The sequence below is a fragment of the Sciurus carolinensis genome, chromosome 1 (genome assembly GCF_902686445.1).
Source record: "Sciurus carolinensis chromosome 1, mSciCar1.2, whole genome shotgun sequence".
Taxonomy (NCBI): domain Eukaryota; kingdom Metazoa; phylum Chordata; class Mammalia; order Rodentia; family Sciuridae; genus Sciurus; species Sciurus carolinensis.
Genome location: NC_062213.1, coordinates 92,662,932 through 92,718,362, shown reverse-complemented (window position 1 = coordinate 92,718,362; position 55,431 = coordinate 92,662,932). Strand labels below are relative to the sequence as shown.

At 39.0% G+C, this 55,431-nt stretch overlaps 1 protein-coding gene across 1 annotated transcript; it reads right to left on the bottom strand.

The window, feature by feature from the left end:
* Positions 1 to 17,025: 17,025 nt before the first annotated feature.
* On the bottom strand, positions 17,026 to 49,271 carry LOC124987360 (Fc receptor-like protein 2). The gene is made up of 12 exons (XM_047556574.1): positions 49,146 to 49,271; positions 48,059 to 48,079; positions 41,796 to 42,056; positions 41,254 to 41,538; positions 40,154 to 40,441; positions 38,723 to 39,001; positions 37,935 to 38,051; positions 21,569 to 21,596; positions 20,488 to 20,573; positions 20,185 to 20,250; positions 18,370 to 18,398; positions 17,026 to 18,212 (listed from the first exon to the last, which is right to left on the bottom strand). Exons 1-12 carry the CDS (start codon positions 49,174 to 49,176, stop codon positions 18,174 to 18,176), a joined length of 1,530 nt encoding a protein of 509 aa, XP_047412530.1. The 5' UTR covers positions 49,177 to 49,271; the 3' UTR covers positions 17,026 to 18,173.
* Between the last annotated feature and the right edge of the window lie 6,160 nt (positions 49,272 to 55,431).

Genomic DNA, 55,431 nt, shown 5'->3' with positions numbered 1-55,431 from the left:
GCTCGTGATTCATATAGTGCTATGCTGACATTCCTCTGCATGCTCTCCTGTGTGAGAGAAAGCTTTGCTATAATTGGTTGATAAGCTAGGAGCCTGGGGGAGGAGAGAGGAAGAGGGAAGAAGAAGGGAGATAGTGGCAGAACAAAGGAGGCAGAAAAACAGGGAGGACACAATAAATCTGGTCAACTAAAGATTGGTGGTGTCTCCTTTCTCCGCGCCGGTTCCGCTGGACGGAACAGCTAAAATGACCTTAGCTCCATCAGGCATGGAGCCCTTCTTAGCTGAAATTAACCAGAATAAGAAACCAGGAGTCAGGTCGAGTACGGTGGTGAAATAGCAAAACCAGACCCAGTCGTAAAATGAAATTACAAGAATGTTATCTTGAGAAACAAATGCCTGGGAAAGGACCAATTCTCCTCCCCTCTGAGAGACTTTCTTCAGGAAACTTAATTAACCATGGGTCCCTACCTTTTGGATTGTAAGTAACTGTCTCTAAGAGGCTGGCTACTCCCTTTTGAAATGTAAACATCCTGTGGGACACTTGCAAGGCCTTTCAAGATATTTAACAGATGACGGTGAAGAAGAGTCATTTCTTATCTGTTTCTGTACTGCCCCCCCCCACCACAAAGACTTAAAAATCAGGAATTTTTTAATGAGAGAAAAATGTGAGAAACAGTGAGTCAGGGTTCAGAATTTGCAGTTTGTTCTCCTCTGGGCTCCCACCCCACCATCCCTGGTGTAAAATAAAATTTGGAGTTCTCCTTTTCTCCAAGTGCTGCTTGTGCTTCTCCATCAGTCTGTTTCCACACCTGTGATCTCGGATACTGGGAAGGCTGAAGCTGGAGGATCTCAAGTTTGAGGCCAACCTCAGCAACTTAGTTAAATCCTATCACAAAATAAAAAAATAAAAAGGACTGAGGATGGAGCTCAGTGGTAAACTGCCCCTGAGTTCAATCCCTAATACAATAAAAAATTTTTTTAAAGGAAAAGAAAAGAAATCAGGGGCCTGTAGGTAATATGAGTTCTTTTGACTTTTATCTCTTAAAAACAAATTTAAGTTTTAATGGTCTTGGAATTTTTCAAATGTCATAAAATTAACATTTATTTTTCTCTGAATTTTCTCAGAAAATTGTGCATCACTGTTCACCAGTAGTCCCATGAGGATGTCCAAAGGAGCAGAGCTGGTCTTGAACATGAATGTGAGTTGTGATTTCTGGGATTGTTTATGGCATCCTAGCCTAGGAACTCTGCCGATCTCAGCTGCCTGGATTCAGCCACCCACCTGCAAAGAAAGAGGCATAAGATGGAAAAAGGAAAAGTGTGTAGTGGGTAACATACCCAGGCCTGGATATAAAGTGAACTGAGGACGTTGCCGGGAGAGTGAGAGTTCCCCTCCCCCTGTTCCCACCAGCTGGGCTTCAGGAGAACTAATTAGCACCTGAAACCTAACCACGCCCTTGTGAAAGCTCCCAGCTCAAGGCTAGAGATACACAAGACCTTGCAAGCCAGCTTCCTTTATCACAGTCTGCTTTTGTAACCAGTTCTCACTCTAAGACCCTTGTACACACTCATTTGTTTTTTGAAACCTTGTGTCCAATTATGTACTGTTTTAGACTAGAAAATTTATGACAGTAGGTTCCTCCTACTTTTCTGCTGTAATGATCCCAGCCTGCAGGCCTGTTTGTATGACAGCTCTTTCAGCTCCACAGAAAGCAATGCTTGCTAGCAGCAGACCACCAGTGATTCCTTTCCAGGTTCCTGTCTCGCAGACTAGTGGAATGGAATCCACAGAAAACGGAGAGTGAGTGTGAAAGAGTAAGATTTACGCAAGCAAGAAGAAAAGAAACAAAATTCCCATCAAGACCGGGCGGGGTCCAGATAGAGGGTTGCTGAGGAGCAGCTGGACCTCGGGGCATTTGCTATTGGTAGAAATCAGGATCAGTTCCGTGTTCCACCGAGTGGAAGAATGAACACCGGGAAGCCGAAGGCCGAGATAAGCAAGCAGAAATTCATGACAGAGGAGGTTAAGGTTCAGAAGTGTAAGAAAGCTCCCAAGGGAGAGTGTGGGAGGGGTAAGCGTGCCACCAGGGTCTCTTGACATCCTTTCTTTTAAATGTACATGAGGGGAAGTTGACTGATCCCCTGGTAACCTGTCCTTGAGATTTTAATTGTCGTGTGGGGTGCTCAGGCTGAACTGCGTCCTTATGTTTTTGTAAGAATGGAGTCTTTGAGGAGCACAGCAAGCCGTGGAGCATTCCTCAAATGGTGGTCCCTCCTTAGGACCCTCAGCATTTTCCTACTTGGACACTGTTTTCCCTACCTTATTTTTTATCTACCTGGCTTGGGGTGTTGCCTAAGTTTTATGATAATTAGGTATCTGGAAGGTGACTTGTTCATTGATCCTTCTGTCTGATTGTTGTACTTTTCCAGATGTTGAGTTTGGAATTCTCCATAGCTTCTACTCAGGACTGCCCTACCTTGCCTTTTTCCACTCCTCTGGTTCAAAAGGTTTGGTGGCTGGTATCGCGTCCCCTCTGGCCGCAGAGAGAGACACGACAAATGTCTGAAGCTTTGGAAGTTTATTGTGCACAGTTCCTCTCCTACGCTTCTCTTACCCCTAGCTTCTGCGCACTCCCAGCTTCCCTTCTCCCAGCTTCTTCCAGCTCCCGCGTACTCCCTGCTTCCAGCTCGGCTTCAACCTCAGCCTTCGCCGCTTCTTCCGCTTCTCCCTCTTCTTCAGCCCCCGCCGCCTCTGCCTCTTCCTCAGCTTCTCCTCTCCCTACTCTCCCACCCACCAGGCTTATATACACTTCAACCAATCAGGAGAGAGTACACGAGATAAACGCGGACAGCTGTAGGCATAGGATGGGTACACGAGGGGGGCATGCTCTAGTCACATCGTTAACTAGCCAATCATTGGAATTCGCTGGTTGTTTACTGTATAGCTGGCCGCTTTTGGCTCAGCGTCAGGCGCCATCTTGACCATGCCCAAGGCTGGGGGTCCCGGAAACCCCCACAGGCTGGAATGTTTGGAAGGTTTCCACAGAGCATTCCTTTAGGGCCCATCTCCTAACTGCCTGCCTAGGTCTTACTATCTGACTATCCTACCTATTCAGTGATAATCTCGCCCTCATTTTATTTTGTATTCTTCTTATTACTGAGGCTGACCACATTTTTTCTTTGCGGTTCTTCTTTGGTGGAGTGGGTGGTCATCTGTCTGTTGAGCTGTCTGTCTTTTCTTTATGGGTCTGTAGCTCTTTGTGACTTGCAGTTCTTTGTTGGGTTAATGTAAATATCTTCTCCCACTCTGCAGCAGCCTTCCACTTTCTTGTGCCTTTGAATAAACAGAAGTTCTGAATTTTAGTACAGTCAAGCTGGTCAATCTTTTCCTTTATTTTTGCAGTCTTGTTTAAGAAATTTTCTCTAAATTACAATGATCTTGTATTAAATTGTCATCTAAAAATCTGTTGAGCATTTCATATTAATTTTTTAGTTCTCTTGGAATAAGTTTTATTGTCGAGTATGAGGAGATTAAAATTGTTTTTTTTCTCCATTTGCATATCTAATTGTCTCAGAATCAATTATAGAAAGCTCATTTGTTCCTCACTATTGTGCTATTTATGACAGATACATGTAAGCAACTCTGCATAGTTACCTTAGTTTCTGGATTCTCTATATGGTGGCATCAGTTGATTAGTCTGTCCTTGTGTCTTTGTGCTTATATCATGCTTTGCTTTGTTTTGCTTAGCTTTGCATCAGTGCTGTTGCAGAGGAGATCTGCCCACAGAGCCTGAGCCAGTCAGCAGTGGAGGTCCCTGTTAGGGGTCGCTGGCTCAGTTGTGGCTCACCGGTAGCTCCCAGAAAAAAGCTCTGCAGACACGAGAACTCATGCAAAAGACTTTATTTTATGGGGACGGATAAGGTCCACTCGGGGTGGAAAAAGTAAAAAGAAGAACATGGCGTATGGCTTCTCCCAGATATTGGAATTTTGCGGGCTGGGAGGAACCAATCAAGGAGGAGAATTCTTGCAGACTGACTGATGGACCAGTAACATGTTAGAACGTAAGGTGAGAGGCAGCAAGATGGCGGCAGCGTAAGCTGGAAATTCCTCTAACGGAAGAGGTGGGCGGAGCAGATTGACAGGTGGTAGGGAAGCCAGAAATTCCTGTAACGGAAGACACGGGCAGAGCGCAGATTGACAAGTGGTTGGGAGGCGGGAAATTCCTGTAACAGGAGAGAAAGGTGGCTTTATACCTTACAGTCCCTGCCCCAGATTGTTATGTTCTTGCTTGAGAGGATTCTAGGCCAGGCTGAAGACTTAGTAAAGAATAGAAAATAGAATAGACTTAGAAAGGATAGGAAATGAAGAAAAGGGGACATCCTCAAAGAAGAGAGTGGGTCCTCTCAGAGAAGGATGGTGTCTACCTTCTGCCCTCCAGTTTTATTGGGGGGTCCCAGAGAAGTTTCCAGAGAGTCCCCTAACCCCCCACCAGTTCAACCTCTTGACTTTTACTGACAGTAGAACTGAATCAGATTTACAAATCCCCAGTGTGCATGGTAAAGAGCCAAGGCAATTCTGCATCACTTTGGCCCATGCAAACCAGTTCTAATTGGAACTGACTCTTATCAGATTTTATGGTGTAATGGTTAAAGTGTCAACTTGATTGGATTAAGAGATGCCGATGATTAAGAGCTTCTGGGTGTGTCAAGGAGGACATGTCTAGGAATGACTGGAATGTGGGATAGTGAACTGAAGGGGAGATCCTCCCTAAGCGTGGGCAGCACCCCTGTCCTGAGCAGTAAGAGAGGAATCAAGTTTGGTTCCAACAGTGGATTTTATTCATGCAGTGCACACTCAACCTAACGTTCCTAATGACAGCAAGTCAAAAACACAGTGAAGATTCACTCCCTTGTTCACCTAAGTCCAATCCCCATGGACTTACTCAATGCAACATCTCTTAGCCAAGAAGTCAGTCAGCAAGACTGAGGGGATTCTTCTCAGCCGTAGCCTCTCAGCTCCTCGGATGTCTTTGGATGACCTCGGGTGTCTGATAAGCCAGAGGCTGGGTGGCATTTGTCACCACGGGAGAGGTGGTCAGTTGTCTGGCCTCGGTGACAACAGTCAATCAGCAATCAGTGATGGAGTGGACAGCAGCCAGGGCAGTCAAGAGACAGAGTGACGTGGAGTCCTGTGGTCACGGTGCTACTGACGATTTGCTCCAAAAGTCCAGGGGTTTAAATAGTGAGTTTCAGCCCAGTCATGCTCTAGTCTTCATTGATAAAGACCAGAACATGACTATACTAGGAACCACCACTCAAATCATAGATAAAGGTTCATATCAGCATTGTTCAGGAGTGTCATCCTGCCACACAGCAAGTTTGTCACTAGGCGCCTTTATTTTAGTTTTATAAGTTCAGGCAAATGCCAAATACAGCTTATTATTACGACATAACACACAACTATAGCAATTCCTATTATTTCCTTGTCTCAATACAACTGCCCAATAGGTTGGTGGCTTGGATGGAATAAAAGTTGGAAGAACAAGGAAGCAGATGCAGATGCAAGCTCAACTCTTCTTGACTGAGTTCTTGATTGCTGCTTCCATTATCTGAGGATATCCAACTCTCGCTTCTTCACTCTAAGCAGACTCTGCCAGTGATTCTCCAGGTAGTTTCCAGAAGCCTTGGTCTCAGACTAGGGTAGTACTATTGATTTTTCTTGTTCTGGGGCTTCTGCTTCTCGGACTATGCAACTGCTGGTTCTTCCAGCTCTCCAACTGCAGACAATCATTGTGGACTATCCAGCTCCTGGTCATGTTGAAGCCAGAATTGGGGATAGGCAGTTAGTGTAGAAATAAGAAATTGGGTCAAATAGAGGAAATGGAGGCCATGAAAGCCGTCTGCATCTGGAAGTTGGAGACCGCCCCCAGGAGATTGGAATGTCAGTGTCTACTGAGTCCTTTTGATCACCAAGGTTACCTGCCTAACTACCACTTCCCAAAGCTGCAGGCAGGGAGTTGCTAATTAATGCCCCCTGGGCCCCTACCTGAATCTCCATTTGCCCGCCCCCCCCCATCTGCTTCTCACCTGTTTTGCTATGTCACCCTGCAACCCCTGGGCCTAGTCACCTAGGCAGGAAGGAGAGATAAGGGGGGAGAGAACAGAACAAAGAAGACCCTAACCTATAAAAGATGTAGGGTGTGCTCACTTCTTGGGACTCTAGAACATCAGCCATGGCCTCCTTCTCCCTCCCGGGAGAAGTTTGTATTATTACCTTTAAATAAAACTTGCTTAATATGCTTGCCTTGGCGTGCTTCTCTAATGTTCAAACTTCAACATTTGAGGAAGCAGAACTCGTCACCAGTAAACGGCAGTATCAGTGTAAGACAATCTGATAAATCCCCTTTTTATAATCATATGTCCTGTTGATTCTGTTCCTCTAGAGAACCCTGACATAATACATATGGTTAGCGAAAATTATCCTTATCTCCCTGAGTTCTGGGATCTGGTTTGTGTAAGGGTCTCAAAAGTTCACTTCTTCAGGGTAACTTGGTAGGATGGAAGTTTTCAGGCCTGCATTTTTCCTGCAGATAACAAGTTCTTGCTGAGGAATATAACATGTCCTATTGACTTAATTTGGGGAGGGTGGCCGGTGAGTTGCTTTTGTAAAGAAAGCATGTGGATCAGCACAGTAGGACCAGTCCCTTTAACCTCATATTCCCACCACTTGCACGTGTCTCTTACCTATCAGTGCTGGGGATCGAACCCAGTGCCTGCAAGGCAAGATCTCTACCTCTTGAACTACATCCCCAGCCCGTACTTTCCCACTTATTACAACTTCAAAAACCTATTAATATGATAAAGTGTCCCCACTTTTTTCTCTTTTGTTAGAAATATCTTGCTATTCATTGCCTTTTGCATTTATATCTGCATAGTAATTTTCTTTGCTTTGAGCTTTTTTAAATTAAAATTTAATTTATTTAAGAAACTGATTCATAAAACATAATATTCTACATATTAACTGGGTATCATGTGATTTTAAAATCATTTTGTTAAATTCCATAAAATTTTTTTAAAAACATGTTAAGATTTAGACTGGGATTTCATCAAATCCATAGCTCAATGTGGGGAAAATTGAGATGATTATATTATTGAAAATTCCAACCACTAAATAAATGTTTCTCCATTTCTTAGATCTTATTTAATTTCTTCTAATGCTTTTATAATTCCTTTGTAGATGTCGTGAATGTCTTGTTATCTTTGTTTTTAGGTACCTTTAAAAATATTCATTTAGTTTCAATTGACAGATAATACTATTACTATTTATGGGATAAAGTATGATATATTTGTGCATCTGCACTTGTGTAATATCACCTCAGGTTATTTGTGTTACTCATCATCTCAAAGATGTATGTCAAACATTCAAAATCCTCTCTTATACCTTTTTATTTATATACCACAATATTGTTAGCTATAATCATCCCTTGGTGTAATAATACACTAGAATTTATTCTTAGGAAACTTTTTGTACTCTTGCATATGATATTTTTTGTTCTTTATTTTTGCTGATGTGATAAAGATGTTGATTTTCAATTTATTTTTTACCTGGTAATCCTAAACTTTTGTGTTAATTTCAATAACTTATTTACATATTCTTTTGGATTTGCCATATGTATGCAATCACATCATTTATAAGTAATACTGATTTTTTTCTTCCTGTTTAATCCCTATTTTTTAAAATTTCTTCTTCCTTTTTGCAATAAAAACAATCCTAGGCAATATTCTTAAGAGTGCTGATGGCACTTTTTCAACATTTTGCAACTACGATGCTTTTTGCAGGATTTTGTTTTTTTTTTTTTCCCATAAATAATTTTCTCCCTTTTTTTTTCAGAGAAAGGAAGTTCCCTTGTATTTATTAGTGAGACTAGCCTATAATTTTCCCCATGGCATTCTGATTGGGTTTTGATATAAAAATGATCCTTTCTTCATAAAATGACTTGTGAAATGTTCCACCTTTTCCAAATATTCCCAAGTGTTTGTGTAAACTTGGCACTATTTATTTCAAGTTATTTGATAAGACATCATTAAAACTGTCTGGGACAGCAGTGTTCTTTATGGAAGGTTTTTAATTGTTGTCTCAATTTCTTTAATAATTATAACACTATTTAGGGATTGTATTTCTTCAGTCCATTTCATTTTTTTTCAAAATTCAGAATTTTAAAAATTTCTTCACAGAAAAAAAAATTTAATTTTTCTACAATTTCTCCATTCATCTAATTTTTACTTTTTCTTCATAAAATTATTTATTAACCTCTTATTTTATCTCTAATAACTTCAGAATATGTAATATCAGGCTGCTTTTTATTCCAGATATTGGCTATTTATACCCTTCCTCCCTTTCTCCTCCCTTTCTTTCTCCTTCTCTCCCTCCTTCCCTCTCTTTCTTTCTTCCTCAGTCTAACCAAAGATTTCACTTGTCCATTGTCATTTCTTTTGATTGTTACTCATGGTGTTTTCTTTCTTGTGTGTCTGTCTTTGTTTGCTGGTTATTGCCTTTTACCTTTTCCCAAGCATATCTGATTCCCTTTTGCCAGGATTCTGGAGACATTAGTAGTCTGAGACCACCTTAATCTAAGTTCAAATACTATCATTTTCTAGGTCCCCAGAAGTCTTGAAGCCAGACATCAACGCGTGTGAGCGTTACTTTAAATTCCCTCTTATATCTGCAGTATAGTCCTTTGAAGTCTCTAACCAAAGAAAGGAACTGGTTTATCAGGCCTCCAAACTTTATAGACCTGGATTAAGTGGACTCAATCTAATTACATAAACTCTCTAAAACTGGGTTTCCCAATTTGTAGCAAAAGTTAGAGAAACTAGAAAATCATGGACTTAGTGTACCATTGCTGTTTTGAAGACTAAAGAAATCACGTAGGAAGGAATGTAGGTGGTCTTAAAGAGCTGAGAGGAGCCCTTGTCTGATGATGAGCAACAAAATGGGCCCCTTAGTCCTGTCACTGCAAGGAGCTGAATTCTGTCATATCCTAAGTAAGCTGCAAGTATACCTAACTGAAAATATGCCAGAGCCTCCAATAAAAGCCCATGCAGTCAGTACCTTGATTTTGACCTTGTTCATTACATGATACCATAATGTGACTCCTTTCTCATATTAAAGTCTTTTCTTTCTTTTGAAGGAGTTGCCAATAGGACAATTGCTATGATTTAAACCCCAACCCAAGGATCTAGGTGCTGGAGGTTTGATCCCTAGTGGCCATGGTAAGGAGATGGGATCTTTAAGAGGTTGGAGATCTCTTAGGTCAACTGAAGGAGTGCCTTTGTAAGGAACTATGGGACTCAGGTGTCTCTCTAGCTTCCATTTTGAGAATGTGATCACTTGTTTTCACCATTGCCATCTGCCATGAAATGAAGCCATCTACTATTGGATTCTCACCGGAAGCCAAAACCATGGAGCTGTCTGACCTTGGACTTAGATCCCCTAAAACTGTGAATTAAATTAACCTCTTTTCTTTATAAAGTTATCCTGCCTCCAATATTTCATTGTTGTAATACAAAATGAGCTAATCCAATAATCTCCTGGGTTTGAGGAAGTAGAGAGTAGGGAAGTTTCCTGCTAGTTAACTGGTAGCAAATCAATTACAAATAATGGAGGAGAAGCACCTTGTCCTCCCTGGAACAGATTGTTGTTCTGGTTATGGACTTGTCATCTGTGCCAACTATGCCATGGATGGACTGTAAGAGTAAGAACACAGAAAATTTCTTCTCACCAAGCAGCTTATTTCACAATGACAGAAATAAGGGCATGGACTAGTCTCTACCAAATTTCAGGTTGTATGACTTATTCATCACCTAGGAGCAATGTCATAGCATTTGGGAGACTTACAGCTCCTCCTGGGAGACAGCATCGTGGAAGGCTGGCTGTTGTCCCACTTCAGACTTGGAAGCAAATCCCTTATAGCCAGACATAGAGGTCTGAGACCTAAGTGGAAGTGAGGTATAACATGATATCTCTCACTAATATGCTTCATGACCCTCTTTAACACATTTTCTTATCATTCTTATGTGTCTACGCTCTGCTGAGAGGTCTTAGAAGAGAGGATGCTTCCACTCAGTGTTGAACAATGACTCCAATGATCTGGAAACTGTAGCTTGGCAGTGTGGGGCTCTTCATACCAATGGACCAACAGGCTAAAGAGCAAACAAAGAAGCAAACAGTCCCACTGTTGGCAGGAATTAGTTATTAGTATGTTCAAGATAGATATATGGCTGCTAGGACATGAAAGAAATGGAGAAGAGTGTGTGTGGAGGTGAGAGTATTTTCAGGGCACCTCTCCTCATATTCAGTAGTAATACCTTCATTTTTTAACACACGATTACTCTTTGTATCTTTTGTTAGCAGGTTACCCTTTATTAGTCTGTATTTTGTGTCTCTTCATTTTCTCGTTTCCTTTTCTTTTTAATAAGTCTTGCTAGATGTTGTTTATCTCCATCTTTTTATAGGAGGAGTTACTGGATTGAATGATTCCCGTTTTTTTCATCCTTTTATTATTTTTGCATTTTCTTTGCTTCCATTGTGGGGGAATATTATTGCTGTTTCTTGTAGCTTCCTAAATTGAATAGTAGGACTCTTGACTTTAATCTTTTTTTATTAATTCAATAAATAAATGTTAATTAATGCAATAAAACTCTCTCTAAGTATTGCTCTGGCTGTGTTCTGTATTTTTCACATTATACTTGCATTACCGTCCTAATGATTTTATAGTATTCTTTATGATTTCCTCTTCAACTACAGTGCTATTTTGAGTAAGATCTTTTTTCTTCTCCAGTCATGATGCCATTTTCACTATTTGCTTAAATCTATTCTGAATTTTGTTGCATCAAGGTTTGAAAACATAATGTTGGCCTTCCATTAAATTTGTGATTTATTCATTTGAATGTTCCATGTGTACTTCCAAAGACTGTAAATTTTCAGATTCATGTAAACAGATTATTAAAAGTTTTGACTAGACATCCTGATTCAATAGCTGTAAAATTCCATAATTAGTTGCCAAGTAGTCATAAGTGACTTTTAAAGTAAATTCTGAGAATCTGTTCCATGACTCTTGAACTCCTTATGTGGTTGAGGAATGCAAAGGATGGGAGAGACAGAGGAGGCTGAGGAATATGCTTCTTTGGGCCAATTGTGCTGCACCACCTCCTCATTTTCCACCATAGGAGGACAGGTTGGGAGTGATAGCATCTTTGCCTTGGGTCTGGAAATTTTTTTTAAGGTGTCTCAGAGAACTTCGACATGTGTTTTCTGTATTTGGAGAAGGACAGTCTCCTCTGATCAGACTCTTTCCTGGGAAACTCAGAAGGAAAGGAAGAAAAGACTAAGGGCTGGTGGGCGTGGGAGAGATCTTTCTCAGAGTTTACTGTATCAGAAAGGTGAACGTTTCAGAAAAGGACCTCCCAGAACAGCGGAAAAGACCAGGTTGGAGCAAGTGTTTAGGATTTTGTCTAATAGGATCACTTAGAGGTGCAGAGAGATCCTATAAGTAAGAAACTGGAGGCAAATACCCAGGGCTGAAAAAAAGAGTCACAAATTACCACCTAGTGGGGCTGAGGATATAGCTCAGTTGGTAAAGTGCTTGCCTATCAAGAACAAGGCCCTGGGTTCAATCATCAGCATAAAAAAAAAAAAAAAAAAAAACTAAACAAACAAACAAACAACAAAAAAAAACCATCTAGGCAAAAAGGTCAAGAACATTTCAAGAGGAAATACACAAGAGACAATTCACAAAGAGCCAGCTACAACTCCTGAAAGGAAAGACCACAGCATTAATACCCATGAGTTCAAATGAGCTGAAATCCGCTCCTTTGCAGGCTTGCCTTCTCATGTGCTAGTCCTTTTGGGGCGAATGGAGAAAAAGAGATGAAGTTAAACACAGTCCACACTCTTAGGTCTTCAGCATGAAACTGATGTAGACTGAGAGAGGGGATCATTTAATTTTGAGAAAAGGGGGACAATCTGAATTTTGATTAATACCTTGTACTTAACATTCTGTTTTGTAATTAGAGTATTAAATATGTAATTTACCTATTACCTAGGAGTGGGAAGAAAAACCATAAGACTCACTTGAATTTCCTTTTAAGAGAAGGAGAATTTTATCAACACAAAATTCACTTAAATGGTAAAAGACCACAATAGTTTTATTTTCAATGAGTAATCCAAATAGCATTGTTTGAATCAAATTAAACTGAATTGAAATAGTATAATTCAATATAGTATTGTATTATAGTATAATTTAAAATAGTATTGTATTATAAATATATTTATAAATGCTGTTAAATTTTCAAAAAATAAGATCTAAGAGACCATACCTTTTAAGTGTAGCCCTTCTAAAAATAATTATTATTACTGTGCTATAGGGATCCTAGTTTCTGCTATTTTATTTTTTCATTGTTGCTCATATTTTATTTTTATTTCTCTTTCCTCTTGCCCACCAGTTTTCATTCCAGAAGTTGAATTTTCAATTTTTTGTGGTCTCAATATTTCATTCAAGTTTTATTTTAAATGCTACTAATTACACCATTTGAAGGGAGGGATCTAATTTCACAGAAGATGGAAGACTCTAAAATGAACCTATTCAACTGCTAAAAAATAAATTGAATGATGAGAATACAGCAGAAGTCCAATTTAGATTCTGAGTATTGTTACTGTGTTATTACAGTCATAGGGACACTTCTCAGCTTGTGGCTGGAGCTCCTGGTGGCTCTTTCATACTTTGGAGCAAGGGCAAAAGACAGCAATATCAGAGAGAATCAATGCCTTCATTTTTTGCTTCATTACACTCTCTCTCTTGACTTCAAAATGGCACCAATGAATTAGTCTCCATGCCCTGCAGACTACTTTTGGTGTAGTGATGGACTCAGTGTTTGAAGCAGAAACAGATCTTGAGGAGTTTTCTTAAAAAGTCCCTTTTGGGAGAGTTTTACACCAAGAAGCAGTGAACCTCTCCTCAATTAAGATAGAAAGCTAAGGTTCAGTTCTCCAGAAGTCACAATTTCATTCAGTTACTCAATGTGAATTTACAAAGTGACTGTATATTACCACTTGCAGCTATTTCTAGATAAAATAGCAATCTGACATCTCTGGAGGGACCATCAATTCTCCCCAGGTATACAGGTAAAACTGGGTTTGCTTTGTACTTCTGAAAGGGTAACACCTTAAAGCTGAATCATCTTTAGCCTGGAGGTTTAACATGATGTTGAGTGATACTTAAGGCCTTCTGGACGTTCAACGTTAAAAGAAACACTAACTTATGAAGGTAACTGTGTGGCAACATAGTTTAAGTGATGATGCAGTGTTCATTTATGCTTGAGATTCCAGTCACAGACCAAGCTTATAACCACCAGCATTGACATTCAGTCAGTAAACCTAACATTTTTGGTTTGATATCTGACTTTTGAGTCTGTGTGTATCCTAAATCTATCAGGCTGTGGTTGCTCACTTCAGCTAAGAAATGGACGTTGGGATCGATCATCTGATTTTGGCTGTTATTCCAAGGTGAGTGTAGCTATTTCCTGCTGTCCAGGACATCGGCAGTTGTCTCTAACTTTTCGTTCACCTCTGGTAGATGCATTCTCCAAACTCTGTCCTGTCAATCACTTTAGTATAACTAGAATTCACCAGTCTTCCAGCAAACTATAAAGTTGTTCTGGAGTGCAGGCCTCGTAGCCCAACTCATAGAGTGCCTGCCTCTCATGCTGGAGGCCTGGGTTTGAGTCCCCAGCACTCTGGGATTGTGAAAATAAAGTTGTTCTGGGTTACTTGGGACTTTACAGTCTTAAAATTCATTTGGTAATCAGACAACCAGCCCTCCTCACTCAACATCAGAGTACCCTGTACTGAAGACTGAGACGTGTCAAGATCCACATCTCCGACCAGGTTGATAAGCACCAACTAGTCCTGTGTATTGATTTTAGCATTCTCCCTGCTCCCCAGCATTAGGTAGCAAAAATGAAACACAGATGGGCTTCAGTCCATGTGCCAACTGATCATCCCTGGTAATCTCAGGGCCCATTGTGTGATCCACTTGTTTATAGATACCACATGGACCATATTTGGTCCATCTGTGTTTCATCTCCAGACCATCTGTCATTTTGATGGCCTTAGTTGAGACTTAGCTTGTGAATTCCATTCTGTACTCAGATTTAATTTTCAAATCAAGTTTTATTAGGTCAAACCCAGAGTCCTGGGTGAGGACATCCCTGGCAGATTTGTCAAGATTGTGTACGTGGGAGGCACAGTCACCTTCAGCTCAGAGAAGGTGGTGGCCAGATTAGTGTGGCTACTACAGGGGTCAAGTTTGAATTTTCTTATGTTGCTCTGAAAGTTGCACATTCTATTCTCATTTCTGGTGGAAATTGCTAACTTACTAAAATGAATAATGATGTCCATTTGTTTCTTCTAAATGATTATCTTCCCACCCTTCAATCATGTTACCAAACTCTTGAGTTTAAATAATAGAATTTTATTTATTTCATTGTGTTCTTCTGGTGTATTTTGTCACTGTTCGTTTAAGTGAAGTCCTACTGTTTGTGTTCTAAAACTCACTTTCGGTGTCTTGTGGCACATTTCTGCACATATTTTTTCTTTTCACTGGAGACTTCCTCTCTGTGTTGTGTTTTGTGTGTGTGTGTGTGTGTATGTGTATGGGTGTGTATTGTATATTAAAATTTTGAAACCTGTTACATCAGATAATATCTTTATTCACCCTTAGAGTTAAATGAGATTCTAGATAGATAAAATTGGTTTAACTTTTTTCCTTGAACACTTAGAAAACATTATTTGTCATTTGCACTGAATGTTATTGTTAATGAGTCATTCTTATTTCTGTGATCTGTAGATAATACCTGTATCCTCTTGATTATTTCAAAATTATCCCTTGGTCTTTGATATTCCTAAATTTTCCTTTAACATTTAGAATCTTTTCCTATTTAACTTAGCAAATTATTACAGCTTTTCATGTGAAATCTTTCATCTTTCTCTGATTTTGTAAAATCCTTTCTTACTTTTTCCACAAGTTTCCTCTTATCTGTGGTACTTTCATCATACAGATACCGACACTGTTTCCTAACTTTCCTTTTATAGCTTCCATCTCTTTACTCAGTTCTTGATTTTTTTTTTTTTTTTTTTTTTTTGGTCCTAGGGATTGAACCCAGGGGTGTTAACCACTGAGTCATATTCCCAGCCCTTAAAAAAAAAAAAAAAATTTTTTTTTAAATTTTGAGACAGGGTCTCTCTAAGTTGATTAGGACCTGTTAAGTTGCCCAGGTTGACTTTGAACTTGCCATCCTCCTGCCTCAGCTTCTTGGACTGCTGGAATTATAGGCACGTACTACCACATCCAGCACTTCCTGATATATTTCGGAGAGCTTTTTCCTGATCTTCAAGCTCACTATCGTTTTTTTTTTTCTTTAGTATTATTTTATGTCCTAATTGATTTACTTATTTTGATGATTATACTTCTTACGTTTATTATCTCTAATTGCTTATTCTTTAACTTGTTGCAGTCTGGTGCTTCTAGGGAATGTTGAGGAATCATCTCAGGCAGAACACCTCTAGAGTTCTAACTAGACAGTCTTTCCCCATCTGCCCACCCCAATGAATTAGTCCTTTATACATCTACTTTGGCCATTGTTTTCTTCCCAAGATGTTTTCTCCCTCTTTCAGTGACAATCACTCAGTTTTTGAGCTGTGGACAGTAGTGGGGACACAGGAATTCTCAGGATAAGAAGTTCACTTGAGTCTACTGCTATCCACATCCCATAGTGACTGATTCCCAGTGCTGCCCTATCATTACTCCCCGACCATGGGTGGCAGAATAATTGCTGGATTAGGGAATGATCCATTCAGAACGAGAGTGGGGAGAGAAATGATCTCATCCTGAAGGCACTCCCTCACCTCCAATCTGCCTCTTCTCTAAGCAGCTTCTGCTTCCCTACATTTCTGTCTCCCTGTGTAACTTATATAAATATCTTTGTATAAAGTTTTGACTGGCACCAATCAGGCTTTTGTTTATGTGGTCTTTCCAAGGTTCATTCTAAGAAAACCTGAAACCATCTTATTTACAAATAGAAGGTGGTTAATGAAAAAAATATATGGTGAAATCAAACAAGTTTTTGAGTTAGAGACAGGTCATAAACCACCAGTTTTGAGACCCTGGTATAAAAGATAAAGGATTGGAGAGCTTTAAAAAGTCAGATAGCGTCTGTCCCCCAGACCTGTCTCTAACTCAAAAACTTGTTTGGTTTCACCATATATTTTGCAGAGCAGATGTTGTAAGTAAACAGAACAGCCAGGGCCTGAGGAAGATCAGAATGAAATTCACTACAAAGATACTTTTTTCCCTAATATAAATTGAAGTGGATCACTTTTATATTTTCTTGGAAATCTAGGTCTTTTCATTTTCTCAACTCCCAAATGGAAGAGTAGATACTAAAAGTGAGACTCAGCCTCCCTGCTAGGCCTTGACCAGAGGCAGGCTCTGAAAAAGTCCCAGAGATCTCTAGATGCTGGGTCCCCATCCTCTTGCTGCCCCAGATCTTGCTCCAGGTAGTCCAACACAAATGCCAGCAGCAAGACACAGCACCTCAAGCCTCCTAGTTCAGCCATTGAGAGGGGACCATCTCAGCAATGGACCTGACAGGGTTTGCCCAAAAGTAACAAGAGGCAGGGATGGGAAACTACTCTTTGGAACATTTGACTAAGTTGAAAGCAAGAAAGGAAAGACTTCCCCCACATCTGAATTCTATTTCCTTGCATAGGCAGGTGCCACATCCTGTACAGCAGTTTACTCAGTTTCCCGAACCAGGCAATGAGGGGATTCAGGAAAGACAAACAGACACAAAAGTAGAGAAAAAGCCAGGGCTTGGTGGTTCAACCAACTTCTGAGGAAGACTGACCATGAGCAGACTCCACACATTTTATATAGGTTTAAATATCAAAAGAATTTATTGTGAGAAAGAATTTTCAATATAAACAAAATCTAAGTTGTGGCTGAAACAGCCCAATTAGGGTTTATCAGCTTGTGCCCAAAACTCTCTACCTCCAGGATGCAGGCACTGGAACCTAAGGTTATTAACTGATAAAATTCCTTGACTAACACGGAATTCCCCTTTGAACAGGGTGTCACTACAGCAACTGGGCCACCTCCACATGTGCCTTTGCAGGAAGAATTCTCCAGAAGGGCATCGTCTCATCTCTGGGCAGTTCAAAGGCCCATAATTCATTCACAGCTCCCAGTAGGCAGGTCTATCTTAGGCACACTCGTAGGCATTTTTATTATTTGTTTCCTTTCACCTACATAGTATTTTGGAGTAATTTCTGTTTTATTTGTGGCATGTGCTGATAATACATTTCTCCCCTAATTTTTGTGTTTCTTCAGTCATTTTAATTGTGACATAAAGAGAAAGAAAATTCAATACAAGGATAAAAATAATGATAATAATCTGGAAGTGGAGACCTCTCTCCTTTGTGATATTTTCTTTGCCATTCATTAAACTACTGGTATTAATACAAATACCAGTGTAAAACACTGAACACTTCAAAAAAACCCATAAACACCTTTGTTAGTTTAAATTTATGTAAAATTAAACATTCAAGAGCCTGGACAATATGGCAAGCTAACCCAGGCTGCTGTTTTCCCCAGAGTCAGTCATAAGCTTTCAGAAAAGCAAAAGAGAATAAAACTGCCTCACTCCGGGGAGGCAAGAGTACCTGAGTCCTAGTTTGGGAAGGAAAAAGAAGTCCATAAATGGATTCTATAGTTATCACTACAGAGTAGAAGGTGAGACCTTGTCTCTCTTGTTCATTCTTCTTTCCTCAACTCTTTTCACATTGATAATTTAAAAGAAGAGAGTAGAAATATTTTTCTTTTACAGTGCTTGGGATGTAGTAGCATTTCAGTAAATATTTAATGAATAAAAGAAAATATTGGGGAGAGAAATTGATGGGGATAAAAAATCATGACACAAGGTGGCTTGCCTGGAGTCCCTGAAGCTCATTCTTGCTGTGACAGGGGGTCAGCTCTGAGCATTTTTATAGGGGTTAATAAAATTCATAGTGAGGCTCTATCCATGCTGCCCATATTCCCTTCTAATTCTGCCAAGTCTTATGCCTTCTTCACAGAAGAGTAGATGACTTGGAAGTCCTAGGAGAGAACATGCATAAATAAGAGAAGGAATACGATGAAGGAAGGCAAAAAAAAAAAAAAAAAAAAAAAAAAAAAAAAGAAAGAAAAGAAAAGAAAAGAAAAGATGAAGGAAGGCGAAATGGAGGAACTGCTAAAGACTCTAGCTCAAGCTCACCTTATTCTCTGAAGATGTCCTGGTGTTTGCTATGGAGGAAAAAAAAAATGGTACTGAATTCTGAATTCTTGGGTTTCTACTTATATCTCACACCCAGACTCCGTGTCCCTGGGCATAGAACTGCTATGTTTAACTTATGGAAATCCAACCCTTCCTGTTTTGTAAATCCATCCCTTCATGTTGCATACTCTGAAGCTCCTCTAAGACTTCATCCTCCAAGTTCTCCACCAGCACTTACTAACAAAGCTCTTCCTCTCGTTGATGCAACTTTCTGTAAGTTATTATCCTCATGATTTTTTTCCTTTTGGTCTGTCTACTACAATATCCTTTCAGGGCTCACTTTTCTGTCACTCCTCTATGTTTAACCAACCATGGGTGGTGCACCTTACCACAGAGAAAGAAATTAGAGGTACAGATAAGAGATGACAGATCCAAGTCACCCAGAAGTTTGAGTTTGGCTGCAGGGGCTACTCAGTGCTGTCTGCTTCATTCACCCTTCTTTCAAAGTATATAGTAGGACTGAATCTCCTCTTTTTCCCTAACTGCAGATCAGCATCTCAAAGGCTTGAAAGATGAGCATCCAGTGGAGACTACTGTGCTTTTTCTATTCTGCTGGACAAAGAATGATAGGGTTGTCAGCTCTCTAAAAGAAGCAGCAGTGGCACTACTCTAAGCAACACTAACAGAGGACCCAGCTTCACAGTTCAGAGGAGAGAGGTTAGGTGATCACAGACCAGAAAATGGACCAAGCTACCAATAGCAGCTGGCTCCTAAGAGGCAGCTAAGAGCACAGAACAAAGGGCAAGTTTCAGGGCAACAGCTGGAAGAACAGAGCTCTGCACAGCAACAGAACTGTCATCTTGGTTCTTGCAAAGCTACCTGTCAAAGTGACAGTTCCTTAGATCAGGCTGATTCATTGAGTCATCCCAAGGCTTCAGGTCTTTAAAGAGAGGCATAGTTGGGCTGGGGTTGTGACTCAGTAGTAGAGTGCTCGCCTAGCATGCATAAGGCCCTGGGTTCCATCCTCAGCACCACATAAAAATAAAAATTGAAAAAAAAGTATTGTGTCCACCTACAATTACATATATATATATATATATATATATATATATATATATATATATAAAAGAAAGGCATAGCTCATTTCACTTTATATGTAATCCATCTCCATCCATTTATCAGCATTGGGAGGTACTTTTGTGGGACAAAATCTAACAAATTGTGTTATGTCTATCACAACAAATCCTGCCTTTGTGTATAAATTAAGATACACCAATTAAAATAATGGTGAATGATAATAATAATATTAAAAATAGGAGATAAATAGAGTAGAACAGATAGATGGGCAAGAAGGATGGGAGGGGAAGGGAAGGTAATGAGAAATGAGATTAATCAAATTACATTATATGCATGTACAAATATGGCACATTGAATCCCACAGTTATGTATGATTATAACGCACTAATTTAAAAACTAAAACTAAAAAAGGAGGCATAGAAATTATCCATTCCAATTGAGAGAATTTCTCCTGGACTTTGGATATTATAGCTTTAAAAATTCTCACTCTTGTCTGATTTCCTCTCTCTTCCTTATATCCTAGATTCTCCCTGACTATCTAGTCCTATCCAAATGAAGGCTTATTGGGTCATCTGCTTTTTTTAAGTTCAGCCTGTCCACAAAAGCCCACCTCCAGGTACCTCTTGAACCTTCTTGGATCATCCCAAGAGTAAGTGATATATTGAAGGCTGTAGTGCACGAAATGCACAACTTCCATGGGAAGATCCATATGACAGGAATCACTTTGAAGTTTCTCACCTGAGCCTCCGGGAGGCTGGCTGCTACAGATCTGGGAATAAACCACATCCATATCTCCAGGGATCACTGCAGGAAGAAGACAAGAGTTCACTGTTGTTCACAGTGAACATTATCCAAATCTTCCCAGTCTCGTGCTTTAGGATCATACCTTCCCTTCCACCCCTGACATGATTCTGAGGAATTTGTTTATTTATTGAAGTGACTGGTCCTCCTGAGGTTGGGGAGGCAAGATCACCTCATGGTCTCTTTTCCTGCTTCCCTTCCTGGGTCAGTGCTGGATGCCCTCCTAGTGGGGAGACTCACCATTGACATATATGGGCTGCAGCTCCTCCGTGGCTGGAAGTGAGTTGGAGTGGGTGAACTCTTGGGGATTTGGGCTGGCAGCACCTCTGTGAGAAAGTGAACTAACTAGTCCCCAGAGTAGAGAGTGAGAACAAAGAGGAAAGAGGCTGGGGAGAGAGTGAATAGAAGCCAGGCAGGCATGACCCTCTGCTTAGGTGACTGAATGGCCCTTTGTATAGACTATTTGCTCTGACTTGGCAACAATTTTCTGTTCCTCATCTTTGTTTTTTTTTCTCCCTAGATCTATTTTTTTTTTCTCTTATAAACTCTCACAGAACTTAACCAGCATCCTTCTCATTACTTCCTCTTTCTCTCTGTCTTTCTTGTTCTCTACACATATCTTACGTCTCCTATAAGACATTAAGTCCCTTGAGGAAATAGAACTCTATTCTATGCATATATTCACCCTTCCAGGAGCTGGGGATATAGCTGAGTGGTAGAGCACCTGCCTACCAGGTGTGTATTCAGAGGAGCTGTTTTCTGGACCTCTGACTAATAACTGCATATAGATGGCCACATTGATGGTTATAGGATTACCTCTGGCTTAGAAGGAGTAGAAAATTTATAATTAGTTTGTCTATTGCTCAAGGTCCTGGATTCAATCCCTAGTACTACCAAATAATAATAATAATAATAGTAATAATAAGTTATTATTATTATAAAATATAAATTATAATTATATATTTTATAATTATAAGTATTATAATATATACTATATATATTATACAATTATAATAGTATTATTATTTTACTCCTCTAAATATCTAATCATATTTTACTTATACATTAATAATCATTAATATCTAAATTAGTACATCAATTAAGATATGTTTAATTATAAATAACACCTGGAGTCATGTGGATCACCCTAAGACAGTGCTCTGATAGCATAAATGTAATAAAGTAGAAACAAGAGTATTACAGGAAGACACCTTGTGATCAAATAGCCTTGGTCCCTATGATGAACAGAGAACTCATAGGTATTCAAAATTGTGAATGAGGGAACTCTCCAGAGTTGAAATTTTGACGAGCAAGTTCTCACCTGGGTGCAGTAATGGCAAAACTTCCTCCTGAAAAGCAGAAAAAGAACATTCATTTCAGAATAGAAGTTTTTTCTCTTAAAGCTTTGACATGCTATCTGTGTATAATTAGCTAGTAAAACATAAGATATAGAAGAATGAATCAACTGTATTTCATCCAAATGACTACTTATTTATTCGAACACTTTTAGTTATTATTTGAACAATAAATTCTTTCTCCCTAGCCCCAGACTTGAAATGCCATTTCCAATGGAGCATCCTGCATGCATCCATCAGTAGATGAATTTTCTATTCTGTCCTACTGTCTCTTTGTCTATGCATATCCCTGTACAATACTATTGTTAATTATTCTAAGGTATATATTAATTGTTAATGGATTTGGTGCTACTTTGCTATTCTTCCATTTTCTTAATTTTTAAGTGTTTTGATATTTGCAACAATCTATAGCAGTGGTCTTGGAGTTAAACTTGATAATGACATTCATAAGATCCATTAGTCTATATCTTGGCCACTAATCTTTGCAGAGAGATGAAAAACAAGAAACAGCCTATTAGCATAGATGTATCAGATATGTATTCACAGGTATTTTCTGGACCTCTGACTAATAGCTCCATATAGATGGCCACATGGATGGAGCTCCCCTGACTTAGAAGGAAGAGAAACTTTATAGTTTGTCTATTGTTCAAGGAACTGAAAAAATTACCTCAGTTGTCTACTAAACAAAACTGTTATTCAAGCATCAGTCTTGACATTTTAAATCATCTATGAAATTAGTGTATGTTTCTAACAACTTCTTGAAGAAATTATTTTTAAAATGAACTTCAGCCTACAATCTAAGCATTCACATAAGAACAAAAACTGATGATATGCTGTTTCACAGAAAAGATTTTAAAATATTCCAAAAAGTAGATAGATATATTATAAATATTCTCTGATTATAACAAAACTGGTAATTCATAACAAAACTGTACAATTCTAGATGTGTCTATAACTTTTATTTTGGTACTGAGGATGAAACCCAGGGGCACTCTATCACTGAACTACATCACCAACTCTCTTGATTTTTTAATTTTGAGACAGGATCTGACTAAGTTGCTGAGGCTGACTACAAACTCAGGATCCTCCTGCTTCAGACTCTTGAATTGCTGGGATAACAGGTGTGTGCCATCTGCACCCAGCTCTGCCTATACTTAAAAACAAAGGAAATAAATCTCAGGCAATTAAATATACATATAAATATGTAATATATAAGAAAAATGGAAAGCAAATTAAATATGCATTTTTCCAAAATAATGAGTATGAGTAGAGAGAAAATAGAAGGCAGTATCTAATAAAGGTAAAAGCAGAATTCTAGAATTATAAAGCAAAATCGATAGATCAAATTCAAGTAATTCTAAGAAATTTACAGTATAGGCAAGAGAGGTCATATCTTTCTGGTTTAAATTCCAAATGGACAATTCTCAAGTTTCTGAGATAAACATTCCTGGGTTGTACAACTGGCAAGGGGCAGGGAGATTTATCTCAAAGATGCAGAGAAAAAATTTACAACTGGAAGTTTTCTAAAGTTGATGTTCAAAGAAAATGGGTGCATAATTGACTGATCTCATTAGTCGCTGGTAATTAACTCCATCTCTAGCTTAGGGTGGGGCTGAAAGTATATTATAAAGGCATCACTTCATAGAGAGAATGTTTTATGAAATAAATGATGTCAGACTAACTGAAGGCAGGTTTGATTGCCCATGCCTGTAATCCCAGTGACTCAGGAGACTGAGGCAGGAGGATTATGAGTTCAAGCCCAGGCTCAGCAATTTAGTGAGACCATAAGCAATTTAGTGGGACCCTGTCTCAAAATAAAAAATAAAAATCAATAAAAAAGAATAACTATGTAGTTGTCTGGAAAAACAGCATATTATATTCTGACCATAGTATATACTAAAAAATATTTCTGGACAGATAAAAAAAATTAAGCATAAATATGACTACAACACATTTTGACAAAAAATAGGGGAATTTTTACAGCAATTTAAAAAATTTGTTTTAATTGGTTCTACACGACAGTAGAATACATTTTGACACATTGTATACAAATGGAGTATAACTTCTTATTCCTCTGGCTGTACATGGTGCTGAGTCACACCAATAGTGTAATAATACATGTATATAGGGTAATAATGTCTGAAAATAGGGAAATTTTTATCATCTAAGAATGGAGAGTACTAAAACATGTTACAAAAATCCCAAATTCACACAAGTAAGACTGATAAATTAGACTACATAAAATCTTTTTTTTTTGTATAGCAAAAATACCAATATGAAAGTCAGTGAAAAGTACCACACTGCAAAACCTTTTTACTATTATATAACAAAAGGTTAATATATTCAGTAGAAGAATATACCATAAATCACTAAGAAGAAAATAAATCAGATTCTTTCTAGGCATCTCTGCTCAGGAAACCCAAGTTTCTCTACTATGCTTGTGCTGGAAGATCCACAGGGAAAACCATGGGCACCCTGAAAACCATGAAATAAATAATGTTTTCAAGATTTGTCAAGATGGCAAAGTATAGGAAGGAGACACTTCCCACTTGCTCTGCTGTTTGGAATTTGAATGACAGGAATATGGCTTCATAACCAGCACATGGTCTGAGACTCCCAGAAAGGGGGAGAGTGAAACCCTGCAGGAAAACTCTATGTAGAGACTTCCCTCACAAGTTTGACTCCTTTGGATTAGAATTGAGAATAAACAAATGGTACAACAACTGAAACCCCCAAAACAAAAGACCATACTTCAAAAACCTGACCAAGAACAATAGTTCAGTGGGCTGCAAAAGAACATTATTAGTAAGTATTTTCTAAAGATGCATTAGTAGAAGGCATTGCTCTAAAGTGGTTATAATTACTGGGGACCAGTATTTCCTCTCACTGTTGTGTTAGAGACTGAACATAGTAGCAGATTCAAATTGAGTGACAATACTGACATCAAGACATCTGGTCAACCCAGGACACACAGTTAAGAAAAAGCAACTCACTAAAAAAGTCCCTTGTATAAAAGTAGAAGAGGCATCCCAGAAAATGGGTAGAAATACTAACAATAAGAAAAATCAAGAGCAGAAGTTATCCCAAGTACCTCACAACACAACTGACTCCCATGAACAACACAGAAGAGGAAATGCCAGAAGAGTTTAGAAAATTGAATTAAAATGTTCAAGGAACTATAAGAAGACCTAAGGAAGGAATGAAGAGAGAACATGCAGAAAGTGAAAGAACATTTCAACAAAGAAAAAGATTCTGAAAAAACAAACAAACAAATCTTGGAAATAAAAGACAAAAACAATTGAATTAAAAATTCAGTTGAAAGCATCACTAATAAATCAGACCACTTTGAAGACAGATTCACAAACCTTGAAGACAAAGTATGTAACCATGAAAATAAAGTCAACAATAAAGAAGAGACCATGCCAGAATGTTCAAGAAATCTGGGATAACATTCAGAGTCCAGATTTAAGAATCATTGTCATATATGAAGGAACAGAAATTCAAATAAATATGCACTACCTTTTCAATGAAATAATACCAGAAAATTTTCCAAACCTTAGAAATGAAATGGAAAACCAAATACAACAAGAATTTAGAACTCCAAATAAGATCAAAAACATCCCTCTCCAAGACACATTATAACTAAACTAACTAATATGCAGAACAAGCATAGACTTCTGAAAGCCACAAGAGAAAAATAAACCACATTTAAAGTTAAGCCAATTATAATTTGTACTGATTTCTCAACCCAGTACCTAAAAACCAAATAATAAATACACCAAGCACAAAAAGATAACAATTTCCAACCAAGATTGCCATATCCAGAAAAACTATCCTTTGATAAAGATGAACTTTTCTGATAAACAGAAACTGAAATAATTCATAACTGCTAAATCTGCACTACAAAGTATACCCAATGAAATATTTCACACAGAAGAAATGAAAGATAAATATTAAAATCAGCATACAGCTGAAACTCACTAGAAGAATAATCAATTAAAGGAGAATCATGTCTGGATAAAGCATCAGAAATAAGTCAAAATGGCATCAGTGTATCTACTTACATAAAACAAAGCCTACTAAATATAAAGAATCAAATAGACAATAATACAAAAATATAGGCCAATTTCAACACACCTCTCTCACCAATAAACAGGTCATCTAAATGTAAACCAAGACTCTTTGGAATTAAAAAATGCTATTAATCAAATGAATCTAACAAATATCTACAGAATATTCCACCCATCAATAACTGAATTCACTTTCTTCTCAGTTAGACCTGGAACCTTCTCTAAAATAGACCATATTTTAGGACACAAAGCAAGTCTTAGCAATTACGAAAAAAAAAAAAATAGAGATAATTTCTTGCATCCTATGGTGTTACATTAGAAATTAATAACAAAATAAAAACAAATCATTTAATACCTTGAGATTAAATAATACATTTTGAAGGAGGAATGGGTCATAGACAAAATCGAAGGAGAAATAAAAAATTGCTAGAAACAATTGAGAACAAAGAAACAACATCTCAAAACCTCTGGAAGAGTATAAAGGCAGTTCTATGAGGAAAGATTATAGAATTGAGGGCCTACATTAAAAAATAGAACTCAAATAATTTAATATTACACCTCTAGTCCCTAAAAAAAGGAAGAACAAACTAATTAAAATATCAGTAGAATAAAGGAAATAGTTCATATCAGAGATAAAATAAATGAAATTGAGAAAAAATAATACAAAGAATCAATGCAACAGAGTTGGTTCTTTGAATTGATAAGCAAGATTGCTAAACTCTTAGCCAAATTAATCAAAAGAAAGAGAGAGAAGACTCAAATCAACAAAACTAGAGATGAAAAAAGAGATATTGCCACAGATACTTCTGAAATTCATAAGATCATTAGAAACTATCTTGAAATTTTAAACTTCAATAAACAGGAAAACCTGAAAGACATTGACAAATTTCTATACATGTATGACCACCCAAATTCAACCATGAGAATATAGAAAATATAAACAAACCAATATCAAACAATGAGATTGAAGCAGCAGTTAAAAGACTTTCAACTGATGTGATCCTACAACATGTATAATCCAGAAAAAAGAGATTACACTCTATTTATGTATGACCTATCAAAATGTGTAAGTGCATTCTACTGTCAGGAACAACTAATTAGAACAAATAAAATTTTAAAAATTTATAAAAAAAGAGTTCCAACAAAGAAAAACCCAGAACCACAATTCTACCAAACATTTAAAGAATAAATAATGGCAATCTTTCTTAAATTATTCCATGAAATAGAAAGGGAAGAGATAATCCCAAACTGATATGAAAACCAAAGACACATCAAGAAGACTACAGGTGGGCTGGGGATATAGCTCAATTGGTAGAATGCTTGCCTCACAAGCACAAGGCCCTGGGTTAAAAAAAAAAAACTAGAGGCCAATGTCCCTGGTGAAAACAGATGAAAAGTATTTAATAAACTATTAGCAAACTGCATTCAAAAACACATTAAGAAGATAGTACACCATGATTGAGTGTGTTTAATCCCAGGAAGGTGGGGCATGTCAACATATGTTAAACAAATGTAATTTACCCATAAGTAGAGTTAAGAATAAGAAGCACATTATCAAATAAACAAAATTGATAAACCCTTAGCCACACTAACAAAGAGAAAGAGGGAGAAAACTCAAATTACTAAAATTCGGAATGAACAAGGAAATATCACAACAGACCTGATTGAAATACAAAACATAATTAGAAGCTATTTTGAAAATCTATACTCCAACAAAACAGAAAACCTCAAAGGCATCAATAAGTTTCTACAGACATATGAATTACCTAAACTGAAACAAGAGGACATACACAACTTAAATAAATCAATTTCAAGCAATGAAATAGAAAAGGTCATCAAAAGTCTACCAACAAAGAAAAGTCCAGGACCAGATGGGTTCTCAGCCCAGTTCTACAAAACTTTTAAAGAAGAGCTCATTCCAATACTCCTCAAAGCATTCCATGAAATAGAAGAGGAGGGAACCCTCCCAAGCTCATTCTATGAAGCCAATATCACCCTGATACCTAAACCAGACAGAGACACATCGAGGAAAGAAAATTTCAGACCAATATCCTTAATAAACATCGACACAAAAATTCTCACAAAATTTTAGCAAATCACATACAAAAATATATTAAAAAGATAGTGCACCACGATCAAGTGGCTTTTATCCCAGGGATGCAAGGTTGGTTCAACATCCGGAAATCAATAAATGTCATTCACCATATCAACAGGCTTAAAGTTAAGAATCACATGATTATTTCAATAGATGCAGAAAAAGCATTTGATAAAATTCAGCATCCCTTCATGCTCAAAACACTAGAAAAAATTGGGGTAGTGGGAACATTCCTTAACATTGTAAAGGCCATCTACGCTAACCCCATGGCCAATATCATTCTAAATGGTGAAAAACTGAAAGCATCCCCCCTAAAAACTAGAACAAGGCAGGGATGCCCTCTTTCACCACTTCTATTCAACATCATCCTTGAGACTCTAGCCAGAGCAATTAGACAAACCAAGGAAATTAAAGGGATACGAATAGGAAAAGAAGAATTCAAACTATCCCTGTTCACTGATGACATGATAACATATTTAGAGGAACCCGGAAATTCCACCAGAAAACTTTTAGAACTCATAAGTGAATTCAGTAAAGTAGCAGGTTACAAGATCAATGAATTTTTATACGTAAGTGATGAATCTTCAGAAAGAGAAGTTTGGGAGTGAGAGCCTTTCTGAACAGAACCAGCTCCAAGTCCCGGAGTTAGTGCAGTGAGATCCGACCCGCAAGCAGCTTCAGGGACCAGGACAGGGCAGCCAGGGGCTTCCCCAAGCAGCCCTGCTCCCTCCAGTGGGAGGTACCTTTCAAGGCTAGCTTCTCGGAGCAGACCGCCCAGTGAGAGCCTTTCTACATAGAGTCAGCCACAAGTCCCTGAGTGAACAGAGAGCTCTGACCTGCAAGAAGTCTCTGGGATCAGGGCAGGGAAGCCAGAGACTTCTCCAGGTGGCCCTGCCCCCTCCGGCCCCAGGCTCTTTCCACGGGGCGATCCAAGATGGCAGAAGAGGGTGACTGCATCTCCTGTTGCTCTAGAACCCGGGATTCAAGAAGGAGAGGCATTGAGAGACTCGGACTAAAATAGAGACCGGTGAGTCTCCCCCACCGGGTGAAACTCGGCCTGGGCGGCAGGCCCGGATAGAGGTGGCTTATTGGAGCAGGGCAGGGCAGCTAGAGTCTTCCCCAGGTAGCCCTGCACACTCCGATGGTGGGCTCCTCCCACACGGCCAGCTTCTCCAGCTTCTGGGAGCAGGCCCCCAAGTGAGAGCCTTTCCGCACAGAGCCACCTCCAAGCCCTGGAACCAGTAGTGGGCTAGGGGCAGCTTTCTTCAGAAGCACTGCATTATCAAGTTCCACCAAGACTTCAGGCTACTGAAGGCTGGGAGGTAATACACTGGAAATCTACAGGGACACTATAAGCCAATAGAGGAAATCTGCAATATCTCAGGGTCCCACTGACAGCTGACCAATGTGAGAAAACAAGGGAAGAAAATGTTCCAAACAAAACTACATGCTATATCAATAAAACCCAATGACAGCACAGCAGAAGAAATGTCAGAAAGGGAGTTCAGAATGTACATAATTAAAATGATCAGGGAGGCAAACGAGGAGATGAAAGATCAAATGCAGGCATTGAAGGAGGAGATGAAAGAGCAAATGCAGGCATTAAATGATCGCACCAATCAACAGTTAAAAGAGCAAATACGGGAAGCAAGAGATCATTTCAATAAAGAGTTAGAGATACTGAAAAAAAACACCAACTGAAATACTTGAAATGAAGGAAACAATAAACCAAGTTAAAAACTCCATAGAAAGCATAACCAATAGGATAGAACACCTAGAAGACAGAACCTCAGACATTGAAGACAAAATATTTAATCTTGAAAACAAAGTTGGCCAAACAGAGAAGATGGTAAGAAATCATGAACAGAATCTACAAGAATTATGGGATATCATGAAAAGGCCAAATTTAAGAATTATTGGGATTGAGGAAGGCTTAGAGAAACAAACCAAAGGAATGAACAATCTATGCAATGAAATAATATCAGAAAATTTCCCAAATCTGAAGAATCAAATGGAAAACCAAGTACAAGAGGCTTATAGGACTCCAAATATACAAAATTACAACAGACCCACACCAAGGCACATTATAATGAAAATACCTAACATAAAAAATAAAGACAGAATTTTAAGGGTCGTGAGAGAAAAGAATCAAATTACATTCAGGGGAAACCAATAAAAATATCAGCAGATTTTTCAATCCAGACCCTAGATTGCTAGAAGGGCCTGGAATAACATTTACAAAGCCCTGAAAAAAACGGATGCCAACCAAGAATCTTACACCCGCAAAACTTACTTTCAGATTTGATGACAAAATAAGTTCCTTCCATGATAAACAAAAGCTAAAGGAATTTACAAAAAGAAAGCCGGCATTACAGAACATTCTCAGCAAAATATTCCATGAGGAATAGATGAAAAACAACGATGCAAATCAGCAACGGGAGGAACTAGCCTAAAGGAATAGCCAAATAAAGGAGAAACCAAATCATGTCAAAAAACAAAAATGAGTCGAATGACTGAGAATACAAATCATATCACAATAATAACTCTGAATGTTAATGGCCTGAACTCATCAATCAAAAGACACAGACTGGCAGATTGGATTAAAAAGAAAAAACCAACAATATGCTGCCTGCAAGAGACTCATCTCATAGAAAGAGATACCCATAGACTAAAGATGAAAGGATGGGAAAAAACATACCATGCACATGGACACAGCAAAAAAGCTGGAGTATCCATCCTCATTTCAGATAATGTGGACTTCAAGCCAAAACTAGTCAGAAGGGATAAAGAAGGACATTTCATACTGCTTAAGGGAAGCAAAAATCAGCAAGACATAACAATCATAAATATCTATGCCCGAAACATTGGCTCATCCATGTACGTCAAACAAATCCTTCTCAATTCCAGAAATCAAATAGACCACAACACAATAATACTAGGCGATTTTAACACACCTCTCTAACCACTGGATAGATCTTCCAAACAAAAATTGAAGAAAGAAACCATAGATCTCAATAACACAATCAACATTTTGCCTTAACCGACATATATAGAATATACCATCCAACAAAGAACGAATACACTTTCTTCTCAGCAGCACATGGCTCCTTCTCTAAAAAAGACCATATTTTATGCCACAAAGCTACTGTTAGCAAATACAAGAAGATAGAGATACTACCTTGTACTCTATCAGATCATAATGGATTGAAGTTAGAAATAAATGACAGAATAAAAAACAGAAACTTCTCCAATACCTGGAGATTAAGTAATACACTATTATATGATGAATGGATAACAGAAGACATCAGGAGGGAAATAAAAAAATTCTTAGAAGTAAACAAGAACAAAGACACATCATATCAAAATCTCTGGGACACTATGAAAGCAGTACTTAGAGGAAGATTTATTTCATGGGACGCATTCAACAAAAGAAGTAGAAATCAACAAATAAACGACTTAACACTATAGCTCAAAGCCCTGGAAAAAGAAGAGCAGACCAACACTAAAAGTAGTAGAAGACAGGAAATAGTTAAAATCAGAGCCGAAATCAACGCAATTGAAACAGAAGAAACAATTGGAAAAATTAACAAAATAAATAGTTGGTTCTTTGAAATAATAAACAAAATTGATAAACTTTTAGTCATACTAACAAAGAGAAAGAGGGAGAAAACTCAAATTACTAAAATTCGGAATGAACAAGGAAATATCACAACAGACCTGATTGAAATACAAAACATAATTAGAAGCTATTTTGAAAATCTATACTCCAACAAAACAGAAAACCTCGAAGGCATCAATAAGTTTCTACAGACATATGAATTACCTAAACTGAACGAGGAGGACATACACAACTTAAATAAATCAATTTCAAGCAATGAAATAGAAAAGGTCATCAAAAGCCAAAAAAACAACAAAGAAAACGAAGAAAAGTCCGGGACCAGATGGGTTCTCAGCCCAGTTCTACAAAACTTTTAAAGAAGAGTTCATTCCAATTCTCCTCAAAGTATTCCATGAAATAGAAGAGGAGGGAACCCTCCCAAACTCGTCCTATGAAGCCAATATCACCCTGATACCTAAACCAGAGAGAGACACATTGAGGAAAGAAAATTTCAGACCAATATCCTTAATAAACATCGACACAAAAATTCTCACAAAATTTTAGCAAATCACATACAAAAATATATTAAAAAGATAGTGCACCACGATCAAGTGGCTTTTATCCCAGGGATGCAAGGTTGGTTCAACATCTGGAAATCAATAAATGTCATTCACCATATCAACAGGCTTAAAGTTAAGAATCACATGATTATTTCAATAGATGCAGAAAAAGCATTCAATAAAATTCAGCATCCCTTCATGCTCAAAACACTAGAAAAAATTGGGGTAGTGGGAACATTCCTTAACATTGTAAAGGCCATCTATGCTAACCCCATGGCCAATATCATTCTAAATGGTGAAAAACTGAAAGCATTCCCCCTAAAAACTGGAACAAGGAAGGGATGCCCTCTTTCACCACTTCTATTCAACATCATCCTTGAGACTCTAGCCAGAGCAATTAGACAAATCAAGGAAATTAAAGGGATACGAATAGGAAAAGAAGAATTCAAACTATCCCTGTTCGCTGATGACATGATTATATATTCAGAGGAACCTGGAAATTCCACCAGAAAACTTTTAGAACTCATAAGTGAATTCAGTAAAGTAGCAGGTTACAAGATCAATGCTCATAAATCCAATGCATTTTTATACATAAGTGATGAATCTTCAGAAAGAGAAGTTAGGAAAACTACCCCATTCGCAATAGCATCGAAAAAAATAAAATACTTGGGAATCAATCTCACAAAAGAGGTGAAAGACCTCTACAATATGAGAACTACAGAACACTAAAGAAAGAAATTAAAGAAAACCTTAGAAGATGGAAAGATCTTTCATGTTCTTGGATAGGCAGAATTAATATTGTCAAAATGGCCATAGTACCAAAGGTGCTATACAGATTCAATGCAATTCCAATTAAAATCCCAATGACATACCTTACAGAAATAGAGCAAGCAATTGTGAAATTCATCTGGAAGAATAAAAAACCCAGAATAGCTAAAGCAATCCTTGGCAGAAAGAGTGAAGCAGGGGGTATCGCAATACCAGATCTTCAACTCTACTACAAAGCAATAGTAACAAAAACAGCATGGTATTGGTACCAAAATAGAAAGGTAGATCAATGGTACAGAATAGAGGACATGGACACAAACCCAAATAAATGCAATTTTCCCATACTAGACAAAGGGTCCAAAAATATGCAATGGACAAAAGAGAGCCTCTTCAACAAATGGTGCTGGGAAAACTAGAAATCCATGTGCAACAGAATGAAATTAAACCCCTATCTCTCACCCTGCACAAAACTCAACTCAAAATGGATCAAGGACCTTGGAATCAGACCAGAGACCCTGCATCTTATAGAAGAAAAAGTAGTTCCAAATCATCAACATGTTGGCTTAGGATCAGACTTCCTTAACAGAACTCCCATAGCACAAGAAGTAAAAGCAAGAATAACAACTGGAATAGATTCAAACTAAAAAGCTTTCTCTTAGCAAAGGAAACTATCAGTAATGTGAAGAGAGAGCCTATAGAGTGGGAGAAAATCTTTGCCACTCATACTTCAGAAAGAGCGCTAATTTCCAGAATCTATAAAGAACTCAAAAAACTCTACACCAAGAATACAAATAATCCAATCAACAAATGGGCTAAGGAAATGAACAGACACTTCACAGAAGAAGATGTATAAGCAATCAACAGATATATGAAAAAATGTTCAACATCTCTAGTAATAAGAGAAATGCAAATCAAAATTACCCTAAGATTTCATCTCACCCCAATTAGAATGGCAATTATCAAGAACACAAGCAACAATAGGTGTTTTCGAGGATGTGGGGAAAAAGGTACACTCATACATTGCTGGTGGGTCTGCAAATTAGTGCAGCCAGTCTGGAAAGCCGTATGGAGATTCCTCAGAAAGCTTGGAATGGAACCACCATTTGACTCAGCTATCCCACTCCTTGGCCTATACCCAAAGGACTTAAAATCAGCATACTAGAGAGATACAGCCACATCAATGTTCATAGCTGCTCAATTCATGATAGCCAGATTTTGGAACCAACCTAGATGTCCTTCAATTGATGAATGGATAAAGAAACTGTGGCATATATGTACAATGGAATATTACTCCGCTATGAAGAATGATAAAATTATGGCATTTGCAGACAAATGGATGAAATTGGAGAATATCATGCAAAGTGAAATAAGCCAATCTCAAAAAACCAAAGGACGAATGATCTTGCTGATAAGCAGATGATGACACATAATGGGGGGGATGGGTTAGTGTTAGGGTTAGGGTTAGGGTTAGGGTTAAGGAGGGTGGCAAGAACGGAGGTAGGAAGGATTGTATAGAGGGAAAAGAGGGGTGGGAGGGGTGGGGGGGAGGTAAAAATAACAGAATGAATCAAACAACATTACCCTATGTAAATTTATGATTACACAAATGGTATACCTTGACTCCATGTACAAACAGAGAAACAACATGTATCCCATTTGTTTACAATAAAAAGTAAATAAATAAAAATCAGTTGGAAGGAGGAAAAAAAAAGAAGCACATTATCATCTCAGTAGATGTGAATAAAAAATTTGACAATATTAAATAACCATACATGTTAGAAACACTGGAGAATTTAGGTATAAAAGGACTTACCTCAATATTATAAACACTACGTATGACAAACTCAGCATCAACATTATGTGAGAAGGAGAATAACTAAAAGCATTTTCTCTCAAATCAAGAACAAGACAAAGATGCCCCCTCTCATCATTCCTATTCAGCACAGTCCTTGAAACTCTAGCTAGAGTCATCAGGCAAGAGAAGGAAATGAAAGGGCTGCAAATAGGAAAAGAAGAAGTTGAATTATCTCTGTTCACATGATATGATGCTATACCTAGAAGACCCAAAAACTCCACCAGAAGACTTCTAGAGCTGATAAACAAATTCAGTAAAGTATCAGTATATCAGATCAACATGCATAAATCAATTGCTTTCCTATACTCCAATAATGAACTTGCTGAGAAATAAATCAGGAAAACTGTCCTGTTCACAATAATCTTCAAAAAATAAAAGAAAATACTTGGGAATAAATCTAACCAAGAATGTGAAAGACCTTTATAATGAAAACTATAGAACACTGAAGAAAGAAAATTGAGGAAGACCTTAGAAGATAGAAAGACCTCTCCCATGTTCTTGGATAGGCAGAATTAATATTGTCAAAAGGACTATATTACCAAAAGCATTATAAAGATTCAATGCAATCCCCATCAAAGTACCAAGACATACTTACAGAACTAGAAAAAAATCTTAAAATTCATTTGGCAAATAAGAGGCCCAGAATAGCCAAAGCATTACTGAGCAAGAAAAGTAATGTTATAGACAGCACAATACCAGACCTCAAATTAAACTACAGAGCTATAGTAGCAAAAACAGCATGGTATTGGCACTAAAACAGGCATAAGGATCAATGGGGTAGAAGATGCAGAGAAAAACTCACATAGATACAGTCATGTGATACTTGACAAAGGTGCCAAAACATATGTTGAAGAAAATAAACCATTTTAACAAATGGTTATAGGAAAACTGTTTATCTATATGTAGAAGAATGAAACATGACCCCTATCTCTCATCCTGCACAAAAGTGAACTCAAAGTAGATCAAAGACCTAGGAATTAGTCCAGAAACTTTGCAACTGCTAGAAGAAAACACAGATTCAATACTCCAACATACTGCTGTAGGCACTGACTTTCTTAAAAGATCCCAAAAGCTCAAGAGAAAAAAAAATCAATGATCAATACACGGAACAGCATCAAATTAAGTTAAAAAAAACCTTTGCACAGCAAAGGAAATGATTAAGAAGATGAAGAGAGAGCCTACAGAATGGGAGAAAATCTTTGCCAGCTGACAGGGGATTAGTATTCAGAATATATAAAGAACTCAAAAAACTTAACACTCTGAAACCAGCCCAATTAAGAAACAGGCAAAAGAACTAAACAGATATTTTTCAAAAGAAGAAATACATAGAAGTACATGAAAAAATGTCCAATGTTCCTAGAAATCAGGGAAATGTAAATCAAAGTCACATTGATAACTCCAATCAGAATGGCAACCATAGAAAATATAAAAATTAATAAATACTGGCAAAGCTGTAGGGGGAAAGGACACTCATACAGTGTTGGTGGAACTTCAAATTATTTTATACTCCAAAGCAGTATGGAGATTCCTCAAAAATTAGGAATGGAACCACCATATGACCCAGCTCTCCCACTACTTGGTATTTATCCAAAAGAATTACAATCTGCATACCATAGAGATACAGGTACAACAACGTTTATAGTATCATAATTCACAATAGCCAAGTTATGGGACCAGTCTAGATGTCTTTCAGCACATGAATGGATAAAGAAAATGTGGTCTATATACACAATGGAATTTTAGTCAACCATAAAGAAGAATGAAATTATGGCATTTGCTGGTAAATGGATGGAACTGGAGAACATCATGTTAAGTGAAATAAGATAGACTCAGAAAGTCAAGAGTTGAATGTTTTCTCTCATGTGTGGAAGCTAGAGCAAAATAAAAACAGGTTGAGGGACACTATGAAAATGGAAGGGAGATGGAAGGGAAGGAGGCAGGAGTGGGAAAGGGAAGCCCAGTGAAATGAGGTTGACCAAATTTATGCTGGGTGCATATGTGAAAGTACTACAGTGAATTCCATCTTTATGTATTACTATAAAGTACAAATTTATAAAATCAACAAATAGACGGGGGGGGGGGAAGCCTGGGGAGTAGAAGAGGCAGGGAGAAGGGGAGATGGAAGGACATATTGGGGACTGAAATGGAACAAATTATATTCCATGCACGTGTGATATCAAAATGAACCCTACTGTAGGGTAGGAGCTAAGGGACACCAAGATGACAGAGACAGAGTATTAAAAAGAAGCCACTGGAGGACAAGACCCTGTCTCAAAATTTATAAAAATAAAAAATAAAAAGGGCTGGGGATGTAGCTTAGTGGTAGAGCACCCCTCAGTTCCATCCTTAGTATCACAAAAATAAATAAACAAATAATATTAAGATAATGAAGAAATACTGAGACAAGAGTTGGGAAGGAGAGAGTCTCAGGGAGGCTCCTGGAATCACCTTCTTCTTGGAACATCTGCAGGTTCTTGAGGGCAGTCAGAAGTTTTGTGTCTTTCATAGTCATTTGGGGTTAGGAGATGGGATTATAGTCATGGGGTGGAATGTATGGTGGTGCAGAGTCTTTGCTATTTCTCCACTTAAAGGTGGGCTCTGTGCCCTCTCCTCTTACATCTGGGCCAAATTTGTGGGATTTGTGAGGCACTAGCACACCATAACATGGTGGCAGAAGTGACGCTGCATCGTAATTTCAAAACTATGTGAAGCTTCATCCCACACTGACCTTGGAGCCTAGGCTGCCACGAAGAAAATATGAGTACCTTGAAGTCATGGTGCTGTGAAGAAATCCAGAGAGGTCACCCACATGTACTCTAGTGAATGGTCTCAGCTGGGATCCCAATGCAAAGTTAGCATCAACCACCAGACATGGGTGGAAGTTGTCTCCTTATGACTCACATAATGGATCCAGGAATTCAAAAAGAAACCACTGCTCTTGTCGAGAGTAGGGTAACTAGTAAGAAATGGATCAACCATAGGGAAATGATCACACTAAATTGTTTTAGTTCCTTTAGATCACTATATCTCATTCCATTTTGTGTAAACTAATTATGCCTATTAAAAATTATGAAGTGACATTCAATACTTTGACTTTTAATTTAGAAGTCCAGCATGGACAAATGTGTTCACATTTTTATCTCAAGTGACAATTGGAGACGACATTGTAAAATCAGTCGTGTGGCTGTGTTGCCCTCTGCAGGGGACCTTGCAGAACTGTGGAGTATGGGAAGAAAATGTTGGATTTTCTTCTTTGTCTTTTTTTTCTTTTTTCTTCATTTTCTTCTTTGTCTTTTTTTCTTGTTCTGTAAATCCAATCTATATTATTAATAGGAAATGTAGTAGCAATAAAGGAAAAGCAAACCAAAAAAATCATAGACACCAACCTGATACCTTGTGGGACCAGCAGTAACATAGCAGAGCAACACCAGTGAAACCAAGGACACCAAGGAGTCCCCCAAGAACTTTGGTTATGACAAGATTTTTTCTATATCCATCAGGTCCTGAGGGAAGAAACCAGTGCTTCAATTTCAGAAAGTCAAACCTTGGGCCCTGGATCCCTATCAATGCTATGTAGAAACGGTAGATGGGGGGAAATAGAAGTTCAGTGAATTAGACAAAGGGGGACGAGGGGAAGGGAGGGAGAATAGGAGAAAGAAAGACAGTGGAATGTATCTAACACAACTTGTCCTATATACCTATATGAACACACCATAGTGAATCTCACCACTGTGTACATCCACAAGAAATTAATTGAAAAAATAACTATGCGTAAATGGCAGAAAGATCAATAGAGGGAAGGGAGCATGGGAAGGGGAAAAGGAAGGGGAAGGAAAGATACTGGGACCTGAATTAGAATAAGATATATTCCATGCTTGTATAATTATATCTGTCATGTATAACTAAAAAAACCAATAATTTTAAAATAATTTTAAAAAAGAACAGGTAGATACAAATTCACGTGAAAGACCATTTAAGTTTAGATTGTACTATTTCGGTTAGGGAGAAGAAAATCAACATCTAGACACTGAGACTCCCCTTCTGCTTTCTCCACACACAGCAGGTCACCCAGATCACCTCCTGCCTTCTGAAATCCCAATACTGTACCAATGAGGGCAGGTGGGGCAGAGTCATTGATCATAATACTTCACATATCCAGGGGCCACCAACCCACCTGAGATGGAGAGTTTTACTGTCTCACTGTGCTGGACCCCCAGGCCATTGTCAGCCTCACAGGAGTAGTTTCCAGAATGTTCTGCAGTCAGGGAGAGGTTGAAGGATGCCCCTCCTCCAGAAGGGGCTGAGATATTCCACAGAGTAATGTCTTCATGATAAAACTGGTACAGGATTGGGGGAGAACCTCTCAGGACTTCACAGTAAAGCTCCACCATGTCCCCCACCACAGCCTGGGTCCTGGGAGCCCTGATTATGAGGACAGGATGGGACACTGGAACTGAAAGGCACAAGAGGACTATCAGAGAGGATTTATGGAGCATCAGTAGATTCCCACACTCCATGCTAGGGTTGCAGCAGAAGGCCTGGCCTCTTGGTCATTGTTTATTCCTTTCATTCTCATATTTCACCTCATCAAAAATAGATAATTTTCTCAACAATGAGCAGTTGCCCCTTAAACAAGGTGGTGGTTAATGGTGCCAACCCCTGAGCAATCAAAAATCCACACATAACTTTTGACTACTCTAAAACTCATCCACCAACAGCCTACGGTTGACTTGAAGCCTTACCAACAAACAACCAATTAACACTTATTTTGTATGTTATATGTATTTTATATGGTGAAAAATATGCCAGAACCATGAGAGATCACTTTTATACTATGATACACAATTTTCTGGAGAGAAGAACTGCTCATAAAGTGACAGGCAGTACAGGGCATTTTAAGTGCACACTTAGCAATACATACACTCCCACAATGACAACAGGAGGTGGCTCCGAAGTTACTAGAGCCCTACAGTAGGCACTGCAGTTAATTTTATGCAATTTTGCTTTCATGCTGCATCCTTATATTTGTTTACATTTCTCTCCACTGCAAATGGTACAATCTGTTTTGTGTAAGTTTTGACACATTTTAGTTTTTTATAACAGATTTGTTTGTATGTTATGATAGTAAATCATAAAACAGATTATTATTTACATATATTTTATGCATTCATGGCATGCCTAACTTAAAATTTTTTTAATATTTCTAGGCTACATAGTTTATGGTTGGTCTGTGGATTTTTTTTCAAATTGCTGTAAATCTAAAAAATAAAACCAAACAAAAACCCAGATCCGTGTATGAGCAGAAATGTCCAGGTCAAACCCATGTTGTTCAAGGGTCAATTGTATTTAGAGATTTGGAGGAATATCTGTGATACTGTCTAGATATATGGTGATTTGTTACTCTAATTTTACTGTTGTTTTTTTCACACCAATCCTTCTGCACAAAGAAAGATGTCAACAATTTACTTTGCATGGTAATTCATCTTCAAATTGCTTTTGGTTTTTTACAACGCTGATCCCTGGAACCACATGGAATTTCCTCTTGCTACCTGGGTACCATGAACTTAGCTTTAGCATGTCCAGCATGAATGAGAACATAACTCACGTCTCACAAGAACATTTACCGCCTTGCTCTGGACAGGATCATGACCATTGTCAGCTCTACAGTGATATTCTCCAGCATCACTCTCCTGCACAGCTGGGATCTCCAGCTCTGCTGACAAAGAATGCTGGGTCTTCTTTCCTATACTGGTTCCTGTGGACTCTCTGTGCCAGGAGAATGAGATGTTTCCTGTACCCTCAGCTACCGAGCAGAGCAGGACCAGCTTCCCTCCTTCAAACACTTGTCCGCCAGGGGCCAGGGTCTCCAAGCTCACGTTAGAGACAGGGACTCCTAGGATATAAAATAACATGTGAGAAACCCTGACTTCAGGAGACTCTGAGAACAGTTGATAAAGTGATTCCACTCCCCAATGCAAGGAGGGAGAAAATGGGGATTGCATATGTAATCCATTATAAGCATTCCTACAGCAATGGGGAGTCCATGAAAATTATCCTTGAAGAACGTGGATATAGATATTTGTATGTCCTAATCCCATTCCTGGCTAATTTCATGGGTAAGAGTAATTAAAGATTTTGTGATGAATCATTGCTTCATGAGATGGGAAACTTGAATTTTTTTTTCTGGATGAGTCACTTTGCAGACAGTTGCTCTTACAAAAATGAAGAGGGACACTGGTATCATCAGTTCCACTTTGGAAAATCATTTTTTTCTCTAATAACAATCCCAATAAAAATTATTCTATTATTCTTGGTTTTAAGACTCAAATCATAACCTCTCCTCTGACCACTTCAATTCACTTTGATCTCTGCTTTCTCTGATGCTTCATTTAGCCCCACAGGCTGTAGTACCATATAGCCTTCAAATTTGTGATCCCAGCATGTGGGCACTGGAAAAGTCAATGGACAGCAGGTGCCTTGCTTTTTGAAAGTACCCAGACAACCGTTTTTGATAATAAAGAAGAGAAAAATTATAAGAAGATTAGTCTATTCCTGATTCTTAGAAGAGAGATGTCAAGGGCAATTTGGAATGTCTTGATCTTGGTTCCTGCTTTCTACAAGGACAGGGGTTATACAAGAAACAAAAAGACTATAAGTCCAAACTACAGTGCTTTTTTCCCTGGGCTCAATCCTGCTGATACTCACTCTGCACAAGAATCTGGGATTGAAGGCTCTGTTTTCTGATCCTGTGACTCAGTGTGTCTGCCTGGCACCAGTAGGACCCTGAGTCTTCTCTCCACATGGCAGGCATCTGGAGCTCTGGGGAGCTGCTCCAGCTCGACCCCAGAGACTGACTGTCTCTGAAGAAGTGGAACTGGAGCTGGACGTCTGACCTCTGTGGAGACAGCTGGGTCTCACAGGTCAGAGTCACTGGGCTTCCCTCAGTGGGCTGATAAGAGCTCACTGTCAGCACAGGATGTGGAAACAGATCTAGAGAGAAGAATCACAAGAGTCCACAGAGCAGTGAGATTCAGGTTCCTGCTGAAAAGCGCTGGGTGAGAAGTGGTCCCAGGAAACAGGACATTCAAGACCAGACACCTATTCCCCATCACATCTCCTTCGCATGATTAAGGAGCAAGCACTTTAGTCCATATTTGGTTTGTGGGCAGCTTCCTCTGCCGGATACTCACCCTGCTTTGCCACCAATCTCCTGCCCAGCCCATCTCCCACAAGAGTGAAGGTTTTACCTTGCACTGTGAGATTTACTCTTTCTGAAGATTTTTTCTTTTGACGGAAGCCTTTACAAGTAGCAGTACAATAATATTTGCCACTGTCACTCAAAACTGCACTTTGTATAAGGAAGCTTGAGACTCCATTTGGAAGAAATAACTCTTTCTCATCCTTGTAGTAACTCACTGTCTTTATTTTACAGCCCTTTTCATCCTGGCATGTAAGACGTATGCTGTCTCCTTCAAAGACAGAAGAGGGCACCAGGAGGGTCAGCCCATCTGCAAAGGAAAGAGGGAAATGATATTTACCATTTTTGACCCTGCTCAGATATCTGCCCTTGTTCTTGGGCAGTGAAGTGTCAGGTGGAGCCTCTACATCTTTAGAAAGATGAAGGTGCAAAACCAGACCTTAATTACTAAGTGTTGCATCCCATTTTTCCTGAGGGAGTGTGTTAGTCAGCTTGTCAACACTGTGATCAAAATACCTGGTATGAACAACTGAGAGGAGGAAAAGGTTTTTTGGCTTGAGGTTACAGAGGTCAGAGTACATGACTGACTCCATTGTCCTGGGACCAAAGTGAGGTAGAACATCATGGTGGAATGGCATGGTGGGGGAAAGCTGCTCAGTTCATGTCAGTCAGAAGGAGGCGGGGTCGCTAAGGGGGACAGGAACAGATACAGTCCAAAGTCACTCCCCCAGTGATGTTTTACTCTGGTCACAGCCTACCTGCCTGCAATTACCACCCAGTAGTCCAATTAGCTATCTATAGATTAACTTACTTGCTGGATTAATCCACTGATGAGGTCAGAGCTCAAATCATTGCCTCAAAGCACTACCTCTGAACCATGTTGCATTTGGGAATCATGCTTTAAAAACATGAGCTTTTGGGTGAACACTCCAGATTCAAATCAAAACAGGAGTATCTTAGCTCAGGTTGTTGTAACAAAACACCATAAACAGAGTGACTTATCAACAATGGGAATTTATTTCTCTCACATCTGGAGGTTGGAAGTCTGAGGTCAGAGTATATCTTTTAGGCTGTAACTTGCTGACTTCTCATTGTATCCTCACATAGGATAAAAATAACTAGCTGGGTTTCTAGATTCATCTTAAAAGGGTATTTATTCCATTTCCAAGGGCTCCAATCTCATGCTTAATTGTATCCCAAAGTTCTTACCTCCCAAAACCATCACATTGGGATTATATTTGGTGGAGGTAGTGGGGACAAAAACTTTCAGTCCATTTTAGGAGATGTCAGGATAAACATAACTTTATACATGGATGGAATGTTTTTCCAAAAGTCCTTATCCTGAGCCCTCTACATTGGTTATATCATACAGGGGATCATTGTTCTCATTGGGCACTTTACTTTTCCCATTCCCCATGCCTTTATCCAGTCCTAGAAATGCTAGGACTATGTCATAAATTCTGATCCTGTCTCTTCTTCTTGTCTCCTCAGTTGAACCACAAAGTGGTCCTGGGAAGTAGGCCAGTTACTCCAATAAGGTCCAATCTCCTTAATTCTCAGAACTTTCCATTTGAATGTCTTGAGAAACTTTCCCTCATTCATTCATTCAATGTATAATGAGGTGGGGGTTCTCCTTACGTCTCATTGGTCACAGATTCTCTAATTTCTATCCCATTGCTTCACTTATATACACTACCAGACTATACTCTCTGTTTGGGACATCTCCATAATATTTTAGGATTATAGTTGCAAATTTTGACCTTAAGGTAAATCACTAAGTTGTATCTCAAATAAAAAATTTTCCTTAGCACTCTGCAATTGTATCATGATGGCCAGTCTCTGGGTGTGCAGTGGAAGGAAGCAGAGGTGATGGTTCATAAAATACCACTGCAGAGCCAGAGCCACCATACCACAGGAGGCCTGTGGGATTTGGAATTATAATTTTTGAGAAAGTATATGCTTTATTCTTGGATGTTCCAGGAGAACCAGAATGACCTGTTGGACTTTAGAAGACAAATTTTTGTAAATGGGTTTAATTTATTTATGGAGTACTACTACGCAATGATTGAATTGGAGTAATTAGCATATTCATCACCTGAAACATCCGTCACTTCTTTTAAACCACTAGTACACTCTTCCTTCAAAAACTGGGGAAAAAATTGCCTGGGGAAAGAAAGTTCTTGAGAAGAGGAAAAATTCTGTGTCATTGGTTAAGGACCTTATTGACAAAATTATATAATGGGCAGTCTCACAGATTCAGGGATGCTGCTAAGTGGGTCAGTTGATTCATGATTTCAAGCTCCTTAAGGGTCAAAACACCCCAAGAATTAGCCACAGGGTACAGAGTACTAAAGACTAGATGATGCTAAATCTATAACAGCAGACCAGTAAGTGGGAGCAGTAGGATGAGCCCAACACAACCCTTAGAAGAGTCCATGGGGTAGAGGGCATACAGCTGGGAGGCAAAGAAGTGAAGTTGCAGTAAGAGTGCTTCATTGTCAAGAATGACCAAGCGATCTTAGTTTTCAGAAATGTTGAACCTAGTGGCCAAGTGTCAGATCACATTGCTTTGAATCCAAGTCTGTTGAATGATCTTGGAGATGGCACTTTAGCTTTCTGAACCTCAGTTTGAACAATGAAGAATATTTGCCTCTCATAGGGCTGTTGTAAGGATTCTGTGAAATGAGCATAGAATTGCACTTGCCTCTATGGACCACTATGAATATAGATAAGGAGGAAAGTGTTTGTTGCTGAAACTAATGATGGCTGAGGGAGAGTAAGAGGTTATCATGGCTGCACTTCACAAGCAACCAGAATAATGGGTTTCAAGTCTGTGGGACAGGGAGTATAGGTGGGGAGTCTAAGGGAAGAAGGTGACTTGAATCAAGCCTCTAGAGTGTTGGGACTAATGACATGTTAACTAACTCAGGCTGACTCCTTACTCCCTGGCGAGTGAGCAAGATCAAGGCCTCAAAGGCAGTTTCAAAGGTTAATGACGATAAATCGGACCACCGTCAGGGATTGGTTATCAACAGTTCCGCAAAAGTGATGAGCTCATGCTTGCCATATAGTCCTATGGGACTCTCGCCTCCATCAACACCCCCCCCCTTGCTGACCTTTAAGCTGATTGGTTCCCTCCTAGCCTCCATCCTACATAAAAGCTGTGTGAGTTCCTCAATAAACGAGATCCTGCTGTGACTGGTCTCTCTGACATATCTGATTGTCCTCTGCCCGGAGGGCTGTATGCAGGTGGACAGTCGGCCCTACCTATCCCAGTCTGGCCTTGTTGGGGAGTGTCCCCTTCCCTTGCCGCTGGTGGAGAAGAGCAAGGGGGCTTAAGACCCTGACACTAGAGTGGCACTGTAAGGAGTGGGTTTGAGCTGGAACACAGTTACATTGGGAAACAGCAGAGTCAGCATGGTGTTGAAGTCTGTGTCCACCTGCTTCCAGGGTTGCTGTGACTACTCAGATACCCCCCACCTGGTCATTAGGAAGCCTTAGCAGAAGTGCGACTGGCTGTCCTTTATCCTCGTGTGGGTCCATTCTGTGTGGAACAACTCTAGCGGACAGGAATGAGTCAGAGGCCCTGGAAGGGCAGCATGTGAAACCCTAATGCTGACTATTCATTCTCAGGGACTTCCAAATCCTTTGGCAACAAGCGTTAGACTACTAGATGGATATGAGTAAGGGACATGAGGGAGAGAAGATCCAGGCTCCACACTAGGTCAGCACACAACTGCCCAGGGACCACCTTCTGGCAGTTAGACAGCTCCCTGTCAATCCAAAGAAAATGGGTGCAGGCCATGCTGGGGAAATTGCCAACATGGGGAAATTGGCTCACTAAACTTAGGCTGGAAATGGCTGTAACCACCCCCAAATGAATAATTCATGAAGTGGGAGGATCCTAAGCAGTCCATAAATACCCACAACCCAGAAGTCACCAGGCTGCCTTTTGGGACAGTGTTAGGGTGTTTCAGGGCGACTCGATGGGGCAGGGCATCAAGCAGCGGGTGCATGCTCAGAGAAACAATGTAGCCTGTGCACGCCCAAAGGAGCAACCAATCAGGTGCTGACAGATGACCCAGCCAATCCCAGGAGGACACGAATCCTCAAGCTTCCCCTCCCCCACCCCAGGGTTAGAAAAACACAGGGGCCACGTGCGACTTCTCCCGCCCAGCACCCTGCTGGACGGGGAACTTCGCCCAAGAGCCATCCTGCAACAAAGTTTCTTTTTGATTCACATCTGACCTGTTTTCTGGTTACCATCCTCTGATCAGGTTACCCCAGTCTGATTTTACAGACAAACCACTCTTACTTTCATTTTCTAAATAAATCCTTTAATAATTCTTAATTGATGTCTCTTGACTGAAATCTTTCTTTTAGAACAGAAGAACTGATTAGCCCATCGCCCAGTAACAGTATTGATAAAGATACAGCACAGTCAGGCTGAGAACGATTAATTATACATCAGAAGCACCCAACAGGGATCCTGCCAACATCTGGAGTATAAGAGAGAATTGCACTGGGAGAACAATAGTGAGAGGAAGGGGAGCTTAGGTCGTGAACAGGGAAAATCTTAGGTAAAACAAACAAATGGGACCACAAAGGTATAACTAGGGTCAAGATAAATAGAGCTAACTATATATATTATTTATGGAGTACTATTAGGCAATATTCATCACCTCAAATATATATATATATATATATATATATATATTTTTTTTTTTTTTTTTTTTTTTTTTTTGGCAAGAATTTCCGTGAAAAAATATTTTCACCAGAGCAGCAGCAAAAACAAAAGGCAAATGATATTTCTTGGAGGTTTGCATGCCAGGGGAAGTTCCCATGTGGTAGAGCAAGTTGTGGGGTGGAGCCAGAAGGAGGAAATGGGCAGAGAGGGGACCACCTTGAGGGCCTGTGTGGAGAGAGAGAAAGACGTTTTCAGCGGTTACGTTGAGTGGCGTTTTTCTCCCTTTGCAGGGGCTGGTATTCTCAACAAGCCATGATTTGAATCTGGTCTCTCAGGCTGTGTGACTCCTACTCTTTACACCACATCATGCTGAACTAAGTTCCCCTTTATTCCTTTGGATTTTTTAAAGGGAGAGCTCTCAAGGTTCTGAAGAACATCCAGTTTTCTGAGAACAGGGAAGGAAAGAAAGTAAAGTGATTGTCGCCCTGTTCTGTGAATGGCTGTGGGTGAGTCACTTCAGATAGCCTGTTCCATGTCACACTGAGACTGAGTAATAACATGGTTCCCACTCCTTGTCAGAAACCAGCTCAGCACTGAGACTTCCTCTCATTACCACCTAGACCTGAAGTAGAGTGATGGGGGGGCCTTATGTGGGACAAAATGAATGCAAGAGATGACACTTGATCCTGAAGGCCAGGCCAGGACTCTGAAGCTGTCCCTGGACATTCCTATTCCATTCAGGGTGCAATTGGGAATCTGCTTGTCCCAGAACAGTTCCTGAGAGCCCAAAGAGCCCCTTCTACTGGGTACTATCATTGGAGAGGCAAGGGAACAGTTCTGCTTTTCTCTAGATTTAGTCTTGACTCATGCAAAGATTCTATATATAGAGAATAAAATATTTTCCTCACCTACTTCCTTTATTGAGCCCAGCTTTAAATCAAAAGGATTGAGATGAAATTAGTCGTACAACTTTAGAAAATCACTATGTGGTTTTTTTAAAAAATTCAGAACTAAATAATGAATCTAGAGCAGGGTTGGTAAGCTATGACCTGTGAGTCATTGATATCCTGTTTTGGTAAATAAAGTGTCACTGGGACATAGGCACAACCCCTGTCATTTACAAATGATCCTTGTCAGCTTTCCTGTGAGGAGGATTGGGTCCAGAAGTTAGGCTAGAGACCAGAGAAGCCTAAACTATTTACTCTCTGGCCTCTTACAGAAGTTTGCTGACTCCCAACCCAGCACTAGATAAACACTGTTGGCACATACTGGTTCTGACCCCACGGAAGTGTTTTAACCCTGAGCTTTTCTCTGTGAATAACTGTTTTCAGAGCTGTGAGTGCATTTAGCACTCAACCAGACAATACTGAGGGTTATATATGGATCCGGATGCAGGAGAGCACTCCTCTCCACACTGATCTTCTATCCAGTTTGCAGGTCCTTTTTGGGATGTTACCTCTCTCTCTGCACCTGGACTCTTAAAGGGTGGGGCATGATCACCCAGGCAGGAAGGCAGTATGAAAGCCGAGGCCACATCATCACAGAGCGTGTCAGTCCAGGGGAGTAGTAACATCTGAATGCCTCCACAGTATGCCCGAGATGGGGAAGTAAAAGAGGGTACTCACCCACCCAGTCACTGAATAGCCCTGTAATGAAGGAAAACCAAAGGTTAACACAGAACATTTATCTTCACAATTAAAAATTGAGATCACTCTGGTAAGTTGCTCAAAAACTTCTTTCCACTTTTCTCCTTTCTTTATTGTCCTACTCCCTTCTAACCAATAGTTCAGTCTTTCTTAAACATACAGTTAATTTGCATTTATAGTACAATCACAAGGCAAGTTGTGAGCTGTGGATATAGCTCAGTGGTGGAGCACTTGTCTAGCATGGATGGGACCCTGTGTTCAATCCCCAGCACCAAATAAGCAACAGCAACAACAAACAAGTCAAGTTGTAAGCTCATCCCTTGACTAAAGGAATTACTGGGAACAAGTCCCACGTACATAGGGTGTTTAGTGATTCTGTTCTTCATTTCATTCTTCTTCCCCCACCCCAGGACTCTTCTTACATCCAAGTTTTTCAAGCACCACATTGCCATACGCCACTGCAGTCACAAGTCACAGAGTGTTCTCAGGAAATACACACGGTGAGAGTTATGAGAGTTGAACTCATTCTAAATCAGCCCCCTTCCTCAGACCATATTTTTTGTTAGAGCCCTTTGATCAATGTCAAATATTTATTTAGTGTCTACTAAGTTAGAGAAAAAGAATCTTGTTTCCCAGCTGCACCCCTTATCCCCCATGTAGCCCTTGATTAAATGGAGAAGAACAATTACAAAGGGTCTCATTGCACCTTCTGAACCAAAATTTTATAGCTAATGGTGTGAATAATAGGTTTTTATATAGGAGAGGATGAGTATTAAGCACTAAAAATCATAAACAATTTATGAATGTATCATATTCCTTGATGAGACCTAAGATATTAAAACATATTTATGATCAAAAAATGATAAGGTTGCCTAGCCTGAACAGTAAGGATTAGAATGTCCTGCAATTTCATGTAGCCCTAGCTTTGCATCTGCTTCTAAAGTCAAAGCTGGAATTAAAGAATTGAGCATTCCACTGTTTTCTGGGCTCTGATAAGCCTCAGACCTATTGGAAGCTGGAAATCTCCTGCTTCTACATCTGACCTAATTCAAATTATTGAACTCACCAAAGAAGACCAGCAGTGTCCACAGCAGCATGAGAGCTTGATCCGGCTATCTGAGAAGTGATCTCTCAGCTACCATCTGGGGCCTGTGAGCAGAGGATGAAAACTGCCTTACAGAATAGGTTTGGTATAATTAGTAAAAAAGGAAGTAGAAGAGCCCTGCAGTGAATGTTCAGTCTTTCATCCTGTGGCATTAAAAGAATTAGAGTGATCCTTTCAATGCCGGAAAAAGTTCTCTTCTTGACACTAATGATTAACCATTACTTACACATGGGTCTCCCTGAGTGGGACACAGTTCTGAGTGCCTTATGCTCACAGTTATTTCAAACCTTCAGCAAACTTCTGCAGTAAGCACAATCCTCTTTACACAATTGTGGAAACTGAGTACCAATAAAGGCAAGTGACTTAGCCCATTTGAACTGCCGTAATGACAGAAAGACTGAGTAATCTACAAGCAATGGCATATTACTCATAATTTGGGAGGCTGGTAAGTCCAAGTCCAAGGCATTAGCAGATTTGGCCTCTGGTGAGGGTCTGTTCTCATAAATGATACCTTCTATGTGTCCTTGCATGGTAGAAGGGGCAAGTGAGTCCTCTCATGCCTCTTTTATAAGGGTACTGATGCCATTCATTAGAGTCATACCCTTACAATCTAATCATCCCCTTAAAGCTCTACCTCTTAATAAGATTGCTTTGGGGATTAAGAATGAACATATGAATTTCCAGGGAACATAAGTATTCAGACTGGAGCAGGAGTAAGTTGATCAAGAACAACATGATCAATTTTTAGTAGGAACAGATCCAAGACTCAAACCCATGCAGCCTATTTCTACAGTCTGGCTCTTAAACCCTGATATATTAGTATGATATATTGCTTCTCCATGTTCCTTAAAATAACAAACTCATTGTTTTAGAGGCTCAGATTTCTTAGGTGTTTTCCTTAGTTTCTTATTTTCTAGAGTGGAATTTTACTAAGGTCCAAAGCACTTGCACTATATCCTTTGAAAATTGTCCCCTTTTCTGTTTGTAGCCGTATTGCTTTTTGTGCTGCAGCCTGGTCCTGTTGCAGCTATAAGAAAAGCATGAAGCAGGCCAGCAGGACCTATTATCACTCTCATTCTGATTAGATGTAGTTCTTATAAATGCTACATACGGAAGACCGGCTTTATTCATGACTTGACCTTCCACAATAACTTTTACTTGCAGTCAATCACAGTCCAGAAATATTAAATGAAAAATTCGAGAAATAATTTGTGAGTTTTAAATTGTTTGCTGCTCTGAGTAGCATGATGAACTCTCACTAAAAACATGAATCATTCCTTTGTCCAGAGTATCTCCCTGTATATAATACCCACCATTAGTCACTTAATAGCCATCTAGGTTGTCAAATTGATTGTTGTGATATCATAGTACTTGTGTTCAAGTAACCTTTATTTTACTTACCAATGGCTCTAAAGTAGGAGTAGTGATGCTGGCAACTTAATTACAGTATATTGTAATAATTATTCTACTTTAAGTTATTGATGTTAATCTATTACTATGCCTGATTTGTACATTTATCATTTTCATGGGTATGTATATATAGGGAAAAACCTAAAACATATAGGGTTTGGAACCATGAGAGTTGCAAGCCTCCATTGGGGTTCTTGGAACACATCCTCCGTGAATGAGCAGGAGTCTACTGTATGACCATCTGCTCAGCATCAATGTCCAGACAAATGCAAGTTGCTTTTGGGAACAAAAGCAGCATGAAACTTTAGATCATAAAATTATAGAAGGGACCAACCAATGGTGAAGTATTCATAGACTCAATGTCATCTGTTCAGGGGAAAACTTAACTTTTGTTTTGTTTTGATACTGGGGATTGAACCCAGGAATGTTCTAACTCTGAGTTACACTCCCAGACCCTTTTTATTTTATTTTTTTGAGACAGGGTCTTGCTTATTTGCACAGGCTGGCTTCAATGGAATTCCTCGGCCTCAGCCTCCTGAGTTGCTTGGTTACAAGCTTGCACCACCACTCCCAAGTGAACACTCAACATTTTATTACCCATTATAAAAATAGTTTCACTTTGGGGAAAACTGATGTTTCCACAATGTTTTTATGTTTATCATTGGTTTGTTTATAATAGTAAAAGAGAAAATACTAAAAATACCCCTAGAAGGGCAGATTGAACAACAAAGGTGTGTCAAAGTTATGTGAAACACCAAGCAGTCATTAAAATGATTCTGTGGAAGAGTATTTAACAATCAGATAAGATGCTTAGCATAATAATAATGATGATAGAAGGGAGATCAGTAGAGTTATGCAAATGACTGGGGAGGGGAGAGAAAGGGAGGCACCAGGAAGTAGACTGAGCAAATTATGTTATGTGCATGTATGAACATGGCTCAGTGAATCCCTCTATTGTGCATAATTATAATGAACTAATAAAAAATAAAAAATATGATGCTTAGGATATATATTTAAGGAAAAGTGGCTACAGAATGCAATTCAGTTACTGCACACCACTCAACCCCACATGAAGAAAGATATCTTGTACAATATGTTAATTAATATAATTATAATAGTGTAAATATATCTGAATAATGGAATTAAAAGTGATGTTTATTTTTCTCACTTTGTTTATTAGTGATTTATAGTATTCTTAAAAAATGCTATTTGTGCATGTCTTTGTAGAAAATAAGTGCTGGGTTTTATGGTTTCTTACCTCAAAGTATACTAGACAATACCATTCTGCATAGGAGAATGGGCAATCATTCATTGGAAGAGAGCAAATTGTTCTCTCCCTGGGGCCAGAGCTGTCACTTACCTTATTAGGCTCTGCCTGCTGGATGGGATTTAGGCTTCTAGACCTCTCAATCTCACCAGCCAGAAAGGCATAGCATTCCGGTGGATGGAAGGAAATTGAGGAAGAGAATATGGAGAGGAGCATGCAGAAGATGGTGAAGAGTTGGTGGTAAGTGTATATTTTTCATAGACATCTGAAGAGATCATTCAAACTATCGATGTCCTTCACTGATTCTGATATGCCATCTATAAAAATGTGGCCTCTTCAGTTGAGAATTGATGTTGCCTAAGGCATTACAGAATGTCATGATGTAGAATTCATGGTTGGTTCTAAAAGGAGTGTTTCAGGAAGAGAAGAGACCAATGGTCAGGGACCAATGCTATCATAGTGAGATGGGCAGGAAACAAGGGTGACAACAAGCCATCTGATTATTGTCAGCTGGTAGGTAGCTGGTAAACATTTATAGGTGAACAGAAATAACTTGAAAGCATACCTAAACTTGGATGCAAATTAAGAGACACAACCAGAGATTTGAAGGTTGTTCCCCAGAGGCAAAAGCAACTTAATGATTAAGGTTATAAGTGGTAGAAATGACATTTTGTATGTAGAAATTAGCTAAAGTGAGAGAAAAAAACACTTCGCATGCAAGGATATTTAGCTACTAATAGAATGGAGTCACAGATATCAAAGGAAATCAGCATTAGAAAAATGAAAAAAAAGAGCCCCTTAGATCCACCAGGTAGATCCTTAATTTGGAGATTCCACAGTTGGTGGCATACAGAAGAATACTCTGCCAGATGCAGAGAAATAGCCTTCTCCATGAACCAGGTTCAATATCTTGAATAGGATACCAAATAACCATGCCAGGTTGGAGGACATCAGGCTTGAGACAGAAACAAATAGCATCTTCAGGAAATGTAAGTCAGAGCAAAACAGATCACATTTCCCACTTCAAGAGGTTAATTACTAGGACAGTTACAGTTGAAGTTAAAAAATGATGCAGTTAACTTCAGAGATCTCTAGATACCTTTAGTTGAACTGAGTTTCAAGGCCACTAGGACACAATTAAATGTCATAATATGTATAAATCACTTACCATAGTAAGTGCTGCATAAATGGCAATTGAGGTAGACATAATCATGATTATCATAGTTGTTGTCATTGTGGTGGTCATAGTAATTTTGACAGTTAACTATAATTGCTGGAACAACATTTTGGGTCTTTGTTGAATGGGGCTTGACCTAAGAATGTCATGTCCAACGTTATAAATAAATATATACTTCTGAGTTCAATAAAGGTGATACTGTTGGTTAGAGAACTCCCAGAGCAGAATTTGCTAGTAGAAATCCAGATATTATCTTCATAGACACTCTCTATATGTTATTCAGGCAGACTCAGTCCCTTCTACCTAGAAGATCCGTTACAGTGTAATTCATTAATTTGTAGAGCTACATTGGGGACCTGCAACATACCAAATACATGATAGGGAATTGGAATTGTGTAAGAATGGCTGGAAGCTATCATTCACTACCTCTCTGGCAGATAGGAAGAAGGAAAGGACATGCCCTAGAGATCAGTTCCAAAAACACATTTGCACATTTATTCCAATAAATCAGAGAATGGCAAGAATAAACTGTGCTTTCAGGTAATGACTCTTGTATTGACTGGAGTTTTACAGAATATATGTGTTTCTTTTTATGAAGAGTATTGGTTCCTTCAATAGCTTAGAAGATATGCTGGTTCAAACAGGCATTGCTATTCCTGAGGTGGGGAATAAAGGGGAATCCAGTTTTGGAGTCTGAGGAGAGGCAGGGGCAAGAAGATATAGTGAGATTCTTGGAAGACATTACAACACATCTGCAGCAGGGAACAGTCCTCCCTCTGTGGGTGAAGACGCCTCTGGTAGGTCCAGAAGACGTCTGGTATCTCCCTGGGGATAGCAGGTAGAGAGGGACCCCTATAGGGGTCAAAGAAAATTCAGTTGAAGCTCTCTACTTTCTGTTTTAATTATACATATGTGGGTTTTTCAGAAAAAAGGAAGGTTGATGACTATGGGTAACTGCTGTCCATGGGTCATTGACTATACCAACCCTCTTGGAGAGTCAACCACAATAGTTTCCTATGGGTGTCTTCCTGGCAAGCAGATAAGTATCAACTGTGTTGTGGTAAAAGAAAAGTCAAGAACCAAGATCAAGATTATACTTTTGGCTTTCAGTATTGGTTTCCCCCATAGTTTTTTGCTTACTCTTCTGACATATTCTGTTAACAACTCCTTTCCAGTTCACAAGCTTATGATTTCTAAGAGAGGAAGCATTAAATCATTGACTGAAGCATTCATTCATTTATTTTATAAAGTTTTATTCAAGGCTGCCTACTTTCTGAGCACTCTGCTAATGCAACACATATGCATAAATAAAAAGATATGGTCCCTACTGTTCTGAGAATTACAGTTTAGTAATAGATGACTAACATTAAAATGATAGCACATTCATGTGTCACATTCTGTGGTGGAGTACTGTACAGTGGAGGTTAAGAAGTGGAGAAATAAAGGCTTTCAAAATAAATGGATATTAAAAAATAAAATAAAATTTAAAAAAAGAAATGGATATTGAGGGATGGGTAGGTTTTAATCAAACAAATAAGACTTGGGAGGAGGGAGAGCTTCTAGGCCAGGAAAGCAGAAAAAGCCAGGTAAGGGACAGGGATACACTTGGGCTTCTCATGGACCACGGTTACTTTAGATTGGCAGATGCATCAGTACAAGGAGATAAATTCCAAAGGTGGTCAGGGGCAAGACGGGGGAGCACCTTGCAAACCATGCTGAAAATCTGGGAGAACCCCCGTATTTCCACAGGGTAGAGGAGGCATCCACTCTGTTTCCCAGAAAAGAACAGTTAAAAGTTTTGGGTGTTTCTTTGCCAAGGATGCCCCATCCCTATTACTTTTTCTTCTGCATGAGAGAAGAGCCTGATTTTTGAGTTGGAATGAAGATACCAGCTCACAGTTTCTTTCTCCTTCTTTGCTTGTCCTCAGGCAGAAAGTAATTTTCCAACTCATTTTCCCATGTGGAATTTCAATATGCTGTCAGAGAAGTCAGTTTCCTCTGCTTTCAGGTTGACCACAACTGTCTTAACAAATAAGTCTCAGAGTCTATTGAGAAAAGTAGAAAATCCTCCATTTGGCTCAGATCCAAAGCTCATGATCCAGTCCAGCAAGGTCTAATAAAGCAGATATTTTGCCTCCAATGTGACTTTATTTCTCAACTTAGTTCAGAAACTGGAGGGGAGATGTAGGTAAGAAGCTCCATAAACTCCTAACTATTCCAAGACTAATAGGAACCTTTTAACTATGATCAGGACAAAATTACTTTGGATTTTAAGAACTAGGTATGATGTGGACTGGAGGGGAACAACTAGAGAGAAGTGGAGCGGTTGGGTGGCCACTGATAGGAGAGGGTAAATGCAAGAAATGTCAGAGAGTCAAAATCTACAGGACTTG

What these genes read in the sequence shown, in the direction of transcription:
- LOC124987360 (XM_047556574.1), bottom strand. Translation starts at nt 49,176, where the DNA reads ATGCTGCTGTGGACACTGCTGGTCTTCTTTG. An exon ending in CTGGTCCCACAAGGTATCAG is followed by an intron (nt 21,597 to 37,934) that starts GTTGGTGTCTAT and finishes TCTGCTTTTCAG; the next exon opens with GAGGAAGTTTTGCCATTACT. An exon ending in TTTGCCATTACTGCACCCAG is followed by an intron (nt 20,574 to 21,568) that starts GTGAGAACTTGC and finishes ACTTTCTCACAG; the next exon opens with AGGTGCTGCCAGCCCAAATC.